General features: G+C 36.2%; 1 protein-coding gene and 1 pseudogene across 3 annotated transcripts; both read right to left on the reverse strand.

Annotated features, from left to right (window-relative positions):
• Window positions 1–6585: 6585 nt before the first annotated feature.
• On the reverse strand, window positions 6586–39405 carry LOC123826144 (desmocollin-2-like). Of its 3 annotated transcripts, none has more exons than XM_045850076.1 (17): window positions 38636–38705; window positions 32447–32506; window positions 32162–32246; window positions 31084–31283; window positions 30036–30155; window positions 27789–27944; window positions 26388–26532; window positions 24858–25024; window positions 20946–21080; window positions 20517–20702; window positions 18321–18577; window positions 18054–18196; window positions 14010–14237; window positions 12042–12278; window positions 11546–11673; window positions 8190–8480; window positions 6586–7532 (listed from the first exon to the last, which is right to left on the reverse strand). In XM_045850076.1, the coding sequence occupies exons 2-17, from the start codon at window positions 32459–32461 to the stop codon at window positions 7335–7337; spliced, it is 2691 nt and encodes an 896-aa protein (XP_045706032.1). In that variant the 5' UTR covers window positions 32462–32506; window positions 38636–38705; the 3' UTR covers window positions 6586–7334. The 3 variants fall into 3 exon arrangements, with proteins under 3 accessions (XP_045706032.1, XP_045706031.1, XP_045706033.1); XM_045850077.1 differs by lacking the exons at window positions 32447–32506; window positions 38636–38705 and adding exons at window positions 7623–7668; window positions 39001–39405 and having other exon boundaries at window positions 7369–7532; XM_045850075.1 differs by lacking the exons at window positions 32447–32506; window positions 38636–38705 and adding an exon at window positions 39001–39404 and having other exon boundaries at window positions 6587–7532.
• Window positions 39406–50869: 11464 nt separating this feature from the next.
• Window positions 50870–51041, reverse strand: LOC123826488 (annotated as a pseudogene).
• Between the last annotated feature and the right edge of the window lie 543 nt (window positions 51042–51584).

Below are 51584 nucleotides of genomic sequence, written 5' to 3' on the forward strand. Positions count from 1 at the left end.
GCCCCAAACAGACCTTGACTTTTCTCTTTACCAGCTCTCACTCCATACAGACCATCAGTGAGAGCATTCTCTTCCGCCTCTTATGGGTCTAGAATTTGAAATGTACCAAATAGGTTTGTAAGTAAAAAGAGTGCCCCAAAGCCATGGCACAGTAATATATTCCCCTCTTAAAAAGATGATTTTTAAAAATAAAATAAAATCAAAGTGCTCTGCTTATTCCAATAGCTTGCAACACCAGAGCACTAATTTACTTTTTATTTCCTGTTTCTTTTTTTAGCATTATTGTGTTTTACTTCAATGAAGACTCTATGTTGTTCATTCAATTTTACATATCTATATATATTTTTAATCCTCACCTGAGAGTATGTTTGTTAATTATTTTTTAGAGAGGAAGAGAGGGAGAAACATTGACATGAGAGAGAAACATCAATCGGTGTCTCACATTCACAACCCAGAAGGGCATCGAACCAGAAACCTAGGTATGTGCCCAGATTGAGAACTGAACCCACAACCTTATGGTGAACTGGATAATACTCAACCAACTGCGCCACTCGGCCAAAGCTGTTGCTTGTTTATTTTAAAATACAGCTGAGTGATGTATCTTGGTTTAATTTTTAAAAAATTTTTAAAACAATATCCATTGTTCCTTAGCTGGTAGAGTAAAAAACAGAGGGCAAAGTTGGGGAGAGAGAATTTTCCTGGCAAAGAAGATCAGAATTTCACTTTGTATTCCAACTGAGAACCCAGACCTGAGGGAGAGAAAAAAAAAGAACACATACAAACTATCCAAAAATAAACAAACACAACCCTTATAACTGTCTTGCTATTTACTAAGCCTTTCCTTTATTAGATGGATAGCTCTGTTCCTTACAGGTCTGGCAGAGAACTGCAGGAAATGGCTTCACACCTTACTGTGTTATCTTCCAGGCAAAAGGATCAGCTCACAGTACAAAACAGTCATGCTCCCCATGGTCACAGCTGCAGGTTTCCTTTCCTTTCTTCTGGTTTCCATCAAAAGGTTTCCTTCTCTTTTCATGCATGCGAGCACCGTGGTGTCAGGTTGCGGAATGTTCTCCCAGTGTAACTAGGAGGAAGCTTTTAGATCTGCATCACCTTCTTCTTGCCTTCTGATTTCTTAAGATACTTCTTGAGTCAAGACTTAACTTTCAACAGTTTATAATTAACATGGGTTTAAGCAAACCCTTAAGAATCATTTCTTGAATTCTTAAAACAATAAGTGACTCTTAGCTGCTTTACCTCAGGTAATTATTAGTAAGTGGCCCTTTAGCAAAAATGATTTTTACTACATTGTTGGGAATTGTTGACAATGACCAACTGTCACAAATATGATATTTGCATTGGTCAATCAGTTTCACATTGAGGAGTAACTGGCTCTTTAGGCAAAGCTACGGTCTAATTTTTTTTTTTAAGATTTTATTTATTTATTTTTAGGGAGGGAAGGAAGGGGGAGGGGGGGGCAGAGAGAGAGAAAGAGAAACATCAATGTGCAGTTGCTGGGGGTCAAGGCCTGCAACCCAGGAATGTACCCTGGCTGGGAATCGAACCTGGGACACTTTGGTTCCCAGCCCGTGCTCAATCGCTACGGTCTAATTTTGATCAGGTACTTAATAAGTATGTGAATTCATTCATCTATTCATGTAACAAACAAACTGAGTCTACTGTTCTGTGTGATGGGAACACAGTGGTGAAGAAGGTGGACCAAACCTTTGGGACTTACATTTCAGCACATTGGAGCTGGTTATAAAAAGGTCATGCTGTTATTTAAAGTAAGGGGTGAACCACAAGATCTGAACAGGATCTGCCATGCCCATCACCCTAAGGGAGAAGTTTCTGCTGGTTGCCTTTCTTTTAATGGTTGTGTTAAGATGCAGAAGAGAGGAATTTTGGGGATTACAAAACTTCACCACGTCACTTTCTTGCACTAAGTTGTGAATGCAAATATTTGATGTTCTATGCATTCAATGTCTCCGTTGAAAAAAAAAATTCAGTGCTGAATCTGATACACCTTGTGTCTATCTACAATGAAAATTTTATGTCAAGGGAAAGAAATGTAGTGTGCTAAGAATCAAATAACAATTTGTTATTTTTTCTTTTTCTTCTTTGCAACTTGGGCAATACAATGAGACTCATCAAAATACACAGAATTCCATTGACATGCAAATATGAACACCTTTCTTTGTCCTCAGTAAACTTCCCTTAGGAAAAGAAACACACACAAACATATACAAATGCGCCCATATACAGACACAAACACAAACATATATAAACCTATAAGCAAAAATCATATACCAATGTGCTCTAGACCAATGATTTTCAACCAGTGTGCCACAAGAATTTTTAAAACATGCAATTTAGTCAGGGACACTGACCTCTTTTCCTTTAGATTGTCAAATAAAAAAATGGTAACAGCCAATACAATAGCTATCAGGGGGGAGATTAATCAAAATTATACCTATTTTTTGTCAGATCAGCAAAAATATATATTCAGTGTGATGCAGAATTTTAATGTTTGTGTGCCAAGAAATTACATAAATGTCAGTGATTAGAGGAGATATTTGAGCTACATTTTCAAAATGTCATATTTTCAAAAAGGAAGAAGTGAGTTACAAGTAAGGACATTGCAAATGGAGGCCTCACCAGAGCAACACAGAATGTGTGTGCAAGGGTATAGGAAGATCAGTATTCGAATGTGATTTTGCCTTTCAAATGTATTCTGAAACCATGGAGGGCCCTTTAGGCAAGAAAATGCCATGACCGTATCTGTCGTTTGATGGCAGTTGGAAGGTAGGAAGACACTGGAGGCATCAACACTGTGGCAGTTGAGTGATGTTGGGGGTTTCAACTGGGATACTGGCTGGAGTAACTTATGAAGAGAGGGGTGGAGGACAGTTGAAGTTGGGCACTCCTCATGGTCATGAACACTTGGCTTTGGAGTAGCAGAAACACAACCTCACTCACTAGAATTTTCCAGTTCTTTTGCATTATCTGGAATTCTTTTATGAGCACTTACCATGTGCCAGGTATCACCTGCCAGGTATCGTGTGATATGTTTTGCAAGTGTTGGCCTATTGCATATATATCCACTCAAAGCCACACTGTGTCTTGTCCTACACTAGGGTGTGTGGGTGGATGAGTAGCTGATTCATCTTGAACCCTTCTCATACCAGCCTTACACAGCTATACTGGGGATGCATTAAATAAATGGCTTTATACAAAAAAATAATGAAATGAAATTGTATTTAAAACTCTCCAAAAGTTGGGTGACTTGGAGCAACAAATAGAATGTACTATGCAAAAAGAGAAAAGAACTGAGAATTCTGCTTCAAGCCTATGTTATTAGGAGACTATTTATATAGAAAACAAAAGAGAACCTGATCTGCTGTGGTAACATGTTTGTGTTTTTGCATAACAAGTTCAAAGTACTAGGAGAATAATGGATCTCACAGAACTGAGTAGAAGCTGTAGATCTACATAGGTATTGTGTAACCTCCAGGAACTTCATTTATTCAAGGAGGTTGAAAATATGATGGCTCTAGGCACATACAAGGAAAAGGATTCTGCTCTCAGGATGTTGCTACTTAAGGGGCTGACTCAGGGAATTAAAAAAAAAACAGAAGCAGAAAATGATTACAGGGAGATCCCAAACACTGGTTGCACTGAACTAACAGCAGATCCCTGTTGCTCTCCTTCTGTTGAAACAGCACCGCCCATTTCTTAGGGAGAGTCTAAGAGTTTGATTCCTGTTTGCCTCCCGAGGCAATATATGTGGCTGATTAAGAATTTTCCCAGCTGCTCCTTTAACTCTCCAGGTTTATCATAGTGATCTGTGGGCTATGAATAAGATGTAGCTTCCTGAACGCCAGGAATGAAAAACCTGAAAGCTATTATAAGCCATGAAGTTCCCAAAGGCCATCCTGGTAAAATACTGGTCAAGCTTTTGGGAAAGATGAATGCAATGTCATGGCACAACATCAGCTGTAAAGCAAAGTGGAGACTAGACCTGTGATTATTCCCAACTACAGTGTCCTCTTCTCATACAATAGTAGCAGCTAACTTACATACAAGGAGGGACTCAAAAAACAAAACAAAACTGGAATTATCTTCCAGAGGTCAGGCCCTTTGTAGTACAGGCTTCCCCTGCTAGGTGAGTGTTCTAGGAACCTATCTGTACAGTGTACCAGCTGGCATCGTTGTGAAAGTCTACTTTGGTTTCAGTGAATTTTTTGAAGACCCTTTCAGTGCATTTGCCCATTTCATATTGGGTAATTTACGAGCGCACCAACCCACCCACGCTGAGTGTTCACTGGTTTTTGGCCAAAGATGGCATGACCCCCTGCTACACCCTCCCTATTCATCCTCTCTATCCCCTCGATCTCAGCCTGAGTGACACTCTTTTGTTTCCCTGGATGAAAAAGTCCTCAAAGGGAAACATTCTGTCCACATGGAAGCCTTAAAACAAAAACCAGTAGAAGCATTAAAAGGCATCGAAATCGATGAGTTCAAAAACTGTTTTGAGCAATGGAAAAAAGTCTCAATAAGTGTACTATATTATCAAATGAAGAGTACTTTGAAGGTGACTAAAATTTAAACATGTAAGAATACACAATTTTTTATCAATAAATTTCTGCTGTTTTTGGTCCTCCTTGTATATTGAGTGCTAACTCTGTGCCAGCTTCTTTCATGAATGAACTCTGAACGCTGACAACAAATCTATGAAGTAAACTCCTCCAAATCCCTCAAGCAGATCATACAAGTAAAGGCACTAGACTCAAAATGTAAGTGACTTCTGAAATCCTGCAGCTAGTATGGGCGCAGTGGGGAGTTAGCATCAAGGTACTCTCTCCAGAGTCTGCACTTAGTGTTTCAATGGTGACTTCCAAAGAGACTTCAACTCCCAGGCAAGTAATTGCTTGCCTCTGAGCAATTTCCCAACAGGACGGCTGGGACAACAGCTCAGAAAGAGCTTGACAGAAGGGATCTTATATATGTACATTTTTATAGGGCTTTAGAATTAGTGCCCATTTTAAGAAGTGGAGATGCTTCTATCCAATTAGTTTCACAGTATTTCAAACTAGGCAATCCTTTGCGGAAGCTTCAGCAACCTTTGTAATATATGTTCTGAACCATCAAGTATATGATACCCAGCCAAGTGAACGTTATGATGAGATACATACTCAACTGACTAATATCCTAAAATCAAAAAAACCCCTTCCTATTATCTTATTTTCTTAATATGAAGCAGGTTGTACATGTGACTTATTTAAAATCATTTAGTATTATTAGGAGTGTCTTTTAGGTGGATCACTCTGACTCTCATGCTTAAAACCCATTTTTATTCAAATGTCTTACAGGCATCCTAGGAAAGGAGTTCTATTATTATTCCCCATTTTATGATAAAAAAAAACCAGACACAACAGAAATTATGCAACTTAACCAATATCCCATAGATCACAGTCTTTAGAACAGAAAAATGATAACAATGGATCAAATCAAACTTTAAGATTCTAAAAAATATATAACAGTATTCCAAATAGACTCATTTCTCTAAGTAAGAAAATAAAATCTCATAACCTCATATCACACCCATGATTAACAATCTCAAACTAATTTTTAAAAACTACTTGATTTGCTTTTTCATAACTAGTAATATACAAGAAGTCTGTACATAATTTATTAAAATAACTGAGAAATAGCATATTTGAGCAGTAATGAAACTATTGAAAATATAAATTGATTATTGAATAATTACCCAATGTTAATCCTTAAAAGTAATTGTTATAAGTCAACCTTGCAATTAGGCATATTATTAATAATCATAGATATTAGAAATATATTTTAAATGTCCATATAGTTAGCATATATAGAAAATTCATTAACTGAAATCAGCCATGAAAACTGGCCTGGATTTTGGTTGACTATTAAGTTGAATTTTGTTTTATTGTCTCAAAATTTAAATAGTTTGCTCTACATTGTTAAAAACTGTAATCTTAAAATATTAAAAAATAACTTTACAAACACAAAGGTATGACCAGCCATGTCACCTAAAAAAGTTACAAAACAGCTGTTTGGGAGAGCTTTCACAATCCCTGTATTTCAAAGCTTATCTTAAAAACCATCACTATGTTACATTTATAAACTATGTCTTTGCATTAAAGATATGAACTATAAATATTCTATTATATACAAAATAGCCACATCCCAATTTTAATTATACTGCTCCTTCTGTTAACATAGAATGCTGCATCTAATTAAAAAATCACACATTTCTCCAATTTCAAAGGCAATACTAAAGGTTCTTTTTTGAATAGACAATGAAGCAAACACCAAGATAGTTGATACAATAAAATCAACATTACATTGATTTTTAAGAGAAACCAAGAGTACATGCCCTCACATAAAACAGAAACAGAATAACTCACTTTTTAAGAGAAAAAAAAGAGATGGTTTTTAAAAATATTTCGATTTTCCAACTGAAGTAAGAATTTTAAAAAACAAAAAGGAGAGAAAAGTGTGGGGAGAAAAATGAAAAGGAGAGGGGGAAAGGGAGAGAAAGAAAGGGAGGAGGAGGCAGGGAGGAGGAGGGGGGAGGAGGGAGGGAGTGGATAAAGGGGGGAGGGGGGAGAGAGAGAGACGGAAACTTTGCAGTATTAAAAATAGACTATTAAACCATTTTTTGAACTTAAATTTTGCTGACAAGGTGAGTAACAGAAGAAATGTAGATTCAGTGCAAGGTTTTATAGAAAACACAACATAGAAGCTCAGCTTCACCAAAATGGAATTGTTCCAACAGCCAACGCCTGGTTGGGAAGCTCCCTTTGCATCATGAAGAAAGGTCTTGTTATAAGAACAAAACAGTATCAACAATGCTTAGAGAACAGCAGTCTTCAAGCACCTCACAAACAATTCAATAAGTAGGTAGTTGGAGATCACGTTAAAGCAAAACGTCTATAATTTTCTATTAGGTTATACTTTAAGTAGTCTGTGATATAGACTTAAATTAATTGTATTTGATTGTGCTATAGACTGGTTATTGTCATCAAACCCAAATGTAAACAATAATGCAGAATTCCTTAATATTTCTATTTCTGTAGGTCTCCTTGGGTGGAAGACAAGTAATTGAAAACTACATTAAGAATTGGCAATATGTGCACTTATTTACAGTATTTCTCAGTAAATGTGCATTTCTCTAAAGATATGCCACCAAAACAAGGGGGTAGTCCCAAGCATAGTGTCTTCTATTTTTTAGTGACTTTTAGTTAAAAAAAAGGAATGGTGATAAAGTCACTGGCTTTTGTAGACTTATTAGGGTGCACTCATCTCTTTATGCACGTTTCTGCTAGCGTCCTAAATTTGGGTTCCAAATGATCCAAAAAGTCAAGCCCATCGTCTTCTTGCCGTTCGCTGCAGCAGCCTAAAGAACTGGCCACGGATCCTTTGCCTTCGTAGTTGTACGTACGGACGTAGTCTTGGGCGTGTTTGTGATTGTCACTCTGATTACACAACTGCACCTTCTGCCACGGAGGAGGAAAACACAACATATTTTATTACTGAGATCTTAAACACCAGAACTTACTAACATAAAAATAATGGCTTTGATTTACCTTTGATTGTTAAATTTTTAATCAGAGTGTGTCCTCTAATGGATTCCTACATATAAAAAATGCACATGATTGGTCTGTATCATAAATCACACTGTAAATTCACTACACAGCATGTTTCTAAAAGCCAGGCATGTGACACAAGCACACAGGTGTCATTTTAAATCATTACTTTCCCTTTCAAAGTTATGTCGAAAGTGAAATGCATCCCTTAAACTGATCCCAAATTGATGTGGGTTCAGATCTTTCTGGGTTCACATAGTGACTGTACAGGCTGGAATCATCTGGTATCACACTATTGATTTCTAAGATTCGACTTGTCAGGTGGGACGTATTAACAAAATATCATGACAAAATATCTCACACTATTTCAATAAGAACTAAAGGCCTAGCAGCATGTGAGGGAAAGGTCCACTTCACATCTGAATATAACTAAATCAAAATCAAGGGAAAGAATTTTCCAATTAGTAAACTAATAATTAAAAATAAAGGTCAGGCCATTAAATTATAATCATTTAGAAAGCCGAAAAGAAATCACAATAGACTCGTAGGACACTTAGGGAAACTCACTTCACCAAGGCAGGGCTGAGTGAAATTACGCCACTCAGAGTATGAGAATGTGCAGTTGTCTCTCTCCACGTGGCCGCCCCTGCAGGGGTCCAGGGTGTGCTGTCCGCCCGCCTTACACGACTCCAGTGTGTGATGATGCGTGCCCCGCTGGCATGACTCCAAGGTCAGGTGTCCTCCATTCATCATTTCAATGGTCTCCTGCCCTCCATGTTTCATTCCTGAGCCCACGGTGCCACAAATTCCCTGAGCCGAACTGCCCACAGTATTGGATGTAAAGCCATTTGCATAAAACTGAAATAAAACACTTTGCATTAGAGAAATACAGAAGAGAATGAAATAAATTAAAAAGGAGAAGAAGCAAAAGAATAAACCTTGCAGATAATACCCTGAATTTCTGTGCTAGAAGGTAAGCTCTCTGAGGGCAGGAACTAAATCTGCCTTAACAATCCTGGGTGCCTAACTACTGTAACCCCAGTATTCATGCAGTGGTCCATATAAGAAGCAAATTGCAGATGTCAAGTGGCTTGCACCTTGAGACAAATAAAAAAAGCTTAATATATATGTCTTTAAAAACTCCTTAGAATAATACAACTTCAGTTCTTCAAACCTTCCAGCATCTCACACCTCAAAATCAGGATGCCAGTACTATTGTCTCACATGCATTTACCCAGCTTAGGGTAAATGCACCCTCTTCACCTGACTCAGAAAAAAGCAGAAAAAATGACCAGTCTTTTTGTTCAGTATCTAATCTAGTACCTCTTCAACTAAAAAAAAAATAGAAATAAAGTTGCCATAAAAATCTTAGCTGCAATAATAAATCTTTATGATATAAATAAATAAAAATAATAACCCATCCAAGGACATAAAAGATATGTACTCAGAAAACTACACAACACTGAGGAAGGAAATTAAAAAACACACACACACAAATAAATAGAAGCATACACTGTGTTCATGGATTAGGAGAATTAACATCATCAAAATGTCCATACTACCCAAAGCAATTTATAGATTCAACACAATCCCTATTAAAGTACCAATGACATATTTCACAGATATAGAACGAACATTTCAAAAATTTGTATGGAACCATAAACAACCCCAATAGCCACAGCAATTTTGAGGGAGAAGAACAAAGTAGGAAGGATCACAATTCCTGACATCAAACTATATTATAAGGCCGCAGTAATCAAAACAGTCTAGTACTGGCCAAGAACAGACACATAGATCAATGGAACAGAATAGAGAGCCCAGAAATAAACCCAAGCTCTATGGTCAATTAATATTTGACAAAGGGGCAGAAGCATAAAATAGAGTAAAAATAGCCTCTTCAACAAATGGTGTTGGGACACCTAGACAGATGCATGCAGAAAAATGAAACTTGATCACTAACTTACACTACACACAAAAATAAACTCAAGGTGGATAAAAGGTTTAAAATATAAGTTGTGTTAAAAAATAAATAAAATAAAATAAAATAAGTTGTGATGCCATAAAGGTCCTAGAGGAGAAGATAGCCAGGAAAATCTCAGATAGTCCACACAGCAATATTTTCACTGATATATCCTATAGAGCAAGGGACATAAAGGAAAGAATAAATAAATGGGACCTCATTAAAATAAAAAGCTTCTGCATGTCTAAAGAAAACATAAGCAAAATGAAAAGGGCACCAACGGTATGGGAGAACATATTTGCCAATGATACAATGGACAAGGGTTTGATCTCCAAAATATATAAAGAACTCACATGACTCCACTCAAGGAATGCAAACAACCCAATTAAAAAATGGGCAAAGGACCTGAACATTCTCCAAGGACATATAGAGGGTTCAGAGACATACAAAAAGATGCTCAGCATCACTAGCCATCAGAGAAATGCAAATTAAAACCGCAGTAAGATACCACTTCACACCCGTGAGAATGGCCATCATAAACAAATCAACAAACAAGTGTTGGTGAGGTTGTGAAGAAAATGGAACCCTAGGACACTGTTGGTGGGAATGCAGACTGGTGAAACCACTATGGAAAACAGTATGGAATATCCTCAAAAAACTAAAAATGGAACTGCCTTTTGACCCAGCAATTCCGCTGCTGGAATTATACCCTAAGAATACTGAAACACGAATTCCTAAGAACCTATGTACCACAATGTTCATAGCAGCACAATTTACAATAGCCAAGTGCTGGAAGCAACCTAAGTGCCCATCAGTAAATGAACTGATCCAAAAACTAGTACATTTACACAATGGAATACTACTCAGCAGAAAGAAAGGAGCTGCTATCCTTTGGGATAGCAGGGATGAATCTGGAGAGCACTATGCTAAGTGAAATAAGCCAAGCAATGAAAGACGAATACCATATGATCTCACCTAAAAGTGGAACTTAATCAACAAAACAGACAACCAAGCAAAATATAACCAGAGATATTGAAATAAAGAACAAACCAACAGTAACCAGAGGCGGGGGGAGAGGGATAATGGAGGAAAATAGGGGAAGGGTCATCAAGGAACATGTATAAAGGACCCACGGACAAAGCCAAAGAGGGTAAGGATGGAGGGTGAGAGGTGGGGGTGGGTGGGGCAGGGGAAAGTGGTAGTGGGAAAATGAAGACAACTGTACTTGAACAACAATAAAATAATAATAACAACAACAGCAATAAAAACACATCAGCAAGGAAAAGAACAATATGAGGGTTTTGACCACTAATTTTCTATGTTATGTTGTTATACAGACCCCCAAGTTTTATTTTTCCCATTACCTCCCTAGATGCAAACACCCTTTTGTTTTCTAAATCTTTCCTGCTCTAATCATCAATTATGCTTTTTTTAGGGAGTTACTTGTTCCTCATTGACATATTAGGCTAGAAATCAAAGCTGGGTCAATGCAGTCACTTGCTGGCTTTGCTGTTTCATATATTTGACCCAAGCCTCCTTTCTAACCCACATTAGAGTCAGAAAGACTCCATTAAAATTCTTCTCACGCTGATCAAAGCTTATAGTCATTTTATTGCTGTTGCCAGAACAAAATTAAAACAATTATGTTAGTGATCTGTGAATAATTAAATGAAACATTTTTACAACACAAACAGTAGTTTCGAAATGTAAAAAATACTGGGTCTAAATCATGAAACATTTCAACATGCTAAAGGATTTTATTATTAAGTAACACTCTATGGTTAAATTGAAATGCCATCTATTACCATGGGAATCAATGTCATTTCACATGCTCCATGGGACTGATGACATTTCATGTGTAGCAAGTTACCTGCTTGCAAAAGAACTTTGTTCAGAAAAGATAAGGATAGTTGGTTAGGCCAATTCATCCTTTGTATTTATTTTAAAAGGACAAACTACTTACCACTTTGTCATCTCCAGGGGCTTCAGTGTTTGACACAATGAGGTTCTGCTGGGTCAGATCCTCAGGAACTGCTGCTTCTCGCTCTTTGCCTGCCCTAGAAGCCCCACAGACTAAGGTAAATAGGATACCTAGAGGATGAGAGAAATAACGAGTTTATCATAAAGCAATGTGAAGTAATGAATGTATGATGACTCATTCAAAGCCAGCTTTACAGAAAATGCATCTATGATGGTTTGGGTTGAAATAGCCAATTGTAAAGTCTGCCTTAACCGATATGCCACAAAAGCATGCTAAATGTTGCATTTCTGTGTTAAATTTGGCTTATGCTGAGATAACAGAACTATAAATAAATGCACTTTCAATATATAAATTAAATTTGTATGTTATTTAAGAATACAGCTATATACATACACACAGTTATAGACAAGTGTTGATCTGAGAATGTGTCTTGAAAGTTATTTTAAAGGCTATTATTTGAGTTCATAAAGGGACTCACAAAATAGCAAGGCTATGCCTAAAAGTATTGCAAGGATGGCCCACGTTCCAAGTTTCCCTTGTGCAGCACTAGTCCTAGAATCCACACGAAGTGCACAGTCATTTTCAGTAACACAGTCACATACGATGACATTTAACGATGTGACCTGGGACAGGCCATGTTTGTCTGTAACTCTGACAGGTACAGTGTATGGTCCAAATGGAGGGTCATTCTGATACAAAAGACGTGCTGCTGTATCTGAAAGAAATAAAACCAAGCATTAGACAAGTCATTGATTTCTCCTGAGCATAAATAACCAGTGTGAAGATAATCACCAAATTTCCCCACAAATGGGTGTTCCGGATGGGATGGCACAACTGATACAGGATTGTAAACGTGAATGGACTGACTTTTCTAATCTACAGCTGCTACAAACACATTGCAAATAAAAGTTTGTCTCTGATGCCTCTTAAAAAAGGGATCTTCTGGTTTTTAATAATATATTTATCTCCTTATAAATTCTTCCTATCCTAACTAATAAGCTTAAGAGATTGGTTTTTATCACAGCTTTAAAAACTTTAATGTAACTACTCAGTGTTCATCAGATTATTATTTTATAATAGTCTGAAATGTTAGACACAGCACCTTAACTTGCCACCATACTTTTGTCTTCCTCCATTCTATTTTCTTTCCCTTTATTCAAGACCTTTCTTCCCCTCTAATTTGCCATAATGGGAAATTGAGGAATATCTGCTGAAAACCTAGGGCTGAAAATTATTCCAGAGCATTTGAAACACAAACTCCATTAGCTTACTGGATCCTGAGTCATGAAAGCTGGAGCACAGGGAGACCAGGACATCGTGGCCCATGGGCAGACCAGGAGACGGAGAACGGGGTTAAGAGCTGATGCAGGGAGTGATGCAGTGGTGTTACGGAGAGAGGCCCCTTTTACTTTTGCCATTCTTCTCACCATAGCTATCATTGTACTTAAAGTCAGAAATATAGACTAAGAGCCAAGTTAGGGGAGAGTCTCAAGTAGGAAACAACAGATAAGAAATGGTCAGAAGTCACTGCAGCAGAGAGAGGAGAAAGTGCAGTGGACAATGTGACACACACCCAGATCCCCTTGTAATTAAGGACTTACTCACCCAGCTGCTTGGGAGAGGATTAGCACCTTTAGAGACTGTAACTTCCTGTGAAAGGCCACACCTCTCAGGGTAGCCCAACCCACAGAATGAGCAAGTTGAATTTAAAGAGACTGGAGTTGGGGACACTTTGCAGAGTCAATTAGCTCACACTCCCCACTGGGTCAACTGAGACTGTTCTTTGGCCTGAGCTGCAGCTTGACCTCTTTTGGCCCAACCCTGCTTTCCTTCCTGTCACAGCCATTGATTCCAAGCAAACTCTTTAATAAACCCTCAGCCTTAGAAACACTGTCTCGAAGTTGCTTCCTGGAGAGCAGAACTTTGATATATGGGGACTCCATTATAGAGCCATTAGCATGCCAAGAATCTATGGAGATGGGAGTTACCCAAGTCAGAAAATGATTACATACACCATAAGGGTGCATGTATGTGGAGCAAGAACAAAAATAAGAATTCATGTAACTCCTACGGGAATCCTTAGCATCAGAGACCCACATCCCCCCACACCAAAACTGAGAACTCTGCTTTTTTTCATTGGTGGTTCTCACATAGTGAGTTATTCCTCTATTTCAAGTGTGAAAAAGAAGAATACTGTGTATAGAAGAACATACTAAAGAAGAATATTTAGTATAGAAGAACATACTCAAGAAGTATGTTAGGGTTGGTGGAGGATGAACAGGGTAGAGGGGGTCAAATATATTATGATGGGAGAAAATCACACTTTGTACACTTGAAATTTATATTATGTTACACTATGAAATTTAATTTAAAAAATTAAAGAAGGAAAAAGGATTTTAGATGCCCTGATGTTGAAAAGGACAATGTAATGACTAGAAATACATACCATTAATTTTCGTCAGTCTCCACATTGTATATACATTGGAATTAGAGTCACCCTCCAGACTGAAGCTAAAGGGTGGGCCATTTACAGGGTCATCGAAATCGAAAGCAACAAGCTCCGCAGAGGACATGACGGTTTTGCAGATTACCACTGTCTTTTTCAGTATTACTGGGCCATTATCATTCACATCTTCAAGTATAATTCCCAGCGTCCCAGTACATGTTTTTCCACCTAGCAAATTGAATACAAAAATACAATTTTTAATGTTTTGAGTTATCACTAGAAAATTGCACATTAAAATTTTTTTAAAAATATGCATTAGGCACCTGAAACGTTAAATGACAGTGACAAATAGTCATAGGTTATGTCTTTAGGGAGCATTAAAAGTAAAATATCATCACTTTCAAATTGTTTTACAGACAATAACTGCTCTTGAGATTTGTTGTTAATTCACTAAATAGCCACAATTGACATAGACACTGTTACAGACATGAATTTTGACTAAGTTTTAAAAGGAAAACAGAAAACAGTGCAAACAAAGATATATCTGGTATATTGAAATGCACAAGGAAATTTGAAAAGGTAGGAAAGCACAGGATGCACTCCTATAGTCTAGACATAACAAAGGGAAGATGAGGGAATGGCTATTTTATCTACCTGGCATCATTTCTATCAGGGCACAATAATCTCACCTAACCTCTCTTATTCTCATGCCATGTGGTGCTTTCTTGTTCTTACTGAGAATTGGGACTGCTGAATGTCTTGTACATTTCTTTCCATGTTGGTCCACACACAAATTTGAAACACAAGATCTTACCAATCAAAAATGGTTAATTGTACTGTTCCTACAGTGTTTGCCCTTCTGCTTCAGTGCTAAAGGCTTCCATTTCCCTCTCATGAAATATTTAGAGTTGCACATTAAACTACAGTCTCTTGCACATTGTAATTAGTATTGTTATAGAACATTTAAACCAAAGGTTTTAGGTATCTAATCAGTGTTTCACAGCTACTTTTCATCTGTCAGTGAAATAAATAACACTCTCTTATTCATTGGAGTGTAGGCATGCAACGCTCACCTTCTAGTATTAAGATAATTCTATATGGGTACTAATTCCAAATGTAGTCATGTGAAATGGATTCCCCATGGTTCTGTGATTTATGTGCATGGAACTCTCCTTGCACATAATGCTTAAAAAAATTGAAAGTACATTCCTCCCCAAATTTGGAATACACAACAAATATAGAAATCTAAAAGTCACCTATACAGAAAAGATACCTGGGTGAAACTGCCAAAAGTTTACACTGAGAAGCAACTAAGATAAAAAGCAAAACTGAACTCCGATTGAACTCTCCTTAGTTAGTAACTATCTTTCAGAGAGGAGAAGCTAGCAAAAGCAGACGGCATATAGAAAAGAGGAATGTGTTGCAAAGACATAAAACCCGTGAGAGACAGGTTTAAAAAGAGGAAGAAACAAGTGCTTTGGAGAAGTAGGAGGGTGGGAAGTGAGCATGCTAAAGGCCAGTGCTCCAGAGAAGAGAACACCTTTCACTAAGAAGTAGCAGGAAGGGCCTGAGCCAGGCAAAGAGTTAGAAATGGGGAAGTTCCAAAGGCATCTGCAGCAAATGCAAAATATGCTAAAGAGAGCTTGGCCAGACAGCCTGAGTCCCTGAAACAGTTACTTTACCCCCCACAAGTAACTGGGCTTGAGGAAGGAGACTTGGAAACAGTAGAAAAATAAACATGAGGAAGTCCTGGGAGGCTGACATCAAAGTCAGTAGGTGGCATTGACACTTTGCAACGCCCTGAATCTGAAAACAGTCTTGTAATAGCATAGTAACACTTAAAACCACAGCCAGGCCTGTGCACTTTGATCCTGATCAATCTACAGTGTACCTTAGCATCATTACAATTTGATTGTAATAAATTAGCATTGCAGTTTCTAAGTGCCCCCCTCCCAACCAGTGGGGAATCAAGGAGAACTATGGGTAATCCCATGAGCCATTGTAGAAAAATTATATAACTCCTAATGCAAGCGCAATGGAAAGTACATTAAGAATAGGGAAGTAAAAAGCCTTAGAAAATTATAACCCTTCGAACAACAGGGGGCCTTTCTCCATTCAGGGGATCAGCCTACTCCCATATTCTGAGAACTGTACTGTCCCTAATAAAGCTCACTTGCTTTGCTTTACTCAGTTTGTGTGATTTGCCCAACTCTTTGTTCATGATCACCTGGTCACCTGTGCACATCTGTGACAGGCCCAAATGAAATTAGCCAGTATAGATTTTCGGAAAAGGTAAAAAACAGGAAGAAACAAAAAAGTGTATTTTGTGTGATCTCAGTTCATAGAATAAAAACATAAAATTACCTATCCCCCTGCTTTCTTTTAAAAAAATGGGAGAGGCCTTATCACCCATGTATTTTATACCACAATGATGATTAACAGGTCCTCTTGACTAAATTCCATAAAAATACTTGATCTCTCAATTATTTTAACTCCTCCACAACAGTAAAGAATGCAGAAAAAAAGCTGTATTCAAAATCTCTAATTTCAGCACCAGCCAGTGTGGTTCAGTTGGTCGGGAGTCTTCCCACAAACCGCACAGGGCACGTGCCAGGGCTGCAGGTTCAGGCCCCAGTCGGAGTACACACAGAGGGAAGCAGGTCAGTGCTTTCCTCTCAAATCAGTGTGTCTCTCCCTCTCCTTCTCCTACCCATCCCCCTCTCTAAAGTCAAAAATAAAAATAAAAATAAAATAAATAAAATAAAATGAAATGAAAAAAAGCTCTTACACCAGACAGTAATTTTTATGCCAACTATTAACTAACCATTTGCCAAGTGCTATCAAAATGTACAAATAATGGATTTAAGTTTCATACTATTTTTCTTCTTTACACTTGCATTTGACCCAAAAAATATGCCTTACCAAAGACACATGAGAAGCTGAGGCTTTAACAGTCTTTAATTGATTGAAGTTAATTGTTAATGATTACAACCTTATCAATTTAATCAACAAATTACGAGGCATTTCTCATTAATTTAGCAGCAACTGGGATATCAAAAAAATGTCCAATATCACTTCTAAATACTAATTTTGCAAGCTATTGTGTAATAATTTATATTATCATATTTAGCATACTTATTTTAAAAAGGCACAAAAAGTTCAAATGTATGTTATAGTAAAATTACTTTATGCACTAAATGAATTACACATATTTATTGTGCTCATATTTCTCTCAATTTTGTAGGACCCACAGAACATGATTTTACAATATATATGAATATATGGATTTGTACCATTTGTTTTTCCAATTCTATAATACATTATTAATCATGATTATGACTTATTTTTATATAATGTCCTTACTCAGAATTCTAACCCCCAAGTATGCTATTAATTTCCTGTAAGGAGAATTATTTTCTAGCAGTGCACTGTGGGACAATAAGGATGTTCTCTCTATAATAAAATTTTCTCCTAAAGTAAATATTTTAAGAGATATGACTAGATGAATTGAAGCTAATTTTACTGATTTTCTGATTTTTCAATGATTGTTTTATACGTTATTAATTTCAAGTATTTCTTTTTTATTAAATGTTAATATCTTTTTTAAAAAAATTAAATTTATTTTTAGAGAAAGGGGAAGGGAAGGAGAAAGAGAGGAAGAGAAACATCATGTGTGGTTGCCTCTCACATGGCCCCCACTAGGGACCTGGCCTTCAACCCAGGCATGTGCCCTGACTGGGAATCAAACTGGCAACCCTTTGGTTTGCAGCCCGCACTCAATCCACTGAGCTACACCAGCCAGGGCTTCAAGTATTTCTATGACTAAGTTATTGTATAATTACATCTAAAGCTAAAAGTGCTATTAAAAAGCAGGCATGAGTTAATAAATTATAGCAAACTTCTCAATTACTTTGTATGTCATTTGGGGAGAAATACATTTTGAGAATATATACAGCTGAATTAAAAATGTATGTGGTTGGTTTAACAGCTGAGGATACATGTAGTTAAGGATGTATGTAGCTGGTTTATAAATAAAGTTCTTACCTTTGTCTGATGCAAGGATTGTAACATTATATATACCACTGTTGATAGACTCTGCCTCTCTATCCAAGCTTCTTAAAGTTGTGATTGATCCTGTGTAATCATCAACAGTGATCCACCCTTTCGGATCACTTAATTTCTTATACCTGTTAATAATGAATTAAAATAATAAAATGTATCAGAAGCCTAATTACAATCCTAGTGTCAAAATAAAATATAAATTTAAAAAACACGCTAAATTTAGAGCTAATTAAATTGAATTATAAATACCTTATCCCATTGCTACTTCTTGTTTCTGGGTCATATGCTTTATATCCATTGCTCTTTGTTCCCAAGGGTGCACTTTCTTGAATTCGAACAGTTTGCATTGGAGGGGTACACTCAGGGCCCTCATCCTGGTCTTTTACATTAACAGTAACTGTAGCTGTGCTCATGGCTGATCTTGAAGTAGTTTCTCTAAAATATGGAGCTTCATTAACAACACCAATTTGCAGGGTCAGCTGTTGTCTTTCTTCATAATTCAGTGGCTACAAAAGCAAGTGTGTTGTGAATCAGTTCAAGACATTTAACATTTGGCAACGAACGCTAACTAGTGTATCTAAGTAGTTAAATTTGGGAATATGTGAGTGCTAAGTAGTGAATAGTCATGAGAATACTAAGCATATACCCAGAAACAAGGTGGTGGTGGGAAGACGGCAGTCCTTCAACTGACTCAGTATGCGGTAAAGCCAACAAAACAAAACAAAACAAAACCAAGAAAACGAAGAAACTTTTCCCCAACTGTGAATTTAACATAAGTAACACAGGTCTTGATAACAATTTCAGGAAATATTTAATGCAAATGCTTCAAAGTTAACACTTGAGATATTACTTTAGGAGCTCTATACCCTAACCAACAGTTATTTACTACTTCATTAATTTTGGGACAGCTTATCCTACCCTCCTGAGATGAACAGAGTTATTTGTTCCTGGTTTACGTTGGGAAATGTGGGTTAAATTTTATAAAACATTTTTAAGAGAAAAGAGGCAAGAAAATAGAGAGCTAATGAACATCACACTTTCCTTTTTTTTCTCTTTCCCATCCTAGTTATCTTCTAAAAACTGGTAGTACCAAGTTTAATGGAAGGTTTTTATTTTGCCTGCTATGTAGTTGGAATGAGAGGGAGTGAAACCATTTCCTAGTAGACAGAATTGTGTCAGGTCTTAGACTTCACAGAAATAAATTTCCTTCTTAGAATATCAAGGAGCAGGGCAGGGGGTGGGTGAAGAAAGAGACAAGACTTAAAAGACATTTCTCTTCTGTTCTGAACGAAGGAAACCCAGACTGCAGTTAACCTTCATCACCATGAGAAAACCGCATTTATCATTTTTGATCCATACTCCGTGTGAATATGTACAAAAGGGAAATGCCACAGACGCAGGGCTGACTCACGTTCTAGTTAAACATGCAGCAGATATAAGCCTAGGACTCTGTCTGAAGCCAAAGAAGCTCAGATCACTTTGTGGGCTAACTGTGGCTCCTGCGTTAGCAGTGAGTTCTGAGATGCTTACAGAGTAGTATGAAAAAGAAGTTTGAGGAGTATTCACAAGTCTGAACAGCAGAGGCTTCTCATTCTGAACCAAGAAATTGAGGATATAATGTACACCGAATACAGAGGAACAGATCTACAAACAGCCTCCCTATGGGTTTGACCAGGAGTAACTAACTCATCATTTGGGAAATCAGGAAATGGAGGCTCCTTGACCCAGATACAGAAAGAATGGGCTAGGAAAGTCCGACACCCACCGGCTGGCATCATGGCCATACTAGTTTCTGAATTGTTAAGAGATTAGTTACAAAATAAATGCTATTATCACATTACATGAACATATATATAATATTGTTTTTAAATTGTGCCTTTATGTAAGGTTCCTCATGCTAGTAATTTTTAGTTAATTTATGAAGATATAGTTGTTTCTGAAATTTAAAGTGCTAGTTAGGGACTTTTGAATCAATTGTCCAAAAGGTACAAATTTTCAGTTATAAAATACATATATCATGGAAATATAATACAGTGTCGTGATTATAGTTAATAATACTATATTGCATGTTTGAAAGTAGCTAGAAGAGTGGATCTTGAAAGTTCTTATCACAAGAAAAAATTTTTGTATGTTTGGGAACAAACATTAACTGGACTTTATCATGGTGATCATTTTGCAATATATACAAGTATCAAATTATGTCATACACCTGAAATTAACATAAATTAATATAATGTTATGTCAGTTATACCTCAATTTAAATAAAAAATTTCCTAAAATGAATATACATCCTATTATACATGAAGAACATAGCATTTACATTTATCTATCTATCTATATATTTTATTCCTACATTTACCAAAATTCCTTTCTTTTCATTAACTGCAGTATGCTAATTTATGATATTATGAAATACAAACAACTAATTTACTAATTTATTCTTACCTTAACCACATAGAGAACTCCTTCATTGGTTTTGGGATCTGTTACAATTTTAAAATTTCCATTTTCATTGCCTTTTAAAATGGTATAATTAGCTCTCCAATTAGAAGTATTAAATAAATCCTTATCCTCAACACTAACACGTAAGATTTCCACATCAACTTTATTTTCTTCTACTGATGTCACGTACTAAAATAATAAAAACAAAATTAAAAAGTTTAATTAGTAACTCATAAAAATAGAACACCATGTGAAGTAAGCCTGCTTCTTCTAATTTCCAAAGTATTATGTTTACATGATTTTAAACCCTCACTCCAAACTTCTGTCCAGGGGATACTTTATTTGAAATTGCATGACATGGACAGAGCCATGCATATTTAGCAATTAACACTGGGTTGCACATTTTTCTTTTTATTAATATCACGTACTTACAGAAGTACGAGTAAAGGTTGGCAAGTTGTCATTCACATCTTCAATTTGAATGATGCAAGTTGCAGTTGTGTACAATCCAAAAGGTTGACCATTCATGTCTTGTACCTTTATTTGTAATTGGTATTTATCAATTACCTGCAAAGAAAGTAGGAATTTAATTATTGAGTGAAAGTAACATTATAAATGAAATTTTATACTCCACAATTTTCCTTGCATTAAAAATTTCAGAGGTACACTATTAAATTTCATAGCTTTCATGTACTGGTAAGAATAATTTCCTCACACTAATAATTTTCCATAATTTATTAAAATAGTGCAGTTTCTCAAATTTAAAGTACTACTCATAGGTTATGGAATCAATCCATTGGTTTTAGCTTTACTCAACAGAAAGAAAAGATACAGACTGGGTACATTTAAAATTGCCTAGTAATTAATCAAAATCTTCATCTCCTATCCAAAGCATGTTTTCACGTTCAAAAATACATAGCAGTGACTTTTATACCAGCCTTGTAAGAAAGCAATAAGGTAAATATCATTCTGTAAAAAAGATAGATTTTAAATGTTTACATTGATAAAAGATCCTTATAATAGCATGAAAACAAGGGACTAGGTTATGTCATTTTTGCCCCCAGTGGAAATAGAATCTGGTTCTTAAGACTTCATTCATCAGAGATTGCAGAAGTCTTATCACCAGTTTTAAAAAATGTGCTTCTCCCCATAATGGTTTTATTTATCATAAGTAATTGAGATGTCGAATGATTATGAACACTGATCAATGCCTCTAGATAAACATGAGAAAACTTGGGTCCTATTCCCAACTCCCAAAATAATAAATGTAATCTTGGGCAGTTGGAAAATTCTCCTTATATAGGTTTCCTCTTCTGTAAATCAACAATAATAATATATTTCCTACATAGTTTCTCTCTTTTGATAAGATAAAATAATATGTGAAAAACTATCCAATTTCATTCTCTTATATAGCCACCTTCTTCCCTTAATTCCATCACCTCTTAAACATTCTGGTCTTTACACATTTCTTAAAAACTAAAATTTTTCTCAATCCCTATGCTTTTTATACACAATATTTTCTGACTTACTTTTCTCTCATAACCAATCACATATGTTGACTTGAAAACTAATAGCTTCATTGCAATTAAAAATTCTAAAAACTGCTTGGTAGTATACTTTCAGGAGGAAATACATGTTTTATTTGTAGAGAATTAAGACATTGGACATAACCAAAAGGTTAATAAAATAAAGAAATGAAGTTTTGAGGGCCTAAATATTAACTTGTGATGTCCTCCAATGGAAGAAAAATTCTGATGTTTAAAGGGCTCAAAGGATTGAAGATAGCAGACGAAAACTGGAATCCTGGAGTCTAAAAGGGACTCCAGAGTGCTCTCGGGGAAAAGTCCTCCAAGGCTCCTTCATTAGCTTTTAGCTGATTCTGTCAGAAAGATCCATTCAAGACAACGATAAAAAGAAGAATTGGTTTATAATTGGCTTTAGCTGCACATGTAAATTCCATGAAGAATCTGCATAAGGTGTAGGGCTCTAACACTAACTCATTCATTTATCCAGCAAATGATACTGTATTCTTCACTGGCACACATAATAAAAATAAATGAATTTGTAAGTACTAAGATAAATAAAAGTCAATTTCACTTGGAAATTTCTTTGGGGATGTAGTAAAAAATGATTAATTTTATTACATTTTAACCCATAGTCAGGAGTGTCAAACTCATTTTCACTGGGGGCCACATCAGATTCACAGTTGCCTTCAAAAGGCCAAATGTAAATTTTAGGACTGTATAAATAGAACTACTCCTTAACCGTTAAGTGAGAGCTTGGCACTGCCATAGGGCAGAAACAAAGCCCCAGGCCAGATAAAACAAGGTGGAGGGCCGGATTCGGCCAGCGGGCCTTGTGTTTGCCCCCTATGTCATAGTCTATGTGAAGATATGGGAGGGGTGCACAGTGCACCTCTGCTGAATAGCATGGTCTGGTGTTTCTCTTAAGGAAAAGTACTTGCATGATTGTTTGCTTGATGAGCTGAACTAACTGCTGTTGTTTTACTTTTAAATAAAATACATCTCTATATGAAAGGCATCTGGTTTTTCTGATTGGTAAATTTGAAAAACTATATTCTGTCAAGTATAATGTGAATGATACTTTAAGGAGACAAAACTACTTATTAATAATGATAAATTAAAGTGTTTAAACACAAATGAGAATTCTAGAATATTTTTATCTACCATTGTGATATTAATGGAAGTGAAGAGTTGATTTTTCAACATTGTTCAATGAAATATATTCTGTATAACTTAGTGAACCTATATGACAAATGTATAATGTTATAAAATTACACATTGGTGAACAATCCACACAGCAGAGGTAGACCAATGTGTTTTAACGTAACAATGTATGAAAGTTCATTGATAAGACTTCAGAATGCACTTTGCAAAAAACATTTATGAAACTACCAGTTGTCAAGTTTCGGTATAGTTTCAAAGATGGATATCCACAAAGACCTGAAACTACTATTAAAATATTTAATACTCTACTCTTTGCTAACTTTGTATCTGTTGGGGTTTTTTAATGTACATAAGGTAATTCTGCCTTTTATAACAGAGCCACTGCAGGAGATATGAGAATCCATCTATCTTACATAAAACTAGGCATTAAAGAGTTTGAAAAATTGCATAATAATGCCACTGTTCTCACTGAATTATTTATTATTTGGGGAAATATAATTGTTTTTTGTATAAAAAGTACTTAGGTTAACATGTAATATATCCATTATTATTTTAAGTGGATAATTCAATACATATTTTAAATTTTCATTAGTTTTAAATACTAATGGGTAAATACTGATAAATATAATGCATCTAAATGAAATGTCTTCAGAATCTTCAAAAATACTTAAGATTGTAAAGGGATTTTGAGATCAGAAAGTTTGAAGACCATTGCTCTATTCCATGAGGGATAAAGAGAACAAGAGGAAATGAATCTGATATGAAGTTTTAGGAATCAAAGAAACCTATTATACTATATTTTAAGATTAAGAATTATAAATGAAGTAAGCAGGACAGCTAAACTGCTCTAAGAATTCAGCTGAATACACATTTGGTGAAGGAGGCAACAGTTGAATAACCAAGTTAATAAACTACTGTAGTGTAACAGTTGCAGCAGAAATGGACAGAACATAAAAGTGGAATAATCTTGAAGGTAATATCAACATGCTGTAGAAAGTGAGTTGATCTAGGCATATGGGGAGATATCAAACACACTTTGGAGAACATGAATTCAAGGACGTAATATAAAATTACTAATAGGAAAAGAATGTATTAATGTCATTTTTACTAGAAAAGATGGGAAGGAGAGCATGCTTAGAAAGAAAGAAAAGTTCAGTTTTAGATGTATTGCATTTTAGGTACCTCTGAAACATCCAAATAAATATTTCTAGCAGCCCACTGAGAATGGTATGCCAGATTAGACATAATCTTTCTTTTAATCTGTGCAAGGGGAAGAATGCAAAAGAACCTACTGAGGAAGATGTAATGCAGACAGAAAAAGAAGCACTCTCATCACTTTTATCTGTAGATAACAAATTTCTACATATTTCCAAAAGTTTCCCTTTTTATATTTGATATTTGTTTTTAATACTACAAATGTTTATATTGGGGAATTCAATTTTATAAAACATAGTTCAGAAGAGAATGAATTAGAGTTTCAATATTAGTGCACTGCAAAGGTAAGGACCCCCCATTAACATACTTAAAATGACCCTTTTTCTAAAAGTAGATTCACAACATACTTTTCAAAAACACATTCACAGGTGATCCACAGACATATCCAGGTACCATTAAATAATAATGTGGCAAACACATTCTTGGTTAATACTGATGTTACCTCTCTGTCCAGCTGAGATGATGTGGTGGTAATCACACCTGTAGATGGATGCATGAAAAACAGGCTGGGCGATGCTGGCAGCTGCTGGAGGATGGAGTACTTCAGGAGCGTGTGGAGTGTGCCAGGCTCATCTTTGTCAACTGCAGACACCTGTCCCACGGTGGAGCCTACGTGTTGAAACATCCTCTTTAATTTCCAAAACTTTTACGTTTTCGACTTTCCCTTCATATCACTCCTTTCTGTCTACTTTGAAAATGTTTTGGAACACTTATATATCAGAGTAATGGTAGTTTTTTTAATAATAATATAATGGTACAATAATAGTTTGTGGATTTCTTTTTTTTAAAGATTTTATTTATTTGTTTTTAGACAGAGGGGAAGGGAAGGAGAAAGAGAGGGAGAGAAACAGCAATGTGTGGTTGCCTCTCACGTGAACCCCACTGGGGACCTGGCCTGCAAACCTGGCATGTGCCCTGACTGAGAATCAAACTGGCAACCCTTTGGTTTGCAGCCCGCACTCAATCCACTGAGCTACACCAGCCAGGCAGTTTGTGGATTTCTATATAAAGTATCCCTTCCTTTTAAATATCTCAGCAGCCTAATATTTTTATATATTTTTTCTTTTATATTAAATTTTTGGGGAGATGCTGGTTAACAAAATTATACAAGTTTCAGGTACACAATTCTACAACAGATCTGTACACTGTATTGTGTGCTCACCAGGCCAAGTCAAGTCTCCTTCCATCACCACTTACCAGCAACCTGACATTCTGGAATTTGATGACCATATCTGTATTTACTGTGTTTAATGTATAATTTTATAAATGTTGATAATATCCCTTCATGGTCTTTTTATTTCTACTAAAGAGTTCTAATTGTTCTCTAACTTTTTTCTATTTGCAGGCTTGTACTTAAATTAAACATATGGGTATATTTTCTTTGAAAATTTTTGGTTTAGTTAAATATTTCTAGAGGGAAACTAAAAAACTACATTCTGTCTTCCAGCTAAAATGATCCATTCTCACAAGATGAGAAAACATTTGTAGTGTTCTCAACAACATTTGTGATTGATTATGCCCAGAGTATTATTGTCAATCATTTAATCACTACAGAACATCATTAGTTCTCTTAAAGGCTAAGACTTCAGTTGCTCAAAGGCTTACTCCTTTTTAGAGTATGTTCCCCTAAAAGTATTTATCTTGAACAGGACAGCAAAGTAACATTTATTGGATAACTCCTACTTTGCAGGCCCTGTGGTTGGCATTCCATGTGTATGATATATCATTTAATTTTCATGACAAACTTGTATATTGATTCCCCATGTTACAGATTGTCAAAATTTTAAAAATTGCCCAAGGCCACATCACACCGCTTGCTAGCAGAAGGGAGAGTAAAATTCCCCCCAGAACAGCCTGATGTGTAAACCCCTTCCCCTTACCAGCAGGATATGCTGCCTCCCAATTTCATAGAAAAACTGAACTACTGAAGGGAAACACCCAGTTGCCACACATTGCTAAAGTGGGTACTCACCAACTCTGCTATGTTCAGCAATTGTAAAAATATAAGTTGTTTCTGTAAAAATTGGGTGATTATCATTTTCATCCTCAACTTTGATTATTAGGAGAAGTGGGCGTTCTGTATCATATCCATCTGGAGTTGTTGCCAAGGCAACTAACTGTGAAGAGGGTAAAATAAGAAGAGCTAAAATAACCTATCAAAATATGATTCAAACTAGTGTTGGCGTTAAGTTACAGACTGTTTAGTATTGCAATGTGAGGATTCCCCCTTGTTACTGAATTTGGAGGTGAGCCTACATTAATGCCACAAAAGGTGGCTAATTTCATGGAGTAGTATAACATTTTATGTTTAAATTTGTCTATTATAATAGCAGATAATTTTGTTTCCCTCACTATTGCTGTATTGTTGTTCAAGAATGTAATGTTTATTTCTTTTTCTAAAACCAGTCTTAAGGATTATTGTATTTTGTTTTGTTTGAAAGTTTTAGGTACATGAATTTTAAATACAATTTTCTTTTTTTAACTTTGGATTCTTCAGATTCCAAATTTCCCATGTGTAGGTTATCTGAGATATTGTCTTACTTTCTAATACTAATTATGACTTTAGGTACACTGATAGTTATATTTAGATAACTGTCTTCATACAATCTTTTGATTTAAAAAAGGGAAATCAGAAATAAAACTAATGAATGGCTGCAAATTATGTGTGAAATACAATTTATTTCTTTTGATTTTATAATATAAATTTCAATTCCAGTTTTCCTCAGAACAACTACCACAGAAATAACAAAACACAGGTCCTTAGAGGGTCACCTTGTGCAATTCCAATCCTAAATATTTAATTCAAAGTCTGCATGCCTGTTCAGTTAATTTGGTCTACTGATGAATAATTAACTAATCCAAAACAGATAGAAAATAATTAAAATTGAACTAAGCTAAAAGACCAATCTTTGTTGGAAAAATCAGTACATTAGGTTAAATTCTTACATTACTAACTCATTTCACCATGGGAAGCTCCCCACACAAAGAAAAAATTGAATAATTTTTCTCAGTTAAGCACTGTCCACAGTCCTTACTTGCTCACCAGAAGTGAATTTTCTCCCATTGCAAAGGGAAAGTTAATTCTAAACTTCACTTACCTCTCATCTCTCTCCACCATTCACAGATCTTTTTTTGTCAACTAAATGACTGTTTTTGAAGTAGTACTTTTTTTTCTTTGGAAAAATAGAGTAAAACTATAATACCAAGAAATTTCTAATGGAATCTATGAAATTCTTTTTGCCTCAAGCCAAGGCCACACTATCAGAAGTGTAGATGACAAACTCAGAAAACAGAAAAGGGTAAATGAATTAAGAATGAGAAAAAAAGTCAAGCTGATTAATTACTAATATAATGTATAAACTTTAGACTTTACCTGAAAAGAGTCGTACTGCTCACGATCTACCTTATGTTTACAATACAGTTTTCCAGTGTCCCTTTCTATATAAAATAAATCCAGGGGTTCTTCGTCAACTCCAGGCCCTCTTATAGAATAGTGTATAGTGTAATTTTGTGCTGTATCAGATTCAATCTAGAAGGTAGATATTGACATGAGACAAATTTTTAGTTCAGCAAAACTTTCATCTATATATTTTTACAATCACATTGCTAATAACTAATGCTGTCTTTATTTATGATTATGTATGGATAAAAGGCAACAAGAAAATAAGGACACCTTATAATTGAGACATTTCAAGAGCAAGGCATGAAGAAAATAATGTAATAGCATCTTAGTTTGCCAGAATAACTAAGGAATACTTTAAAGGCTAAATGGTACCTATATGGACCAAACATCTAACACTTTTCCTGCCTTAGAAAACAAAATATTCTGAGCATGAAAAATTATTCTGTTGCCATTAAAAAACAAAAACAAAAACAAAACAAAACCTGAATTGTTATTTTATATGAGGTAGGGAAAAGTAGATTTACAGTTGTAATACAAATAAATAATATAATAATTAATAAATAATTATACAAGAATAAATTCTCTTTCACGTACTCACAATTGTAAACCTACTTTTGCCACACCTATATGATAAAATATTTGCAATACTACATTTAAAGTGTTCTGCTTACTTGGCAAAAATTTGAAAAATTTTTTCTTAATTATCTTTTGTTATTTGTAAGCATCTTCTTTATTACAGGAAGTGAGTTTGCATGGGTTGGGATGGGGAGGGACAGGGGATAATGACAATATAAATGGCATAATATCCTTGCAAGTATAGTATTCTGGTGCTTGATTCAAAAGCAACTTTCTTCCAAGTTGCTTTCAACCTCTTGGTAAGATCTTGACTATCAGAATGATTAACACAATTATTTTCTAACAATTTGTTTCTCAACTTTAACCTGCTATTCTCTCAGCTGCATTACATTTTTGGATGGAATGTAAAAGAGGATTCTCTCTCATCATTTCAAGAACTCAAGAAACCCAAGTCACAGACTGAATGGTAGTGGCTACTGATAGTGGAAGAAGGCAAAAAGATTTGTCAAAGTGTCCACAAAATGTTAAAAAAGAGAGAGAAAATGTGGATCCAGTGTAATTAAGCAGTAGACTTGGGGATAAGCAATAGAAAGTTGTATGAGGTCTGTCCAGAAAAAGTCCAGCCATTGTTAATGTAACAATGACAGTTTGTGTGACCTGGCAGCCAAGGAGAGTGGATGGATTGCATATGCGTAAACAATAATGATGTTACTCTACTAGTCAGTGGAGGTGGTAGATGCTATTGAGTAAACATGTGTACTATGTGGCCTGTCACATTCAAAATTAGTGAGCCAGTAGAGCAACGAATCTGCATCAAATTTTACATTAAGCTTGAACATTACTCCACAGAAACTATTCAGATGATTCAGAAGGCCACAGCTATGGGCAACTGGTGATGGGCAGCTTCATCATGACAACACACCCATTCATGCATCATGTCTTATGAAGAGTGTTATGGTGAAACATCAAATGGCCCAGGTGACTCTGACCCCTTAAGTTCAGATTTGGCACCCTGTGACTTCTGGCTTTTCCTGTAACTAAAATAACCTTTGAAAGAGAACACATTTCAGACTGTCAATGAGATTCAGGGAAATATGATGGGGTGGCTATTGGAGACTGGGAGAACCTTGTGAGGTCCCAAGGTATCTACTTTGAAGGGGACAGAGGTGTCCTTGGCCTGTGTACAATATTTCTTACATCTTGTATCTTCTTGAATAAATGTCTCTATTTTTCATATTACATGGCTGGATATCTTCTGGACAGACCTCATATGTATCTTCCACTTGGCAGCATTTGGCATTTTATCAGCAATTGTCTTTTTTTTTACAGAAGGTGTTTGGGAGTTTTCTATACCCAGGCTCTGTGACACTCTTGTTGATATGAAAATTCATTAAGGAACCATGTGTTTGAGGTTGTTAGATGGGTTTTACAGTTTTAGTAATGACCTTTGCATCACTGAAACTGCAAAAAATATATGCAGGTATAAAGATACATATTTATACCCATGTATTATAGCCTATGATATGCATACACATTTATTTATATATTCATATACCACTATCTCTTAAATATGCATTGTCTAAATTTTTTTTAAAAGATGAAAACCATAGACTTTCACAGTGAAAAAAGAGTAAATTGTACCTGTTCAAGAAAAAGTGGAAAAGGACCCAAATAATTCTCCATCATTGAGCAAGGGATTGGAGCCCATCTTCTCTTGGCACGCCTCAGAACTGTTTCTTTGGAATCACTTTGCTTTAGCACCTCAATTTAGAAAAAAAGAAAAAATACTAAAGTCAACAACCGTTTTACTCTCAAACTAGAACGTTGATCACCTTCCTCCTCTCATGAGGACCAGCTGGAAAGGTGTAAAACCCTGGAAGTGCTTGAAAATAAAACTAAACATCAACACTGCAAAAAGGGAATGAAGAGATAACTGCCTTGTTATCACAGTCATCCTCTTGAGAAGATAATTTCACGGGCACATGTAAGAAACATGAAACTGGAAGCCTAGAAGCAAAACTGAAAAGCACAATTACTCCTGCCACAACGCCATGCCAAAGATGGAAGGAGAGATATGCAAAGAAAATAAGTAGACTATGTGCCCTTCTAAGTTTAGCATAAGCATCTTCCACTCGCCAACGATTAGGAAGAGCCATGGAACCACCAGAGTGTGTCAGAACAAGGGGAGAAACATGGTGACAACTCTCCCACTGCTACAGTGAGTAACGGCCAATGGTGACCAGAAGTCATTTTGACCTTGGGTGTCACAAAGTAATAAGCATGGATGAGGTCCAAACCTCAACCTAAAGTAGTCATCTACTTTCTAAGACTACAAATTATGCTAAGATAGTGCGAGGCCTCCAGAGGTAGTTTCAAAACTTGTTTTTAAAAATCTCTTCTACAATAAAGATCAACAAATGCTCCTTTGTGTTTAATCTCAGACTCTCATGCTATAGCATCTCTCAATTTCTCCTTTTATGTCCAAAATGAAAAGGAATTACAAACTCTAATTACTCTATGTTGTAGAATCCTCTTCCCTTTGAACAATGTTAAATGTGACATGGTTTTCATTCATCTTCAAGCTAAATTATCCCCTATCCTTTCTGACTCCACATCTTCCCTGGTAATGTTAGTTACACCTGAAGAAAATACTTCATTATACTGTACTTCATTCTGTAGTTCAGTATACCTCTTTTTGATGCTCTAAAATGACCAACATTTTCTTTTCCTCTTGGTTCTCAGTGTTGAAAAGTGATATGGTAAAATTTCTCTTCTCTAAGGACAAAAGAATAGCCTTTGTTGTATAGACTGAACCATCTTCTAAAATTTGGAAATCAGGATCACTTGAATGAATTAGATTTGCAGACTTAAAGCATTCCTTCAGGTTAACTGTAAAAAATACACACAGCAATCATTTGCAAGGTAAAACATACCAACATAGAGTTTTAACAGCAATATACACATGGGGGGCAAAAACATAAAATTAGCTACACTGACACTTGTAAATTTTTCATTTTTAAAGAACATATGAAACTCTATGGTTAATTAAGTTGTGCTAAACACAAATAATACATACATCACTTCTAATAAGGTATACTATATCCTATTAAAGAAGGGACATTTATTTGAAAATAAAAGCTCCATTGTTCAAATATTTTTGCCAAAACCAAAAAGGTTTTCTTTATTAATTAAAATTAACTAGATAGTAACACAAATACATTTGAAGAAGTTATACAGCATCTAGAGGATTAAAATTGGCAGTTATTGAATTAAAACATTATTGAACTCTTTATGTCTATTATTAAGTAGTCATATTCTGTGTTCTCATTGGTCTGATCTTTTCTAATACAATTGAGTTATGTAAAAAAATTAATTATTAAAAAAATAAGATGTGAGAGTCAATGTCAATAAGATATCAAAATGTTTTAGGACAAAAATCCAAAGATAAAACCATTAAACTTAAGAAATAATTTCAATACTATTTCTCAATTTCATAGAAGCATGTTAAAACATACACGATATCCTTCCATTAATGTAAATATTAATTTTTTTCTTACTAAAGCTAAACCTTTTTATCTACTTCATATAGTCATGTTTTTCAATTTAAAAAATATTCCTTTCTTCGGAATGGCACCACATGCATTATATGTGATAATGTACTGTACAAGTTCTAACTCTTAGTTCCAATATAGTTATCCTTCTAAAGGTTACACTATTTTTACAAGATCCTACAAATTAGGATTTCATGTATTTTGGCAGTTTCTTACCTCTACCAACAAATTTCTCAGCATCCAGCTTGGAGGGAACATGTAGTGTCACTTTTTTGCAGGCATCACAGGCAGATATTAAGATCTAAAAAAAACCAATGCAATATTATGCATTAAAAAAGATACTTTTAATGTATATATAGTTTATATAAACTACAAATCTGTATAATTGTAAATCAGTTTATATAATTAACAAAGTAACATAAAAACATACACTAGAGTAAAAAAATCAGAAAAAATTCTATCAAGGGGAAGAATAAAATAATAAACTAAGTCATGGCTCACTCCTTTGCTGAACATGTAAGCACAGAGAATTTCTTCGTGTATTGGGCTTTGTCTTCTATTCTGTAAAATAAGGTTAATAGTAATTTCACAACCTTACTAGGTATACTGAGGAACCAACAACCTGAGCAAGACAGAACTGAAACTATTAGGAAGGTAGCATAGATGTGTAAGTAAAAAAGAGAAACAAAAAATTTCAATGAACCACCAAAATATTTCAATTAATTGTAGATCACCTAAATGAATTACAGTACCAAATCAGTAATAGCTAAATAAAACCTCAGAAAGAATAGTATTAGCTCATTGCCATGGATTGATTTGGAAACTATTTATTTAATACTCCACAGAAACAAGCACATAACTTTAAAATACAAACTTATTTTGAAGGTGCATCTTCTCATTAATGAGAGTTAAGGTCATTTTACAAAAGATTTCACTTAAAAATTTTAAGTGAGTTAGTGATTTATAGTGAACCAATTCCAATACACTATATATTCAAACACACTGGAATTGAACCCCATTCTCTCTGAAATTTTACAATGGATGTTTCTGAAAGATTTACAATTGTTTTCCTACAGTTTGACCAAATGCAAAATAGGTAAAACTAACATTTACATCATTATTTGCAAAGTCCATAATAATAAATCAAAATCAGCAAAATTTGGATAAAAACTTTTATTTCCAATAATCATTAAAGAGTCTTTAATTATCTAATTTTAATTACATATGAAGAATCAGGTAAAGCAGGAATTATATTTCACTTGGAAATTGGGGGTGGACACAATAAAGAGTGTATCCGAACTGGAAATTAAAAGATGAGAGGAGTTGTCACTAGCTGCACAGTAGAGAGAACAGGAGTAGAGTAAGGTGACTGGGGATTCAAGGTGATTGAAAGCAAACATCTACTTATCCATTCACCCAACATTTATGGGTTGCTTACTAGGTACTAGGCACTGCTCAAAGGCTACAGCAATGAACAAAGCAAAGTCCTTGACTTTATTGAAATAACATTATAATGAGAGACAAAAAATCAGTGCACGAAGGTTACATAATGAAAGAGATAAATATTGTGAGAAAAATAAGGGAAGGAGAGAGAGTGACAAAAAGACCAGAAGCTTGAATGAAATGAGGAGGAAAACCGGTTCACCTACAGAAGAGTCTCCCAGGTGGCACAAAAACCTAAACAAAAGCTCTGGACAGGGACTTCACCTGCCTCTTGGACGAACAAAATGGAGGTCATCACGGTAGAGCACAGTGAGTGCAAAGTGACAGATGGTTAAGAGACGATCAGAGGCACATCACGTAGGATCTGAAAGGCCAAACTAAGGAGTGCAGACTTTATTCTGAGTGCAAAGAGAAGCAGCATCAGCTACAGGAGAAATCCAAGAGAGGGAGGATGGCTACTTGGACTAAGGGAAAAACAGAGGAGGGTAACATCAGAGGAGAAGGCAAGAAATGCTGGATTAAGACAACACTTTGGATCAGTGTCCTATATATCCATTCATTCAGGTATTCAACAAATATTTACTGAATCACTACATGTCAGACACAGAGAGAAGTAACAACATGATCTTCACAAAACACTCAGTTCAAGAGTAAGGCATATTTGTAATTTCAGTAAAGTAGGGTCAATGATAGGGAAGTACAAGGTGTTAAGGGAGAGCAGGGACAATTAGCATCCTGTAAGAGCCAGATAATGTCACCTGAAGAGTGGCTACAAGTTACCCCTGTCAAGAAGAGGCAGAGTTTTTATGTTCTAAAGAGAGGAATAACTTATGCCAAAGCGCAGAGATGACACAGACCTGAACATGAAAATCTGGAATAGATGATGCATATAGCATGGGAGGAACGGAAGTTTAAAATGTATTCAGAGAAGTAGGTGTGGACACATTCTGAATAGCTTTAACAACGTATATGGTTCTTATTTCCTAAAGAGAGTAAGACCATGATTTGTTTTAAGCAGATAAATTACATAAGAAGCTTTCCATTTGAATACAGTAAATCTGACCAGTATGGAGAATGAATTGGGGAACGATTTTCCTTCCCAATAATGGCAGCTATGTCATTCAGACAAAGCCCCATGCCCAAACTGAAAATAATGGATACATTCTTCTGTAAGGATTTGCTAGGCAAAAACTGAGGATAAAGCAGGAACACAGAGTGGTAACTAGAAATGACATCTGATCTGAAAAAATTTTACTCTGGTCTTTTGGATTCCACAGAAAAGAGTGAAATCAAAGCACAGGCCTGCCTAAAATCTAAGACAAGAGTTGCCCACATTAATCCGGGACCCAAATGCAAAGCCTTCATTGCGGGGGTGAGCTGGAAATAAATCCCTCGCATGGATTTGTGATCAACATTCATATCACTTGCTTGGTCCAGAAACCTCATGCCACTAATTAACATAAATTCTTGGCATGTGACCAAAACTAAAGATGCTGAAAGACATTTGACCAAATTCAATAATCACTCAGATTTTTTTAAAAAGGACCCAAAATAGGAATCGATAAGTACTTATTCAATATAATTTTTATATTGTATTATACACACAACATCAATGGGAAAGCACAAGTAGTGGCCACACTAAACTCAAAAACAAGACAAATTTTCCAAGCTCAATATTTACAGTTAACATCACATTAATGTCTATTAGGCAAGAGGAAGATATTAGATAGCATATGAATTGGGAAAAAAAGGTAAAAAATCTGTATTTGTACTTGACATGATTATTTACTTGGAAACCCCAGCAAATCAACCAATAAATTACTATAAAACAGTAAGAGAATTTCAGTGAAGGAGCAGCAATAGCAATTAAAATATAAAAATCATTAGTATTCATACATGTAAATAAAAGCAGTTAAATAATATAATGGAAGAAATCATTTTCAAAAATAATAAAACAGAATGTCAAGAAGCAAATATAATATGTAAAACTTATTTGAAAAAAGTCTGAAAATATTTCTGAAGAACACAAAAGTAGACTTTATAAAGATTTATCTTTATTTTGAAAAAGAAAGTAGACACCATGAATATATCAATTTCATTAAGTTATAAGTTTTATGATCCTAATAAAAATCCCAACAGTATTTTTTCTGGAACTAGGCAAGTTGGTATAAAAGGTCATAACAAAATATCAATAATTACTAATAGACAAAAAATTATGAAAAAGAAAAGCAATGAGAGGATATTAGCCCTAGCACATAAGGATTGTACAAAGTCTCAATAATAAAAATAATAAAATATTAATACATGAAAAGCTGAAAGAAACTAGATGCATACAAATTGGAAAGGAAGAAGTAAAACAGTTTCTATTTTCATTTGCTATAACTGCAGACCATCCGTAAAGGTAGTAACTTTTTGTTACATTCACCAACATTCTATGAATTTCCATTTCTTCACAATCTTGGCTACACAGCATGCTGTCAAATTTTTGGATATTTGTCAAGTAAGAAATGACATTTCAATATAGTTTTAAATTCATCATTTCTTACTATGAATGAGGCTGGAATACTTTTATGGGCCTTTTTCATTAATTTATAGGAATTTCTCATATCATGTCCATGTTAGACTTCTTGATTTAGAAGAACACTTTGTATATTAGATTAACCTTTAACAGTATAATCTGAAAATGTTTTTTCACTTTGTTAGTTACCTTTGACTTTGCTTCTGATGTTTTTGTTTCATTTGGTATAAGTTTTGGCCAGGGACAAGTGTTGGGTGTGTTCTATTACAATTAATTTTCTCAATTTTAATGAATGGCTTTTGAAATCTGAGTCATAAATAGGCCTTAACTCCAAACTTAAATAGAAATTGATCATTTTTTGTTCTGTTTTTCTATATGGCAGCATATGTTATATTTAAATCTTTCATCTGTTAGGAATTTTCTGTGTTCTGCATGAGGTATGGATTCACCTTTATCTTTTCCCAAATGACTGCCTAGATCAAGTACTACACGTGGTACAGTATTGTGTATGTCCCTCCTCAACGAAGTGTTATGACATCTATCATAAAGTAGCTTTCTACCTAGCCATATACAACCTTTATGGAGGGAAGAGAGAGTGCATGCTAGCTACCAAATTTAAAGAGTCATTTAAACTTTCATCTGGCAATCTCATTTCTGGTAATCTACTCTATTGTGACACCTGCCCATACATGAAATAACGTATATACAGGCTGATTCATTGAGGCATTATTTATAACAGCAAAGAGGGATAGCAGAGGTGATGGATAGCAGTAAAGATATTCATGAGCTATTTCTGAATGCAGATTTAATGGGACTGAATGATGGATTAAGGGAGGGGAACAGTGAAGAAGGAAAACCAAAGAGTTTCCAGACTTTTTACTTGGGGAACAAGGTGTGTCTCGGTGTCATTTATTGAAATACAGGACACTAGAAGAAAAGTAACACTGGAAAGAAAAATGTTGTATCACACATCATAGTAGGAACAGAGATATAAAGGCCAATTGTGCAAAATAAATTTACACCTGCATGGCATTTTAGGTACAAGACCTAGAATAGGAAGTCTGGTTCTGAGTGGTCAGGAATATCAAAAGAAAAGAAAAGAGAAGTGAATTTCAAGAATAAAGGCACAATGTACTAGGTGGAAGTGTATAAAACTTGATTTGGATTTAGCAATAAAGTTGTCTGATTGTCTGAGAGAGAAAAGCTTCATTGGCGTTTAGACAAAGCTAAAGTTCAAGTGGTTAAGACACCTCTCAGGCAAGGCAATATCAGGAAGTGGGGATAAGCTGATTTGTGGAATGGTGAAGGATTCCTTGGGTGTATCTGGAGCATGAAACGTAAAGGGTGCCCCCCAAAGTCATGCTCATTTAATAACATCTTCTATTCAAATACTCTATATGCATCTATCCCACTTGAGACTCACAACCACAACCACCAGCTGAGGCCAGCAGGCCTGTGTAGAGATCCATCCAAGATCCATCACCAGAACACTAGGCCTTCCTTCCAGTTTGAATGTAGCAGAATGAGGGGTGCAACCAGAGCCTGTGCCCCTCCTGTCTCCATCCCACTTCTGATCTGTCCTGCTTTGAAGCTAAGGAAGGCCACGCAATGGGTATTATAAAATGTATTTATTCACTTAGAACCACTTTCTTCTAAAGAGGATCTGAGACAAATGCAGAAAGTTCTATGTAAGTACATACAAAGCAATTCTATTTACTGCCTGTGACTAATCACCCCTTCTCCATCAAAGAACGACGGCCAGTGGTGTAAATAGAGGTGGCACCTCTATTAGGAATCTAACCAAAATTTATTCTTTTGCTACCGACTACATATTTTGTGACTGGTATTTCATTCTTGGTTTCCTCAACTGCAAAATGTTAACAGCTGTGCATGTGGCCTTTCCTGTGTTATTAACGTGCCCCAGGCATTTTGTTAAGGGTTTGGAGTCCACAGAGTTCTAAAGACCTTCTAATAATCGTAACTACAATTTCATTATTTAAAAATTTAAGGAATTCGCTTTCCAATGAGAGCGATAGAGAAAGGCAAATAATCCCAATACTTCAACCCCAACCCCAACCCCAACCCCCCCCAGCCCAGTCCCCCAATGCCAGAAGGAATCTTCCCACTCTCTATCCGCCAGGCTGTCCCTTTGTCCTTCCGGTTTGACTGGAGTCTCAACGTCAAAAGACACCTGAGCTACCTGAGCACTTTCTCGCGTCCGGTCTAATTAACGTTTCTCCTTTCAGGAGACCCAGGAAGTCCGGTCCCAAACTTTCCCATGGGCTGCTCCCTCGCACTGGATTCTGCGCCTTCCGGTCCCCACAGGAGATTCCTGCTAGGGAGGGTGGGGGAGGGTTGTCCAGCCCCAAATTAGGTCACCCCCTTCCGCTCCCAGCTGTGGGTGGGTAGGGTCTTCGCTATTGTGTTTTTTAAAGTGGGAAGAAGGGCAGGGGGACAGAAAAATCTAGATGCCTCTGGATACAACAGATCTGGATGATCATTTTCTCCAAAATTAAGCGGAAGGTAACCACACATGGTGACAAAAATAAAGAAAAGTAATCTACAAACGCCCACTTAGAGCCCCCACACACACACACAAACCCACGATCCCCCCCCCTAAAAGCGCGTAGTTTTTTCTTTCACCCAAAGACCGCGCTTTACGTCGCGCCCGCGCAGAGGGTCCCGGCTTCAGTGGTCTTGAACCCTCGTGGAGGCAGAAGCTACAGAACCTTTCCAGGAAAGAGCCCGGGGCGCAGAGGTGCAGCGCTAGCGCTCTGTGCTTCATGCTCGTACCCAGAGGCTACGCTTCCGGATGGGCGTTTGCCGCTCCTGCCTCCGTCTCTACTTGCCTGAGATGATTATATCTACTGCACACACTTTTCCCTTTCCCTTCGGGTTCGCGGCACCCAGGGCACCATCCTCTTTCTGTGTGCCTTCCCCCACCGCAACCAAATCCACTTCTTAGTGAGTTTAGTTAGTGAGCCCAAAGCCCACTAACTCTGTTTTGCCCACCACCCCTGCTCTAAGTGTCCCCCTTGACGCCCAATGGATTGGAGCCCCCTCTAGGGAGCCGGTGGCCCGAGCAGCCACTCACCGTGAGGGTCAGCAGGAGCTGCCAGCAGAGGGCTGAGCTCAGGGAGCGCCTGGCTGGGGTGGCCGCCATGGGAAGACTCGGGGCAGGTCGCGAGCCAAGACACACGGGGGCCGGAGTGGGAGGGATCCGCGAGGCCAAAGGCCGCGGCCGGGGCGCAGGCTGGGCCAGCCGCGCAGCAGGACTGAGAGGCGGTGCGCGGGAAGAGACGCCTTTCTTCTCCGTTTCTGAAGCCTCCGCTTCTTACACAAGGGGCTTTTCCTCTAGCTGAGGGTGGGGCTCCAGATGCGTCCGAAACAAACCGATCGGCCCCTCCTTAGTATTTTCCTAAGTCTTTATTTCTTTGAGAGCGCAACACGTAGGAACTCCCTGTAGCCGCCACCCTTTCACCTGCGATAGGTGATTCTCACCAACGGACGTCACCTTTGTACCCCATCTGCCTCCCGCCCCGGAATCCACCTGCAGGATTAGTAGGTAGCCCTGCCCAGCCTAAGCCCTGACTGAACAAAGACTCACTCCGGGAGAGCTCGGGCCGCGGGAAAGCGCGCGGGTCCGAGCGCGATCTCGGCCTACGCTCCGCCTCTCAGACCCCAGCGGGTCGGGTCCTGGGGTCAGCTGCGGACCTTCAAAGGCCTCTGGCCAGCTGCAGACGTCTGGTTTTATGTCCCAGCTGCTCGACGGTTACACGACTGACTCCAGGTAGACTATTGTACAAACCCTTTGCTGAAATAAATTTATTCCAGGCATCCAAGTGTAGTTCTAACAGGGTTTTCATCTGTGCATACACCTTTCTTTGAGAGTCTTGGAGGTGTTTTATTAGAAATCTCGTGGCCTTGCCCCGGCTCGTGTGGCTCAGTAGACTGATGTGGGCCTATGAACCGAAAGGTCGTTGGTTCCATTCCCAATCTGGGCAAATGCCTGAGTTGCGGGCCAGTTCCCCACTTCGGGGCATGCAAGAGGCCACCAGTCAATGTTTCACATATGGCTGTTTCTTCCCTCTCTCCCTCCCTCCACTGTCTCTGTCTCTCAAAATAAATGAATGAATGAATGAATGAATGAATGAATGGAGTTTCATGGCCAATATGACAATGACACAAGAAAATGACCATAAGTTAAAAAAAATTTGAGATTAGTATGGAAAATTCATTACTTGAGGTCCTAAATGTTGACTAAATGTGGGCCACTACTGATTTTCTCCAAAATCACCCTTTGTCACAGTTAAACCCATCCACTGGCCTTCTTATAACTTATTTCTTAAATAAGACTCCTGGACATCTACTGGAAATTTCTCCCTTTCCTACCACCAAAGCCAGAGTTCATGGTGAAAACAAAAAAAAAGAAAGTAATGGGATAAAATTTGCCTTTTGACTTGAAGTATACTTAAACGAGATGAATTATTGCAGCACTTAATTTGGAAGATTAAAACATAAAAGCAGTATGCTGTCAGCTTTTCAGAAAGCAATGACAGGGCAATCTGACTCATCCTTCTGCACTTGTTTTCAGTTACTGACTTAAACCAGGAAACTCTGACCACAAAGGAGAAACTCGTCTGTTCCATTTCATTTAGTTTGTCTCTTCAAGGATGTTTGGAGAAACCTGTGTGAAAAGCCAACCGTGCATGACCCTCACGCCATTTCAGTTCTTGAGAATGTACCATTCCAATATCATCATACACAAGCCCAAATTATCATCGTGTTGAGCACATACTTGAATTCATAAGTAATGTCAAACAATATAAGCTTTACCTTCTATATATTAGTCCCATGCTCTATTTTATCAGTGAATAATCACATAATGGGCTATTTTCTTGTGTTCATACCCATAAAACTTATCATTGAATTTTTGCTAATAAAATAAGCCTGGGTCACCAAAATGAGACTATAGTTGCCATCCTTCTGTTTCTATAATATTTAATCCTCATGTTTTTCCAGCAATGATTTCATAAACACACATCATCCTATTAATGATGACAATGTGATCTCTAGCGTGAAGCTTCCCAAAGAAGAAAGAAGGAAGCTAGTTTTTTTCAGGTTCTAGAAATTTACTCAGGCTCTCATCATAGTCTTTAACAATAGGACAGTTCCAAGCTCTTGCCTCACCTTTAACATCTAATGCTTTTAAAGGTGGTTCATGTTTTCCTCATTCCAAAAAAGAGTGGAAGAACAACTAGAAAAGAATTTACCTATTAGATGTTTATTTTCATCTTTCACACTAGACAAGTGATTGAGGCTATTAAAATTGTGATTATGTTTTTGTTGTTTCACATGAAACTTTTTTAAACAAAGGTGTGAAATATACACTACTTACTCTAAACAAGTGGCCCAGTTTATTTAATGTATTTCTATTAGACTCTATGGTCATGGAAATGAATTTCTCTGCAATACAATTTTGAAACAATAGGCACAAATTTGAAGAAACAATGAAATGTGGGTAGATGATTTTTTTAAGAATGTCTTTTGGCTGTGAAGGTGCTTCTGCTGATTTGAAATGGTTTTCCATTGTGCTCTAATACAGGGTGCACTAGACCAAAAGTCAGGAGCAGTGAATGCCTTCTACGTCTTGGGCTATTCACCTAAACTTTCAGGCCTCAGCATACCCATTTGCTAAGTAAGATATTCAATGTAATACTAGGTGCCATCTATGGTCACTTCCACCTATAAAATTAAACTAGTTAGACTTCTCAGGACTGACTTTTTGAGAAGGTTGGTTGGAAATGGGTATTCATTTCTGATAAAAAGTCAAAACGAGTTGTCCCTAAAAAAATGAACAAACAGAAACTGAAGGCCTGTGGGGTCACATCTATGCAGGCCAGAATCATAATTTTCTAATTTTGAGAACTAGAAAGTAAACATATTGATGGCAACAAAAAAATCCCACTTAGTCACTGATAGAGACAGCTCTCCCTGAGCTCCCACCATTGGAGCCTCGGATGGCAGGACCACACAGACACTGGATCTTCAGGGTGAGTCCACCTTGGCATGGTGTATGACAAAGGATGGAACCAAAAAGCAAAGGAAACACAGGCCTGGGCAGGGAGGAACAAGATTAAAGGACACTGCTTACTTTTAGGTGAGAGTAGACAGAAAAATATCTGATAATCACAATAAAATGAGCACAATTAGATTACTTATTTAACAGAGTTGTTGCAAGATTAAATGATATGATGCATGAAAGACATACAGAATAAAGCCTGGCATATTCTAATAGCTCCCTAAGTGTTAGGATGGATAACAAACCTTCAACCCCCTCCCCCCATATCTTTACAACCCACTCATGTTCCCCACTCCACCTCATCTCCATGACAGCTCCCTAGTCTTGATCTTCTAGTACCTCTCTTCATGTCCTGGTCTAGGGCTGAAGTCCACTGTTAATTCACTGACCACATTCAAATCCTTCAATTTCTTCCCCTGAACACAACCCCTAGACCTTGTCTGGCAAATAAATTGACTATGTAACACTAAGGTGAAATGTCACAGTTTGTGCTTGGTGTGCACTTCCTGAAAACTTGGACCATTTTTTTAAGAATCTTTTTATAATAGGAGAAAAATTTAATTGCTGCCTTGATTATCAAATGAAATATTTATTTTTAATGCTGTCTATATGTCTTTGAAGTTCTTTTCAAAGTTGGCCTCAATAAAACAGTATACTAAGTCAATTTCCATTACTTTTTAAAATGCATATTTGAAATTCATAAGGAATAGTATGGGAAATAAATAAGAAATCAACTTTTATTATAGTACTTTTTATCTAGATCTTCAGTAAAAACAAGTCAGTGAATGACTTCTTAGGCAATTGTGCAAAACATGACCAGACATGGTTCACAAGGTCAGGACTACCTTTAATAAATACTGTTGACATAAGTTCCTCCGAAGTGTTATGAATGAATATATCCTTAAAATTACATTTTTTTCCATTGCTTTATTTACTAATGAACTAATTGGACAAGTATTTATGAGCACTTATTATGTCTCAGGCATTGTTCTCGGCATTGGGAATGATGTGGTGAGCAGACGGAAAGGGCACTAAGGAAGTTTTTAAAAATTGGGTAGGACAAGGACTCTCCACTTGAGATTTACATCATGCTGACTCCTTTCTAAAAGAAAAGAGAAGGTTAATCTCAAGTTAAGTGTAAAATGAAATACAAGCAGCTTTCTGTAAAGGATTGAAAACTACCACCAATATAAAGATCATTTGTTAATATCTTTTCGTAGATTGTGAAATGTTACCTTCTTAAATGGACCTAGAGGCAAGAATCCCACTTTCTTTGTGAGATAACCTGGTCTAGAATGTATTTGTTCTGGGTTTCTCTGACAGCAGTGTCTCCTGTTTCCTTCTTCCCATGCTGGTTGTGTCTAGGCATTCTTGCGAGCTGGCTTCTAAACATTGCTACATACAGACATATCGGTATTTTTTCAGACCTTCGCACTATCCAGACTTCTGTCATAGGTGCTTTAGGTAACACTCTTTTCTCTTCTTGGAATTTTCTTATCCCTCTGTTCTGGTTAACTCCCACCCATCCTATAAATATCAACTTTTATTTTCTCTCTAACAGGTCAGATCCTCTCTAAAATAAGGTCAAATCTTCATTAAGTAGCTTCCTCTTCATCAGAGCACTTGTCACAATTACAATGTTAAATTTGTTTAACTAATTATTTCATTAATATTTGTTTCTCACCAAGGACTATAGCTTTTCATGACCCCAGTGACCCATCATTTTGGACCCGCCCATGCATCCCAAGCACTACCCATTATGAATCCCAGCACATTGCAGATATCTAGTACGTGTTTGTTGAATGAGTAAGCAAATGAATAAATGAATGAATGACTCCTGAGCATTGTGGGGACAAGTAATTCTTTGCTTTTCTTTTTCTATTTTTAATGTTATCTTTAATGACTAATAAAATGATGTCTTAGGTCAAATTTGACAAGACGGAAGTTCCAACTTGATCTCAGACATGATGTGCATATATTAGTATATCTGTTGAAGTGTGAGATGCATCCACCAAGAATTTCTTTTGTGGGTTTTGCATAAGAAAGGAAAAATAAGTGAATGGGTTTTAACTTAAAGTCCAGACAGAAACCATTGAATAAATGGAAACTTAACATCTAATAAAATTGGTGGTAGCACACACCATTGAGAAAAGAAGAAATTATTTAGTGGTGGCATTTGGAAAACTGACTCATTATTAAGAAAAAAATCAAATTGATCCCCTACTTAACACCATATCCAAAGTGCAGATAGGTTAAACTTTCCTGCCATGACAAAGATAAAAAAGTTAAAGACAATATAGAATAACAGCCATGTGGCCCAGGGGTAGACAGAGATCTTCATAAATAAAATGCAAAAAGCATCAACCATAAAGGAAATAAAAAGATACACATTTGGTTACATTAGAATTCAGGCTTTCTAATCAACAAACACACTATGAATAGAACTAGTAGGCAGATGAAAGATTGGAAGAATAGTTCAGATATTACTGAAGAGACAAGGGAATAATATCTATAACAACAAGAATCTCCTACACATCACTAAGAACATGACAGGAAACTCAGCAAAAAAAAAAAAATGGGTAAAGAGTATGAGCAGGCATTGTACAATAGGAATCTCAAAGCCTAAATAGTATATTTTAAGAAATCAGAGAAGTGCATACTAAAATTATCAAATATCCCTTTAGACCTCTTGGACTGATGAAAAAAAAATTGGAAGCCATTTCTCTCTTGTTGAAGTTATTCCCTGATTAAATCTAACTCTCCACCTTCCCAGCTGCTACATACTGGTAGTTGATTGTTTAGTGATAAACTCATGTCCAAGATCAGAAGTTTCACTTTAAGGTCATGATCAATTTCTTAAATAGACCTTAATACTGCCCTGCAGTCATGATCTATTTGCCAAGTCCATTCTCTCCTCCATTCTCCTTGGCAATATTTTCATACCTCCTTATATCTGCTCAAATCTCCTGTCTATCCTTCTCTATCCTCACGTTCCATTACTGACTTAGCTTTCTATATCACAGAGAAAACAGAAATTACAAGCTTCCCCATGTGTACATACCTGCCTGCATCTCTACCATATACATATATGTGTGTGTGTATATATGCATATACATATAGTCTATCAAGACTATATATAGAGAGTCTTTTCTTTGCTATATAAGGAAGACCTGCCTCTGTTTATGGCTAAAGTCAACTGCTCCACTTGGGCATCCCCTCTCATCTCCTGCTCAAGGACATCATTCTAGCAATTCTGCTCCTTCCTTCCTGTATCATCAGTTTCATCCCTGTCTATCTTTCCCAATAGTGTATAAACTAAACTAAACTTTAAAAAATGCCCAGTAATTTCTATCTCCCCATATCCTATTTCTCTCTCCAAATATGACACCCTATTTCTCTGCTCTCCTTTACAGAAAAAAAATTCTGGGAAAAGCTGTTCTATATGTGCTGTGTTCAGTTTCTGTCCTCTTTAGCTCCCGAATACCTTCTAGTAAGGTTTTCTCTCCTACCACTTCTCCAAAAGTATTCCTAGAAAGGTTGCAGAGATGTTCATATTGCTACAACTGATGGTCATTTCTACCCATCTTATTGCCTTAACTGCAGGTTGGTTAAAAAGAGCAGACTTTTAAAATCGTTCTTCTTTTTTAGAAAGCTGAGTACAAAATATTTCTCTTTTCTCCCCCTAAATCTGCCCCCAGTAAATAACAGTACAAATGCCATGATAAATGGCAGTTGATAGCCTTTCTATCTGAGACATGACTGGCACATTTCAAAGGGCACTGGGAAAGTTACTTGTCACCTCCAGCCAATTGGTGGCTTTTGGGAATATAAACTCAGAGTTACCAGACCTGCCAATTTTTCAAGAAAAGTCACAAATTTACATTTTGGGTGAAATGTTCTGATTTTTAATATATAAATTTATTTATATTTTTTCAACTATGAAAACCTTCTCTTTATTACCAGCCCCTCCCCCCTGACCTGAGAATGCAGTCAAATTTTAATCTCTGAAAAAAGCTAAGGTTATGTTTATGAAGGTTATATATTAAGAAGTTTTTGCTCTATAATATTTTATAAAACTTGGCAAGTAAAAGAGCATGTCTTCCCACTGCAACTATACAGTTCCTTAACTATTACATATATGTAATAGTCACACATGTGATTCTTTTGCTAATGATTATTTTGACCTGGGGCAGGGTAACACTGGTGGAGAATAAGAAAGAGTACTCCTCCTGCCCCTTTGCCCTTCAGTTACCTCATAGTATCATTAAACATCTCCCTTGGTTGTGGTGTCCTGATCTCATTCAGCTGAAAAACCACATTTTTCACTCTCACAGAGAGTGATGAACATTTGACTAAGCCCTCCCAAGGGTATGTAGGCAGCAGTTGCTGAAGAGAACTTCTGGAAATGCTCCCTAAAAAGAATGTCTTCCCTTCCTTTCTTTTTATTTTTCCTGTGAAGACTGGAGTTGCATTAGCCATTTTGTGGTTGTGAAGAAATTTGTGCAAAAGAAGGTCGAGCAGAAAAAGTGAAGGCTCTTAGGATATTGATGACACTCAGAAGCCTCCATGCAAGGCCAAGACTCTGACCTTGATTTATATCAGTGCAAATAATGCATACCTTGTTTAAGCCACTTTATTTCTGTTACCAGGTCATGGAGATCATGTTTTAAAATACCTTTTTATAGAGCCTCTAATGTGGAAGAACAGAATTCCAACTCAGTCAATTAGCATATGAAATCACCATTTGTCATACAGGAAAAAAATAATTATTTTCTTTGTCACATATTGAAACCTCTGCAATTTCCTGTGTTTGTTAAACTCACCTTTACTCATTCTGAAGTCTATTTGAGGTGGCATAAAAAAAGTTATAGATCATGATGAAAATTTATTGCATTAATAGAAAAACAAATTTTATTTACTTTTATTTTCTTATATGTTAATTAACTGAAAAGTTAGAAGATGCTTCAGGCTATTAGAAATATGGAATCTTTCAGGCTTAAGGGAACACAGTATTTTTTTAAAAGATTTTATTTATGTACTTTTTTTAGAGAGAGAGAAAGGGAGGGAGAAAGAGGGAGAGAAACATTGATGTGTGAGAGATACATTAATCAGTTGCATCTCACAAACCCCCAACCGGGTAATCTGGCCTGCAACACAGGCACATGCCCTGGCTGGGAATCAAACCAACAACCTTTTGATTTGCAGACAGGCACTCAGTCCACTGAGCCATACCAGTCAAGGCTAGAGAACACACTTTATTCTCACATGTCATAGGAACAGAGGATCAGGGTAGTGGAAATAGTATAGCAAATTTTCAAACTGTGTCTTTAGGGAAGATGATTTTATTTAAATTTTTAATATAATGCACTGATTAAATATTAAACATTGTATATATATACTGAAACAAACAAGCAGACAAACAAACCTTGTCATGCACAGGTGTAAGAAAGAATACAATGATAAATAGAACACCATCACTGCATTGAAAAACACAGTAGTTTGCTGATAAAACAAACAAGTAAAATTCTTTGAATAGTTGAAGGGATTGAAGTGTTAATAAATGAGATTTGCTGACTTGTTAAAGACTATGCAATGGGTTAACAGGTCTCCTTGCTCCTAGACCCATGGCTTCCTACAAAGTCAGGCTTTTGACTTTGGAGAGGATAGAAGAGAGTATTTTCAAGTGACCCAAAAAAGGTGTACCATTTTTTATTTCCATGAAATAATTAGCACTTCATTCTACCTTGAGACTGGTTAGAGAACCCCTGAAATATCTTCAAGATTGATCATTTTTTAAACCCTGGCCAAAAGAAAAGGAGTTCCCAAGGCAGATTAAGTTTATTGATTCATGATTTACATAAATCAATTAATTCTACCTAATATCTGTTCTCTCAATGTATCAGATTAAATTCAATACATTTAACAGAACATCTAAAATGTCATTGCTTTAACACACAAAGGTTTAGTCACTCGGGTGAACAGGTATGGAGGCAGAAGTCCAGAGCAGATGTGAAGGCTCCATGAAGTCCCCAGGGATCCAGGTTCCCTCTGTCTTAATGCTCCACCATTCTCAGCAAATGGCTCATGACTTCTATTCTGAGGCATCTCAAGACGGCTGCTTGAGCCCCAGACATCACGTCGGTGTTCTAGATATCAAGACATACAGTTAGTGGAAGCAAACAAAAAAAGACAAAAAAATCTGTCAGCTGAATTAGCTCCTTTAAGATACCTTCTCAAAGATCTTATCCACAGCATTTCACTTGCTTCTCACTGACAGCAATTTAGGACATGCACTTAGATCAAGGAGGTTGGGGAATAATAGTCTCTTAGTTAGAAACATAGCCACTCTGATAAAGTCAGAGCTCCACTTCTAAGAACTAGGTTAGGGATAGTTGGTAGACAGTTGTGGTCTCTGCCACAGCCCCCGCAAAATAGCAAAGGGCCTGTATTTGTCAGTGGTAAGTGTCCTCTTAATGTCTAACTTTAAATATATTTAAGACTGAAACATCACTATCAAATTAATATTTAATATTAACAGTCAATACTTACTATAGTTAATAATTGTGTATATTATATATTATATTGTTATATATTTAATATCAATTGATATTAAATTAAAACATTAAAATTAAAACAATTCTGAAAATTAGTCTTAATTTTAGTCCAGCTGATTTCCCAATCTGAAACAAAAAGAAATAATCAGGCCAGAATATGTTACTTAATATAACACAGCTGTTTTTGACAGATTCTTAGCCACATCTATGACACTTAAAATCAGCTACAACCAGAAAAATAAAACTTTAAAAATGTACATGATGATAAACTGCCTCAGTAGGAAAGGATACATCAAGACACCTATTTGCCTAAATGATCTCAGGATGCTACGTGTTGCTTAAACTATCAGGGTTTTTATTTAGATTGGTTTTTAAACATAATTTAGCAAATATGTTGGATGGGCCTGACCAAAAGTAATTAATGTCAACATGTGATTTTTTTCTTAATTTTGGCTTAGCAAAACAAATTTACTAAGTGGCAATGAACATGGCATTCACTTAAATTTGATTACCTTGAGTGTCATTGTATACCCTCCAATGTATGGCACTGTTAGGTACAAAGTTCAGAGAATCAATATCCACATACATAAGAAAACAGAGTGGGGTTCTGCTTTGTGGGTGTGAGAGGCAAGGTGGTCTTGAATTTGGGTCACCAGGTGACCTGGGACAAATTTTCTTACTATACAGTGGTCATAGACCCGCTGCCTGAGGCTACCCGTGTCTTAACTTTAATTGTCTAATTGTGCTTTAGACTTCGCAGTTTCTTCTCAAGGCATCCTCTCTATACAATGCGCATCAAAGTTTCATGTGCAACCTGGATGAAATGCAAATTCTGATTCAATAGGTCTGAGATGGAGCCTGAACTCACAGTCCTCCCAAGCTCTCCAATAATGTGAATAATACGGAGTAGCAAAGAGGTCGTGGTACTGAAGTTAACTTGATAGGACCTGGAGAAATTCATCCTTCGAGTTTCAAAGTTTGTGGATTTGGGGGGAGGAACCCAAGAACTAGCATTTCTAACAAGTTACCAGGTTCTGCAGCTGCTGCTGCTGCTGCTGGTCCAAATTCAGATTAGAACTTCAGTATGTATCTCAAAGAGGTTAGAAATAGTGTGGGTATAGAACAGTACCCTACCCTTCTTGTAAAATACCTACGATGGACAAAATACCTCTGAGAATTTGGACTTCAGGTTTTATATAAATGAACTTCCCCCCTTAATTCCTAAATTTTCTATATACATGTATTTTAGTAGAGGCAAAGCCAAAACAAGGAAATTCTCTCATTTCCACTTTGGAATAAAGGGGTCCCTTCAGTTTTCTTGAACTATACCTGGAAAGATAATAATTCTGCATGAATTTTTTGCTGTGAAATCCAGATAAAACATTGTGTATCTCAGAGGAAACCTTGGAGTTTCTTTTTAAATATTAAGGGTCCTATACATGGGCAAATGAAAACACTCTGCAATTACAGATATTAATTGTTGAACACTGACAACTAAATTTTAAAAAGTTTGAAATCCTGTATATTTTCAGGCCAAATACAGAAGGACACACTTCTTTTCAGTTATTTTCTTTTTTCTCTAAGGCTATGAAATAAATATTATCTAACTCTGTAGATTGGTTTTATCAAAGGGCATTGTACTCTTATCACTCAAAAAACTTTAACAAGTAGAGATTTTTAAATAATTTCATGTGAAACATGAATTATGAATGTACTTTATTTACGCATTTGTTTTCATAATATTTCTTATATATATAAATAAGTCTATATATTTGAAAATGGTCATTGTTTTATTGTTAGTAAGAATTTGAGGTCATTTGGTTTTTATTTTTTATACAATGCTATCCTTTCAAAATTTTTTAAAATTATTCTTGCTTAATTTATTGGGCCCTACACAATATACAAGAGTGTATCCATTCTTAGTAATGCTTTCTCCTGCTGTAGTTCAGTTTTCTTTTCTTCCTACATAAGTAGGAAGACAAACGCACAGTCTGGGCCAAATACAATGTTTCTTCAGATATATTAGAAATGCGGGTGAATGAGACCAAGAGACATAGAGTATTTGGTTGGCCAAAAAGTCCATTTAGTTTTTTCTGTAAAATAAAAGACATATTTCATTTTCACAAATAATTTTATTGATTTGGATATTTTGAGTATGTTGGCCACCTCCCATGTGGTAATATGTTGATTTTTCTCAATTAATGCTTTGATTTGATCCCTATCAACTTCTGGTCTACCTGACTACGGAGCATCACCCCATGAGAAACTGACAGCAAAAACTTCCCAAACCACTTTTAACTCACTCCATAAGTCGCAGCACTTTCTCCAGACACTGCACAAATTTTTTGCATTTCAGTTATGTTCTTCACCTTTCTTAAAATAATAAAGCATAATATTCCAAAAATGTTGCTTATTTTCTTCCATCGAATTTTGATGTCTTTTTTAAACTGATAAGAACAGATACTACACTTGATCTTAGCCAAAAGGCCGAGAAGCGATTGATGTCTTTTTTAAATGCATGTTGATATGACAGCTGTCACAGTGCAATCTAACAAAATTGTTTTGAATGTAGTTAACGGAAAAAAAAAACTTTGGGGCAAATCCAATAATATACATGTTTCTTTGATTACCTAGCCTAATTGATGATTTTCAACTAGTACAGGACTTTTATAGCTAACACACCATAAAAGGAGTCAGCTTTTTCTTTCTATGATAATAAAAACCCTCAACTCTAAAACAGCTATTGTGAATATTTCCCAAATTACATAGCATATTCAATTCTTAAAAGTAGACATATGCATAGATATTGTTTTATAAAATATATTAATAATCTCAAGGGAAGTTAAAAACTCAGTAAAATTAAGGAAGTATTTAACAAAACTTATTTATAATAATTATATTAATCTTTATCAATTTTGATGTTCCCATGGCATTTTTTAATATTACATAATTTTAGATGTGAGTCAAGATAAAAAAACTTAATTGTATATTTTACCTATTGATTTAAGTATAGAAAAAATTTATGATTTATTTATGGACAAT

This window comes from Phyllostomus hastatus, unplaced genomic scaffold (genome assembly GCF_019186645.2).
Source record: "Phyllostomus hastatus isolate PE091 unplaced genomic scaffold, TTU_PhHast_1.1 phas_contig_80, whole genome shotgun sequence".
NCBI lineage: Eukaryota > Metazoa > Chordata > Mammalia > Chiroptera > Phyllostomidae > Phyllostomus > Phyllostomus hastatus.

Coding starts and splice junctions, on each gene's coding strand:
- LOC123826144 (XM_045850075.1), bottom strand. CDS start 39,069: ATGGCGGCCACCCCAGCCAGGCGCTCCCTGAGCTCAGCCCTCTGCTGG. Junction 14,238..18,053: donor AATCCTTGCATCAGACAAAG/GTAAGAACTTTA, acceptor TCAATTTGCTAG/GTGGAAAAACATGTACTGGG. Junction 8,481..11,545: donor CCCCTGGAGATGACAAAGTG/GTAAGTAGTTTG, acceptor GTTTTATTTCAG/TTTTATGCAAATGGCTTTAC.